Here is a 60948-nt window from a genome sequence, read left to right as displayed (position 1 = left end):
ATGGGTGGGTGGGGGCGAAGAGGAGGGGAGAGAGGGGAGAAACGGGCAAGTTTGAAACCAGGTGGGGCACAGGGGAAAAAGGGTTTAAAATAAGGGGGATGTCTGTAGGTTAACCTAAAATTGGATAATTCAATGTTCATACTGTTGGGTTGTAAGATACACAAGTGGAATATAAGGCGTGTGTGGCTTCACCCTGACAATGGAGGAGGACCAGGATAGAAAGGTCAGTGTGGGAATGAGAAAGGGAATGGTTAGCAACTGGGAGATCCAGCAGACATCATGTGTATCCACCTATCACTCTCCAGGCGTTGTCCTACCCTTCTTCTCGTCCAGCTTCCACCCTCCACCACCCCAACCCAATCAGTCTGAAGAAAGGTCCCGACCCGAAACGTCACCCATCCACGTACTCCAGAGTTGCTGCTTGACCCGCTGAGTTACTCCAGCACTCTGTGTGTTTTTATTTTGGACCATTGGGATCTCTTCTGGGGCAGGAGTGACCTGTGCAAGAGGGACGGGTTGCATCTGAATTGGAGGAGGACCAATATCCTAGCGGGGAGGTTTGCTATTGTTACCTGGGAGGATTTAAATTAGAGGGAGGGGGTGGCAAACATAGTTTCTTCCCAGCTGTTATCAGGCAACTGGACCACCCTATCACCAACCCAAGCTACCATCTACCTCATTAGAGACCCTCAGACTATCTTTATTTTGACTTTACTGGACTTTATCTTGCACTAAACGTTACTCTCTTTATCTTGTATCTGTATGCTTTGGTCGGCTCCATTGTAATCAGTCAAGTCTTTCCGCACAACAAAAAAGCATTGTATCTCGGTACGTGACAATAAACTAAACTAAAGAACAGTACAGCACAGGGATAAGCTCTTTGTTCTCGTGCGATGCTGCCTGGCCTACTTTTTTGTCTTCTTTTGTTTCTTGTCTGGTCCAAAAATCTGAATCCTGAAATTTTAATAATGCAACACCTCCACCTCATTTCCCCCCCTCAACTAAACATTGTCCACTCAGCTCTCAGGCAAGACTCACCTGGGGGTATGGCAGGTTCCCAGTACCTGCAGAATATATTTTGACCATCCAGTTTGATAAAGTGTGGGATGTCATCTTACTTCAAGCTGTGGGGACCCACATGGTTTCCCACAGGATGTTCCACACAACAACAGCAAGAACACCCGTACACACAGCATTAACGTCCAGGGAGTCGGATCAGGGGAGGGCAGAGGAGGGGAGAGGAGTGGGGGGACCGAAGGGCAGGAGAGAAGAGGGCAGGAGAGGGGAGGGAGGAGAGGGGATGGCAGGGGAAGGGAGAGAGGAGAGGGGATGGAGGGTAGGGCTGGAGAGAGGAGGACAGGAGGACAGGAGAGGGGAGGGCAGGGGATGGGAGGGCAGAAATGAGGATGGCAGGAGAGAGGGAGACAGGAGAGGGGAGGGCAGGAGAGGGGAGCGGAGCCCAATAGTTTGGGGGGGATTGTTATTGCCCCGGTGGAAAGGACTGAAATCTCCAGCTTTCATTCTGTGTGGTTGTACTCACTGTTGTGTCCACACATCCTCAATGCATCCATCCCACACAGGGATGCCGTTGACCGGCAGCGGACGCAGCCAATCAGTGCAGCGATGGTGCAGGAAGGGGCGTCGCTGGCCCAACGGTGACTGACAGGAGAGGTGACCAATCTGCACATGCACGGTTTCTAAGATTTTTAAACCTTAATACCTTTTAAAATATACCACCGATTGGAACAAAACTTGTTGCACTTGCAGCACAGGAGAATGGCGAGTAAGGTGACGAAAAATCATAGTGCTATCGTGTACCGTTTTTGCGCAAATGTGTAGAAAAAAAAGCAAACCAGAAGATAACAAAATTAGTTTTAGTTATGTACTAGACAATGTGCAGACCCGTTGGGTCTGCTCCCCAACTCAATATTCCTCCACTCACGCATAGCCTCCAACTGCGCAGGCGCAGCTCATTTCCCCTCATCCCCCAGCACTCCCTCCCCCTCCTCTTCACCCTCTCCTTTCCCCTACCTTCAGTCACTCTCTGCCTCCCTCCCTCCTTAACTCTTCTCCCTTCCCTACCCCCCTCCTATCCCTCTATCCCCACCTCCCTCACTCCTCACCTCACCCACTGCCTTCCTCTCCCTCTATTCTACACTCCCTACCTCCCCCACCTTCTCTCCCTCTATACTCCCCCTTCCCCCACCCTCCCTCCTCACCTCCCCCACTTTCCCCAATCTCCCTCCCGACCCCCTCCTCCTCCTCAATCTTCCCCTCTCCCTCCTCACCTCCCCAGGATCTTTCCCCTCTCCTCCTCCCCTTCCCCCTCCCTTACTTCTCCATCCCTCTCCTTTCCCCTACCCTCAGGCACTCCCTCCTTCCATAACTCCTCTCCCCTCCCCACCCCCCTCCGATCCCTCTAATCCCCACCTCCCCCACTGCTCACCTCCGCCTATCCACCCCCACTATCTCTCCTCGCCTCCCCCACTGCCCTCCTCTCCGTCTATTCCCCACTCCCTACCTCCCCCACTCCTCTCCCTCTATTCCCCCTCCTCCCCCACCAGACAGGAAACAAATTAAAAAAAGAGGAAGAGATAGATTTCTCCATGGATTTTGGATTGTAAGGGAATTCCACATTTTAGATGGTGCACACTGCCATTCGTCATGGGATACATTCTGAACCTGAACCGCCTCTTGGCACAAAGTTCATCCATCGAGGTTGTGTCCAGATACTTTCTGGGTCAGCAGGGTCACCTCCTGGACCAAGGACAAGAAGGGTCAACTTTAGACACAAGGTAAGGCACTTGCAGTGAGAAAAGTCAATGCTAAGCATTTCTTCCTTCCTGCCAATAGCAGGAAGGTGATGATACCCTCAGTGCCTCAATGCCACACACAAGTTTGAGTTATTTATTTATTTACTTTTGCAGATAGTACAGATGAAAACATTGACATCGTTTTTACTCAGTAAAGTTTCTTCAGCACGTAGAAATTGGTCTTGGTCCCATCCCACCCCACCCCTATCTCCCACCCAAACCCCCTCATAACAAGATATTTGACGTCAAGACAAATTGGAAGAATTGCATGAAACGAGTTTCATATTGACTCATTCTGCCATCGGCGGCAGTCTTTGTATGAGCCACTTCCTGATCAGCACCTGCAGTTCTCTGGTGATGCTTGGTGCCTCGTTGTGCAGCTGGGCAAAAGCATCCTTGAAGATCTAGCAAAAGAAAGGACAGTAAATCAACGGTGGCACAGCGGGGATGTGCACTAATCAACCACATCACCTCTCCTCAGACACAATCCCACGTGGTATGAAAGGCAAAGGAAGGCAAACGAGACACAAGAGACTGCAGATGGTGGAACATTGGGCAAAACACCAACTGCTGGAGGAACTGGTTTGAGGGGCACAGTGGTGCAGCGGTAGAGTTGCTGCCTTACAGTGCCAGAGACCCAAGTTCAATCCTGACTACGGGTGCTGCCTGTAAAGAGTTAGCACATTCCCCCTGTGACCTCTGGGTGTTCCGACTTTCCTCCCACACTCCCAGGTTTGTAGGTTATTGGCTTTGGTAAAATTGTAAATTGTCCGTAGTGTGTAGGATAGTGTGAGTGTGCGGGGGGGGATAGCTGGCCGGCACGGACTCAGTGGGTTGAAGGGCCTATTTCCGCGCAATATCTCTGAAGTCTAAAAGGCCAACCCAACGAATCAGGATGGTCCCACTTTAAGCTGGAAGCCACGGGAATGAAGCAATTACCTTCATAGTCTTGTCCTTGCTTGACACGGACGTATACAAGAGGATGGAGCCGTTAATGTCGCAGAGTTTGTCAAACTCGCCGTGAGCGATCAGCAAGGGTATTTCGATTAATGGCAGAAATGCTTTAACCTTGGCCACGGCTTCCAACACCTGGACGGTAAACCGCATCCTGTAAGGCCCAAGGCTGTGGAGAGGATCATCCACCATCTTCTGCACCTGAAGAAGCATAACCGTGGCATGTGAGGGACATGGAGAGAGGCGGGACCGACAGGCCGTTCCTGTAAATCACTAAAACACAATTCATTTTGTCTTATAGTCTTACAGCAAAGAGCATGGTCCATTGTGTCTATCCCAAATCGCACATATACTGTACTTGCAAACTCCGTGCAGACAGCAAGTGTAATCAGGATCAAATGTGGGTCTCTGGTGCTGTAAGGCAGCAACTCTACCGCTGCTCCACCATGCCGCGCTGAAGTGGCGGGTTAGGGTGCATTTAGTCCTAACTGATCACCTCAGGTTTACATAGAACATAGAACAGTACAGTGTAAGAACAGGACCTTCGTTCCACAATGTACAGAACATAATCCCAAATTAAACTGCTTATCTGACTGTACATGATCCATATCCCTCCATTCTTGGCATATCTATGTGCCCAGATAGCAGGATGGAACCTGGGTCTCTGGCGCTGTGAGGTAGCTGCGCCACTGTTCTGCGCTCATTTGGTGAATGCTTCTCTTGTTCACAGATAAATTGCAGATAATTTTGCTGATTGGAACGAGCAGCTGTAATCTGCAGATTCGGTCATGACCTTTCACCCAATGGCCTTTGAACCAGTGCCACCGTGATGGACATCTGTCAGGGACCGAGTCATGTCATGTACTGCAGCCTTTAATCTCTTCTTCCTGTTGTCTCCGTCTCAACATCTGTCCACAGTCCTGATACACAGCTCCACAGGGAAGCAGGCACATCACTAAAGGGTGTGTGAGAGTCCTGGCACGGCATTGATGAATATTCTTAATCCACAGCGTGCTTGGGAGTTTTGCAATGCGCAAAAATACCTGGAAAGCATATGTTCTCTCAGCTGTTTATAGCTCCACCCAAGACCGTAAGATATTGTAAAGGGCGGCATAGTGGAGCAACAGTACACAGCGGGTCGGGTAGAACTAGTGTACGGGAATTGCTGGTTGGAGCGGACCCAGTGGGCCGAAGAGCCTGCTGCCACACTGTATCTCTAAACTAAAATAAATTAAGATGTGGATGTTGCCCAGACCATAACTCAAACCACTCTCCCTTTCATTTTGCTTTGCCATCGAGAAGAAGGTACTAGGTGCCTGAAAACGGTAACATCCAGGTTCATGAGCAGCTTCTTCCCAATAACCATCAGGCTATTAAACACTATAACCTACAACTAAGCTCCAAACTATAGACTTATTTTAGTTTAGTTTAGAGATAGAACGTGGAAACAGGACCCTCGGCCCACTGAGTCCGTGCCGACCAGCGATCACCCATTCACCAGTTTTATCCTACACACTAGGGACAATTTCCAAAGCCAATTAACCTACAAACCCCCCACCTCCTTAGAATATGGGAGGAAACCAGAGCACCCGGAGAAAACCCATGCGGACACAGGGACAACGAACAAACTCCATACAGACAGCACCCGTGGTCAGGATCGAACCCAGGAATGAGGCGCTGTGAGGCAGCAACACCACTGTGCCATCCCCACTTGGGAGCATTGTTTATACCTTTGCACTATTATTATTTGCTTTTTTATACTGAACTTTTTAAATTGATTATAATGATGTCTGCAGAGTACTTTATTCACATATCTGTTGTGTTGCTGCAAGTAAGAATGTCATTGTCCCGCTTTCAGACATATGACAATAAAACACACTTGACCCTAGCCATGGTCCGTGTGGTCTCTAGCCATCCGTGTGGGATCAAGATGCAAAGTTAAGGGCCTGTCCCATTTACGCAACTTTTTCGGCACCCGTCATAGGTCGCTACAGGTCGCAGAAATTTTTCAACATGTTGAAAATCCAGCGGCGACCAAAACAAGGTACGACTCTTTGGGCGACTACTCATGACCATACAGGCTTCACCCCGCGACATGTCGCCAGGGTGTCGCCTGTATGGTTGTGAGTAGTCTCCTAGTCACCCAAAGAGTCGTAGCGTCTTTCTGGTCGCTGCTGAATTTTCAACATGTTGAAATGTTTCAGCGACCTGTGACGGGTGACGGCAGTCGCCAAAAATGTTGCGTAAGTGGGACAGGCCCTTTAGACAGTGCCCAGCTCATACATGCCTTCACTGAATACCCACTTCATACAAGTGAATAGAAAACTTACCTCCTCTGGTGAACTTGACAACCATTGGGGATCCAAATGTCCCAAGACAAAGTTCGGCATCAGGTGATACATCACTTTGGCACAAAACATCTGGAGCAAAGAAAGCAAGGACATCTGGGTAAGTTTATGATTCTGAAGAAGGCTCCTGAACCGAATGTGTACTGTGCGTTTCTCTCCACAGATGCTGCCTGACCTGTTGAGTTCCTCTAACACTTTTGGCTCAGGATTTCAGCATCAGCAGTCTCTCGTATAACACACCTGGTGGGCCGCTGCCTGCAGAGGGAAGTTCGGAAGCCCGGAAGACCGGAGGGTCGAGGAGCCTTTGGTGGCGACGGATACGAGGAGTGGGCTGTTAGGAGAGGGTCGAGGGTATTGCCTCCACCGCCTTCAAGGTCGGCTGCAGGAGACGCCCCCTGGGGCACAGAGGCAGTCGCCAGAGGAAAGGGACGTCGGTTTGCGAGCCTGCAGCAGCCTGGGGCTTACCTTGGCCTACCTGGATCAGGGGCGCTCCAGTACTTCCAAAAAGTGGACCGGACTTTGGACTGTTATTTTTCTTTGTAAACGGTGCCAAAATATGGCGACTGTGCATTTATGGTTGTGCAAAATAATTTCACTCTGCTGTGCATACAAGACAATAAAGAACTGAGTATAATAGTTGGGAAATCATGTTGCAATTATGTAAGATATTGGTGAGGCCGCGTATAGAGTACGTGTTCAGTTCTGGGCACCATGTTATAGAAAGATGCTGTCAAGTTGGAAAAGGAATGGAGAAGATTTACGAGGATGTTGGCAGGACTCAAAGGACTGAGCTATAGGGAGAGGTTGAGCAAGCTAGGATTCCTTGTAGCGCAGGAGGATGAGGGGTGATCTTTATGAGGTGTATAAAATCATGAGAGGCATGTGAGGGGTAAGTTTTTCCCACAAAGGGTGGTGGATGGATGGAATGATCTGCCAGATGAGGTAGTTGAAGCGGGGACTATTGCAATGTTTAAGAAACAATTAGACAGATACATGGATAGGATAGGTTTAGAGCGATATGGCCAAACGCAGGCAGGTAGGACTAGTGTAGAAGGGACATGTTGGTCGGTGTGGGCAAATTGGGTTGAAGGGCCTGTTTCCATGCTGAATGACTCTATGACATTGAACCATTCAAGTTGTTGGCATTCATGTTTCAAGATTGTAACAATTACCCAATTTAACTATGTATTAGCTGTAAGGAGAGATTGGACAAAATCTGGAGCATCGGAGGCTGAGAAAAGACCTGACAGAAGTATATAATATAATGAGGTGTAATGATAGGGTAGACAGTCAGAAGTTTTTTCCTCGGGTGGAAATGTCAAAGATTAGAGGGCCTAGCTTTAATGTAAGAGGGACAACATTTAAAGTAGATGTGCAGGGCAGAGGATCTGAGGATGGTGGGTGCCTGGAACGTGCTGCCAGAGGTGGTGGTGGAGGCAGATATGATAGTGGTGTTTAAGAGGCTTTTAGATAGGCACATAGGAATGCAGGGAATGGAGGGATATGGATTACATGCAGGCAGAGGAAATGAGTTAACTTGACTTTGACTTGACATTAGACAATAGGTGCAGGAGAAGGCCGTTTGGCCCTTCGAGCCAGCACCGCCATTCACTGTGTTCATGACTGATCATGGCAAGGACATTGTGGGCCGAAGGGCCCGTTCCTGTGTTGTTCGATGTTCTATGATATAAGTTTGAATAAGGTCATACATCATGCTTCTAAACTCCAAGGACCCGAACTGCCCAGCCTCTCTTGATAGGACAACTTTCTCTTCCCAGAGATTTGCCTGGTGAATTAACATGCAATGCTATGATATGCATCTTTTCGTAAGGTGACCAAAGCTTTGGGCAGTATTCCAGGTGTTTCCTCACCATCTACAGAACCCTTCCAATAACGGTTGGCTTTTGACAACAAATGAAATATAATTTGCTAGGATGCCCATGATTGGAGTGTAGCCAAAAAAACATCATAAAGGGCCTGTCCCACGATGCGAGTTCACCCAAGAGCTCTCCCGAGTTTAAAAAAAATCAATGTCGTGGTACCTCATCACGAGTATTTTTTTACTCTTGGAAATTTTTCACACTGTTGAAAAAAGGTCACGAGTTTCCGCGTTTCCCGAGTACCTGCCGTTAGCATTACGAGACATCCACGAGCTCCGATGTACCTGCTACATACATTCTACGTACTTACCACGAGTTTGATTTTTTTTTTTTAAACTCGGGAGAGCTCTTGGGGGAACTCGTATCGTGGGACAGGCCCTTAAGACATAGGAGCAGAATTAGGCCATTGAATCTGCTCCACTATTCAATCATAGCTGATCTATTTTTTCCCTCTCAACCTAATTCTTCAGCCTTCTTCCCATAATCGTCGACATCCTTACTAATCAAGAACCTGTCTATCTCCACTATAAAAATACTCATTGAACTGGCCTCCACAACCATCTGTGGCAATGAATCCCATAGATTCACCACCCTATGGCGAAAGAAATTCCTCCTCACCTTCATTCTAAAGGTTTGTTCTTTTATTCCGAGGCTGTGCCATCTGGTCCTAGACTGTCCCACTAGTGGAAACATCCTCTCCACAGCCATACTATCCAGGCCTTTCACTATTTGGTAAGTTTCAATGAGACCCCCCGCCCCCCCCCCCCCCATCCTTCTACACTCCAGCGAGTAACGGGCCCAGAGCCGTCAAACGCTCCTCATACGTTAACCCAATCATCCCTGGGATCATTCTCATAAAACCCCTCTTGACCCTCTCCAGCACCAAGACATCCTTCCTCAGATATGGGGCCCAAAACCGCTCACAATATTCTAAATATTTGAAACTCCTCCACACGCAGCAATCCTGCAAGACAAATTCTTCATTTTAATTTTAAGGCTGTTTGATTTTTGTTTGCTAAGGGAATTTGGAAGAAGGGAGTTAGACAGTCACAGAGCTGTATGGTATGGAAACAGGCCCTTCAGCCCTCTTGTCAATGCTGAATTGACTTATTTTGATGGAGTTAGGTAACAGCCCAGTTGTACAGGGTTAGAGTGCTGAATAGCTTCATTCTCTCCACACCTTTAATTTAGAGATACAGATACAGTCCAGAAACAGGCCCTTTGGCCCACAGTGTCTGTGTCACCCAGCAATCACCCCGTACAATACACACTGCATAATTTACAATTTTTACCGAAGCCAATTAACTTACAAACCCACACATGTTTGGAGTGTGGGAGGAAACCAGAGCACCTGGGGAAAAACCATGCGGTCACGGGGAGAACATACAAACTCCTTACAGACAGCATCCGTAGTCAGGATCGAACCTGGGTCTCTGGCGATGCAAGCCAACAACTCTACCGTTGCACCACTGTGCTGCCCAATATTGGTGCCCACTGTCAAGATAGAGCTGCAACACGAACAAGGGTCGGAAGTGGTCTTTAATCAAGTGTCGACAGTGTAGTGTTGGTGACATTTGGAGTATTGCGCTCTATAAAGGAAACCTTTAGATGGGAAGGAATTATTTTAGCAAACTCTTCAAGGAGATTGAAACATCCGTGGCATACTAACCTTAAATGGCGTAGCTGATTCGGGATTCATTTGCACTAGAGGAGCAATAAAAATCATCCCAGCAATGTTTTCAGGTTTCTGGATCAACACATTAATTGCAATCAGTGCTCCCTGAAATGCAACAAAAGATAGAGTGACAACAGCATCCAGAGATGAACGCAGCCTTTAATCTAGTGTCGACTTAGTACTGTGTTGGTGAGAAGACACTTGGAGTATTGTGTTCAGTTTTGGTCAACCTGCTGTAGGAAAGAGTGTAGAGAAGATTTACAAGGATGTTGCCAGGACACAAGAGCCTAAGTTATAGGAAGAGGTTGGGTAGGTTGGAACTTTATTCCTCGGAGTGCAGGAAGCTGAGAGGTAATATTATTTAGTGCAGTGTACAGATACAACATGGAAACAAGCCCTTCGGCCCACCGAGTCCACGCTGACCATCACCCGTTCACACTAGTTCTATGTTATCCCGCTTTCTCATTGCACACTAGTTCTATGTTATCCAAGTTTCTTATTGAGATGTCCATTAGTTGTTTAAAGTCTTTACTAAGTATTTTTCCCATGGTAGGGGAATCAAGAACTAAAGGGTATACCTTTAAGGTGAGAGAGCAAATCTTAATAAGAACCTGAGGGGCAACTTTTTCATTTAGTGGGTGGTGGGTTTATGGAACGAGTTGAGGCAGGTACTATAACAACATTTAAAAGACATTTGAACAGATACATGGGTAGGAGGCAGAAAATATTGTGGTATTTAATGAGCTTTTGGATGAGCATATGGAGGTTTAGGTCCGTAAATCCCTATATCCTTAGCCAGCAATTGGCCTATCAGGGAATCATCCTGCCTGAGATAATCTGTTGCCAGCTCTGATTTGTCCTGGTCTTTTATTGCATCCAGTTCCCCCTCCCTACAATCAGTCTGAAGAAAGGTCCCAACCTGAAACATCACCTATCCATGTTCACCAGAGATGCTGCCTGACCCACAGAGCAACTCCAGCACTTTATGTCTATCTTTGATACAAACCAGCATCTGCAGTTCCTTTTTATTACATTGGCATCTGAGTTTAGTCTGTTGTACATGCACTGAGGTACAGTGAAAAGCTTTTCCCCCCCATACTAACCAATCCGTGGAAGGCAATACATGATTACAACAAGCCATCCACAGTGTACAGTTACAAGATAAAGGGAATAACATGAATAACGTTTAGTGCAAGACAAAATCCAGTAAAGTCTGATCAAAGATAGTCTGAGGGTCTCCAATGAGGTCGATGGGAGGTCAGGACCGCTCCCTAATTGGTGAGAGGATGATTCAGTTGCCTGATAACAGCTGGGAAGAAACTGTCCCTGAATCTGGAGCTGTGCGTTTTCACACTTCTGTACCTCTTGCTTGATGGGAGAGGGGAGAAGAGGGAGTGAGTGGGGTGAAACTGGTCCTTGATTATGCTGGTGGCCTTGCCAAGGCAGCGTGAAGTGTAAACGGAGTCAATGGAAGGGAGCTTAGTTTGTGTGATGGTCTGGGCTGCGTCCACAATTTGCTGGTCTGACCCCCAGGTCCTAATGTATCCACCACCAGTGTCTGCTTACCATGGAGTTGCTCAAGATGTAAAGAGGCAGCGTAGGGTAACGTTCTCTCATCAAATCGATGTGCTGTATGCAGTCTCGGATGTAATTACCGAATTCAGGCACGCTTAGACGAGCCCCCTCACTGTGCCCGTGGCCAACTATAAGAGGGAGAAACAAAGTCTGAGACATAGAAGGAGATTTACTTCTAAACTTGGTGAGCGCCCTCTTCTTCACCGGCCTGTTGTGTGATCCCTGCACAAAGGAGCCGTGATAAAAATGGAATAAAACAGGCAATAGGGGGGAGAAAGGTAGAGGGAGAGAGGGAGGGGGGGGGGGGGTAAAGAGGGGGAGAGGGAGAGAGCAAGAAAGAGAGAAGACACAAGAGTTTACAATCTAGAGCAAAACACAAAGAGCTGGAGGAAGGGAGCCTTGTGGTGGTACAGATGGTAGTCACTGCCTCACAGCACCGGAGACCCGGGTTCGATCCTGACCTCCGGTACTGTGTGTGTGGAGTTTGCGCATTCTCCCTGTGACCGTGTGGGTTTCCTCCAGGTGCTCCGGTACAATAGATACCAAACATTGCTCTGGATACTAAAAAGTTAACACCATATACCAATATGTTTCCATGTATATTGGATATGAATGATTGAACAGATTTTAGGATCATGGTTCTGAACAAATATCACATTTCCAAATCCAGAGCTAACAAACAGCTCAGACCAGATTGTGATTGTTTATCAGCTGTTTCTTAGACCTCTGTTGTTAGCAGACTCAGTCAAAGTCTGCTGGCTACATATACATTCTGATCGGGGCTGGTGGAATCAAGGGATATGGGGAGAAGGCAGGCACGGGTTATTGATTGGGGACGATCAGCCATGATCACAATGAATGGCGGTGCTGGCTCGAAGGGCTGAATGGCCTCCTCCAGCACCTATTTTCTATGTTTCTATGTTTCTAATATGGAGGGTGAATTCCAACTCTGAAGAGGCTCTAAAAGCCTTTGAGAATTTGAAAAGGGCTCTACTGCAGGCAGCAGCCTTGGGAAGGCCACTTTATGACTGCCCTCTCCGGATGCTCCATTGCGGTTCTTACCCAGAAACATGGAGACAAACATCGACATGCAGCCTACTACTCCTCAAAACTTGTCCCTGTAGCACAGGGGCATCCCATTTGCACACAGATCCTGACTGCAATCTACAACAGTTTACAATCAACTGCTAATCTGACCTTTCAACAAGCGATTACAGTGTACAGTTCTCACTCAGTTGCTGCCTGACTAGGACAACTGCAGACCCAACACCTGGCCATGGCTTGACAAAACAAGTACGAAATATACCTGTTAAATAATCCTAAATTACAGTTTAAATATTGCACCACTATTAATCCGGCCTCATTCCTGAGGACCATGGGAGTGCATCAATCGGGCCTAGGAGAAAGGCTTTCTGGATATGTCGTTGTAGATCAGACTGGAAATAGCGTGGAGGCGGCTGCTACCTTCGAAACACCATTCTCTGCCCAGCAAGCGGAACTGTTTGCCCTGATAAGAGCTTGTATAAAAGGGAAGGATTTGAAAGTAAATATATATATACCGACTCAAGGTATGCATTTGGAGTAGTTCACGACTTTGGCCAATTATGGAGGATTCTTAACTTCAACAGGAACACCAATATCCCACTAATAATTAGTGTCAGATCTACTACAAGTTAAGATGTTGACGAAGCAAGTTTCAGTGATAAAGTACAGTGCCCACACCAAGGGCCAAACCCCGGTAGACATAGGGAATCTTTGTGCTGACTAGAGATGTCCCGGGAGCGCAGGGTGGTTGTGCCTACAATGATGTGGCAGATTAAAAGTAAATGTGAAGACAGGTCTCCCTTGCAAAAGCCAATGCCAACCATCCAGGAAAGTATTTGGTACAGGAGGAGGCTCCTGATAAAGATATAAGATTGTGGAAGCAGCTTTAGGTTGCACAATTGGTTGTATGTCAGGATTGTGGGTTACTCCAGCAGGACAGACATGTAGTATGGGTTACAGAATGCATGCAACTCACTGTGGTGCTAGAGCAATTGGCAATGCTCTTTCGGCTACTTGGTGGCATCCAAAATTACAGACTTTGGCTCAGAAAGTTAGTAGCTGTTTTCTTATTTGCCAACAAGATAATCCTGGGAAAGGAGTAAGTTGTGAGAATGGGAAAACACCTTTACCCATGGGTCCCTTTGAGACCCTCCAGATGGACCAATTTGAGTCGGAAAGGTGCTAAGGATATAGGTATGTACATGTGATTGTCGACATATTCAGTAAATGGATTGAGGCCTACCCAACACTTGACAACAAAGTGTCTACTGTTGTCAAGGTGCTTATGCGAGAAATCATCCCCAGCTTCGGCATTCCAATTCGGCTAAATTCTGATAATCTGATAAGGGGGCAGAGGTAGCTGAATAAGTGGATGCAACATGATTTTCAATAGACATTTGGACAGACATGTGGATAGGAAGCGTTTAGAGGGCTAGGTGCCAAATGCAGGTAATTGGGACTACCCGATAATGTTAACTTGGTCGGCATGGACAAGGTGGGCCGAAGGGCTTGAAACTGTGCTGTATAGTTCTATGATGCTGCTGTTTTTAAACACCTTACTAGTGGAATGGGGTGGAAGATTGCAACCTTCACGTGGTCCACCCTGTTTCGACGAATGCAATCAACCCGGCGTGCACATTCAAATAAGATCAAATAGAACAAGTTGTCCTACAATTTTAGGCTGTGCACGCCATACGTAAGAAGAAGAAGAAGACTAGTGGAATTACATGCTGGATTTAACCAGGGAAAAACCCATCAGTCTGAAGAAGGGTTCCAACCTGAAACGTGTCTTATCCACAGATGTTACCGGACCCGCTGAGTTACTCTATCATTTTGTGACATTTTGTGTAAACCAGCATCTGACTTTCTTTCTACGGAGACGGCACTTACTGTAATCATGTGAAAATACAAACATGGACAGATTCGTGAAGATTGGAGTGATGTTCTTGAAGCACCCACTGTGTTCCCCTCCACCATGTAATATCATCATCATCGCTCTGGGAGGGATAGATGAGAGAGGAATTGACAAGCAGGAAACCAGTTATCAACCCCAATTCAATCTCATTCAATCACACTGATCAGACTTCCATCAGTGACTCATGGAGCGACACGGTGGCATAGCGGTAGAGCTGCTGCCTCACAGCGCCAGACACTCGAGTTCGATCCTGACTACAGGTGCTGTCTGTACAAAGTTTGTACGTTCTCCCTGTGACAACGTGGGTTTTCTCCAGATCCTCCGGTCGTTCCTCCCACACTCCAAAGATGTGAATGTTTGGAGTGTTAATTGGCTTCTATAAAATTAAAGTGAATTGGCTCTAGTGTGTAGGATAGTGTTATTGTATGGTGGGCATCAACTCGGTGGGCCGAATGGCCCGTTTCCTCATTGTACCTCTAAAGTCTAAATACTCCATCTACACCACGCTGCCTCGGGAAAGCAGACAACATAATCAAAGGAAGGATGTCATAAGCTAGAAAGAATGCAGAGCAGATTTACGAGGATGTTGCCAGAACTCAAGGGCCTTGAGCTACAGGGATTGATTGGTTGGGCAGGCTAGGACTTTATTCCTTGAAGGGCCAGAGGCTGAGGGTTGATCTTATAGAGGTGTATAAAATCATGAGGGAAATACATAGGGTGAATGCACAGTCTTTTACCCAGAGTGGAGGAATAAAGAACCAAAGGACATAGATTTAAGGTGAAGGGAAAGATTTAAGAGGAACCTGAGGGGCAACTTTTTTCACTCAGAGGGTGGTGAGTATATGGAACGAGCTGCTTGAGGAGATAGTTGAAGCATGTACTATAACAGCATTTAAAAGACACCGACAGGTAAATGGATGGGAAATGGTTAGAGAGATATGGACCAAACATGCACAGATAGAACTAGCTTGGATGGGGCATCTTGGTCGGCATGGGCAAGTTGGGCTGAAGGGCCAGTATCCATGCTGTATGACTCTATGACGTCCCACCCCAGTCATTCCTTCTTCTCCCTGCTCCTATCGGGCAGAAGGTACAGAGGCTTGAAAGCGCGCACCACCAGACTCAGAACAGCTTCTTCCCCTCTATTATCAAGCTTCTGAAAGGTCCTTCTATGCTAGGGTACAGTTTCACCTCTCCTCTGTAGCCACTTGAACCTCTCACCATCTGCTGTTGTTCATGTGACCTATCTAAACTCAACCAATCCAAATCCACAAGTAGATCGCTGGTAGAGCTGCTGCCTCACAGCCTGTTACGGGCGCTGAGTTACTCCAGCACTTTGTTTCTTTTTGCTCCAGATACCAGCATTTGCAGTTTCATTTGTGTCCCTGTTATAAATATCACCTGATACCTAAGGAAACTGCTCTCTCCTCAAACCAATGTTAGTCGTTTAACGTTTATCATCAATTCCTTCCAAATGTGGTTGAAATTGAAGATGCAAGGATGTGCAGGTGCTCGGTTACTAAAAAAAAAAGACACAAAGTGCGAGAGTAATTCAGTGGGTCAGGCAACATCTCTGGAGAACATGGATAGTTGATAAGGTGCACTGACGAATGATGGTCTTGGCATTTCGTCAGGCAGACTTTGTGGTCTGAAGGGCCTGTTTTTGTGCTATACTGTTCTATGTTCCATGTGATGTTTCAGATCAGGTCTTAAGAGAGGTCTCACCCTGAAATTACACTTATCCATGTTCTCCAGTGATGCTGCCTGACCTGCTGAGTTACTCCAGCACTTTGTGTCTTTCTTTGGTTGAAACTGACGTTGATCTCATCTGCACAAAACTCCACACAGGATCACAGACTCCGTGGGTCAGGCAGCATCTCTGAAAAACATTGATAGGTGTGGTTTCAGGTCAAGACCTTTCTTCAGACTCAAAACGTCACCTATCCATGTTCTCCAGAGATGGAGCCTGACCTGCTGAGTTACTCCAGCACTTTGTGGGTTTTTTTATTTATAAACCAGCATCTGCTGTTCCTTGCATTTCCAATGGTCCAAAATAATGAATCTATGGGGGCGAATCAGTGGAATTCATTGCCACAGACAGCTGTGGAGGTCAAGTGGTTGGGTGCTTTGAAAACAGAGATTGACAGGTTCTTGAATAGTAAGGATGTCAAAAGTTACAGGAAGAAGGCAGGAGAATTGGGTTGAGAAGAAAAGGTAGATCAGCCAAGATTGAATGGTGGAGTAGACTCGATGGGCCAAATAGCCTCATTCTGCTTCTGAGTTCATAAGTTATAGGAGCAGAAGTAGGCCTTTTAGCCATCAGTCTACTCCGCCATTCAATCATGGCTGATCTATCTTACCCTCTCAACCCCATTCTCCTGCCTTCTCCCCATAACTCCTAACACCCTTACTAATCAACTATGACATAAACTTATGAAGCCTAAATCTTAATAATTCAACATCTCCACCTTGATTTCCCCTCAACTAAACATTGTTCAATTTAACTCCACAGCAAAACTCACCTGGGAGTGGTGATGGGTTCCCAGTATCTACAGAATAGATACGTCCCATCCTTGTTGACAAAGTGCGGGAAATTCTTGTAAATTAAACCATGGGGGCTCACACGGTTCTTCTTGGGACTCTTACAACACCAGCCGCCGCCCATATCATTAAAGGCCAGGGAGAGGGATCAAGGCAGGGGCTGGGATGGGGGGGGGGAGTAGGGGGGGGGAACGGTAACCGTTGAGTTGGAGAGCTTTTTATTGCCCCGAGTTAGAAAGGACAAAGAACTCTCCTGCCATCTCCGTCCGTGGAGTTCTACCCACCGTTGTAGGCACACATCGTCGGTGCATGTGCCCTACCCACACCCCACAAGGGGATTGGAGTTAGAATCAAAAGCTTTCTGCCACATAACCGTAACTCAGCGTGAAACAATCATAGAACATCCGGGGACTCTTAATTCTACATCAGAACACTTTTGCACCAAAGTTCTTTCATTGATTGAATTGTAAGATTAGTGCGGGTGTCAGGGGTTATGGGGAGAAGGCAGGAGAATGGGGTTGAGAGGGAAAGATAGATCAGCCATGATTGAATGGCGAAGAGAAACTTAATGGGCCAAATGGCCTAATTCTGCTCTTATGAGTTCATAAGATAGACCCTGGAGATAGGCCCTTCGGCCAGCCGAGTCCGCACGGACCAGTGATCACCCCATACACTAGCACTATCCTACACACTAGGGACAATTTACACTTTTACCAAAACCAATTGATCTACACGACCAGCGATCACCCGACACACACTAGGGATAATTTTACAACTTAGCAAAACCTAATTAACCCACAAACCTCTACGTCTTTGGAGTGTGGGAGAAACCCATGCGGTCGCAGGGAGAACGTACAAACTCCATACAGACACCACCTGTAGTCAGGATCAAACCCGGGTCTCCTCTGACGCTGTAAGGCAGCAACTCTACTGCTGCACCACTGTGCCACCCCACCCATTCATGTTCGTTTTCCCACTTTCTCATCAACTCCTTACACACTAGTGGCAATTTACAGAAAACAATTAAACTACAAGCCCACACGACTACACGCGGTCACAGGGAGAATGTGTAAACTTCACACACACACACACAGACAGCCCCCGAGGTCTGGATCGAACCTGGATCTCTGATGCTGTGAGGCAGCAGCTCTAACAGCTGCACCACTGTACTGCCCTCTCATTTTTTATCTTTCAGTTTCAGCACTGAATGCCCTATCTGAACTCCCCCTTGAAAGAGTCTAAGGATCTGAAGAAGGGTCTGACCCAAAAGTCCAGTCTGTTCATTTCCCTCCACAGATGCTGCCTGATGCTCTGTGTTCCCATTTTGCCTTAGTGATGGGAAAGCAATTTCAAAGGGAATTGCTGGGACATTTATGTTAATCACATGATACTTGGTGAGAGTGAGGAGTGATCTTATGGAGGTGTACAAGAGTACGAGTGGAATAGAGAGGGTAATTGCAGAGTTTTTTTACCCATTGAGGGGGAATCGAGAACCAGAGTAAGGAGGTTTAACCTGAGAGGGGAAACATTTAACAGGAACCTGAGGGGTAACGTTTTTACACATATAAAACATGTGGGTACATAGAACAAGCTGCCAAGTGGTAAGTGAGGCAGCTACGATAACAGCATTTAAAAGACATTTGGACGCAAAATGCTGGAGTAACTCGGCAGGTCAGGCACCATCTCTGGAGAGCATGGATAGGAGATGTTTTGGCTTGAGACCCTTCCTCAGACTGTACCAGTTGCGCTAAAGACATTCAGACAGGTACATAGTAGGAAATATTTAGAGGGATGTGGGCCAAATACGGGCAGGTGGGACGACTAGTGTGGAAGGGACATCTTGGTTGAAATGGGAAAATTGGGTCAAATGGCCTGTTTCCGTGCTGTAAGACTCTATCAAAACTTAAGAGAGACACAAAATGCTGGAGTAACTCGGTGGGACAGGCAGCATCTCTGGAGAGAAGGAATGGGGTGACGTTTCAAGTTGAGACTAACGAAGGGTCTCAACTCGAAATGTCACCCATTCCTTCTCTCCAGAGGTGCTGCCTGTTCTTATGAGTTGCTCCAGCATTTTGTGTCTATCTTCGGTTTAAACCAGAATCTGCAGTTCCTTCCTACACATCCAATCAAAACTTCATGGCAGCTGGTAAAACTACATCCCCCACAATGCCCCAGATTGGTCAGCGTGATTGACACCAGTATAAGGCAATAGCAAGATTGTTCCTGGGAGAGGGGAGGAAGTTGTGACGTAGATATGGACCAATCCGTCAACGCTACACAGGCAGGACATGAAATAGCCTGATCTTGTAACTTCAAGGAAAGATAAATCAGGATTTTCTATTACCTATGGGACTATGTAAAATATTGCAGTGATAAGGCAAAAGTATTGATGAGTTCTGAACAAGTTCTCTCTCTCTCTCTCTTCCTTCAGCCACTCCTGACTGCCCTTGCCACTGAAAGTTGTCAATTGGATTGGGCAAAGTTCCTGATATCCTCAGCAGGATTTTAACGAAATTGCTTTGTAGGTAAGCAAATAATAATTTCTTAAAAAGGCAGTGTTTTTGCTCTCTACAGTCATTTGAAATTTGTCTCTGTCAATAAACTCTGATTTTCCGTCCAGTGGATGTTGTCAGCAGTGGTGTTGATGTCCACAGTCTATTTTTAATCCTAGGTCATTAAGGCATGTGGATCATGTAGATGTCTAAATGCGTTTACAGTTTGTTCTCTTGTAAAATCTGCTTTTATGACCCAAAACAAAAATTAAGGCCCTTCATATTGGAATCAGCACAGGGTTAAAAATAAATGGAACATAGAACTGTGCAGCACAGGAACTGGTGTTTTGGCCCACAATGTCCTTGCTGAACATGATGCCAAGTTAAACTAATCTTCCCTGCCTGCACATGATCCACATCCCCCAATTCCCTGCATATCCATTGCCTGTCTAAAAGTCTCCTAAATGCCACTATCGTATCTGCCTCCATCACCACCCCCAGCAGTATGTTCCAGGCCCTCACCACTCTGTGTTTAAAAAAAACCCGCCCCGCACATCTCCATTAAACTTTCCGATAGAGCTGCACTATGACTTCCTGATTTTTATATTCAATGCCCCTAACAATGAAGGTAAGCATACAACATTCCCTCTTTACTACCTTATCTATGTGCTGCCACCTTCAATGAACTATGAACTTGGACTCCAAGATCCCACTGCACATCAACGATGTTAAGGGGCTTGCCATTAATTGGATACTCTTTCCTTACATTCAAGCTCCCAAAGTGCAACACCTCACAATTGCTCCAGTTAAACTCCATCTGCCTTTTCTCCGCATATTTATGCAGCTGATCAATCTTCTGCTGTATCTTCTGACGGCCTCCGTCACTGTCTGCAACTCCTCCAATTCTGGTGTCATCAGCAAACTTACTCACCAACCCATCTACATTGATATCTAGGTCATTTATATATATATATATATTACATACAGCAGAGGTTCCAGCACAGATCCATGAGAACTCCACTAGTTAGAGACCTCCATCCAGAATATTTACCTTCCACCACAATACTGTCTTCTATGAATAAGCCAGTTTTGAATCCCGATGACCAAGTCATCGTGAATCCTGTACATCTTAACTTCTGAATCAGCCTACCACGAGGGACCTTATCAAAATCCTTACCTAAAATCCATGTATACAACATCCACCACCATACCTTAATTGATTTCCTTCGTCACCTCCTCATAATGAGACGTGATCTGCCATGTACAAAGCCGTGCTGACTCTCCATAATTAACCATTCCCCTCCAAATGGCAGTAAATTCTATCTCCAAGAATCGTCTCCGATACGTTCCCTACAACTGACTTGAGGCTCACTGGCTTATAGTCTCCCTGGATTCTCTCTTAAACAAAGGAACAACATTGGCCACTCTCCAGTCATCTGGCTACAGATGAAACAAAGATCCTCATCAAGGGCCCCACATTCTCCTCTCGTTGTCTCATAGAAATATAGAAACATAGAAAATAGGTGCAGGAGGAGGCCATTCGGCCCTTCGAGCCAGCACCGCCATTCATTGTGATCATGTCTTCCTCAATAACCTGGGATAGATCCAATCAGGCCTTAGGGATTTATTCGCCTTAATGTTCTCCAAGGGCCTCAGCACCACCTCCTTCTCAATCTCAAACTGCCCGAGCAGATTTGTATTCTCCACACTGTTCACGCTGTCGTCCTCCAAGTCCTTCTTCTCAGTGATATCTAATATATTAGAACATATTCTTTCACTTCCTGACCACATTCAAAACTTCCTTGATCATCCACGGTTCCTTTCTGCTGCCGAACTAATCCCCCCTCCTTACTGGAACATGCTGATCCTGCACTTTGAGCAGCTGGCCTTTTAAATGCCTCCTACATGTCAGCTGTGGATTTACACAATAACAACTGATCCCAATCTCCCCTCCTTAGCTCCTGCCTAATGACGTTGTAATCGACCTTGCCCCAATTAAGTACCTTCACCCAACAACCAGACGTGTCCATATTCAAAACAATTGAGCTATTGCGATAGATTGGTCCAACCCGTCATTTCTTCTCTCCCCCCATCAGGCAGAGGGTACAGATGCTTGAAAGCGTGCACCCCCAGACTCAGGAAATGCTTCTTCTCCTCCATTATCAGGGTTCTGAATGGTCCATCCATAGACTAGGATACTGTCTGATTCACCTCTACCCAAATGTGGATGTTGGACTTTGGAACTGATGTGCTACAATGCTGAGAACTATATTCTTTATCTTCTCCGTTGCTCTACCTATTGTACTTGAGCTTGACTTGCTTGTATTTATGTAAGCTTTTCACTATGCCTTGGTACACGTGACAATAATAAACCTAAACATCTATAGTCGGACAGCGGACTATCTGAGTATTCTTGGATGTGGGTAACAGGAAGTTCTGAATAACACATCTTTTATCTGTCTATTTACAGGCAATGAAGGTTTGCGTTACAACCTTCGCTGGTGTTAGAAATTGAGTTGTCTTCAATACAACCCCATCCCATGCAGTAACAGTGAATGTCCATATCACCAAGCCTTATGAAAGCCTAATTAAAACCGAGAATGGCATCCGCTGTGGAGATGGTGAGCAACGTCAAGGTCAAACACAGCTTGGACTTGCTCCAACGCATCATTAGCATGAGAGAGTCCGATGAGTTGACCGATGTGGTGCTGGTGACCCAGGGGTCCAGATTCCCCTGCCACCGGGTTCTTCTGGCTGCGTTCAGCCCTTACTTCAAAGCCATGTTCACCTGCGGCCTGGCAGAATGTAGTCAGAGGGAGGTGGCTCTCCATGATGTGCAGCCGGAGAGCGTGGTCACCATCCTTGACTACATGTACAGTTCGGAACTGCACCTCACCAACGCCAACGTCCAAGGAGTGGCCACCATGGCCTACTTCCTCCAGATGGAAGGCATTTTCGCTGCCTGCCAGAAGTATATGTTGGATCACATGGATGCCTCCAACTGCCTCGGGGTTTACTACTTTGCAAAGCAACTCGGGGCTGAAGAGCTGTCCGAGCAAGCGAGGCGGTATCTCCACCGGCATTTTGCCGAGGTCTGCTTGCAGGAGGAAGTTCTGGAGGTGGAGGAACACCAGTTGCTGCCCTTGATCTGCTCCGACGATCTGAACATTTCCCGTGAGGAGACCATCTTGGATTTGGTCCTCCGCTGGGTCAACCACGACCGGAGACCGCGGGCGGCACACCTGGTGCAACTCTTGAACCAGGTCCGCTTGGTGCTCATCAGTCCCACCTTCCTGAGGGAGACCCTGAAAAGGAATACTGTCCTATTGAGCAACGTGGAATGCTATAACATGATTCAGGTCACTCTGGAGACCATCCACAAGGCAGAGCAGCATCCCTCCCTCAGTCTACGCTACGGGATGGAAAGCACTGATCTCCTCCTTTGCATTGGCGTCAATGGTCAAGGCATAAAATCAAGGCACCGCAGTTACACTGAAACCAACTACTGCTATGCGCCCAAGACAAAGAAGTCCTGCTATATTGTGTCACCGAGATATGGTGAAACTTTGAGCTACGTTTGCACAGGAGTTGTGACAGAGAATAATGACATTATTTTAACTGGGGAGGCCGGAGTGTCAAAGCTATCCAGGCAAAAGACGAAGGATGTCGAAATAGTGAGGTGCGTACCATGGGTGAATTTCTTCACCTCGAGGAAGAAGTTGGGTGATAGGCTTCCAAGTAGCCATTTCCCACGTATCCATGTGTGTAACCAAAAGCATCTTAAACACCACTATTGTATCTGCCTCCACCACATAGCCTGTAAACAAAAACTTGTCCTGTGCGTCTCATTTATTAGTTTAGTTTATTATTATCACATGTACAGGGAAAAACTTTTTGTGTTGCGTGCTATCCAGTCAACAGAAAGACTATATATGATTACAATCAACCGTCCACAGTGTACAGATACAGGATAAAAGGAATAACGTTTAGTGCAAGATAAAATCCAGTAAAGTCCTAGTAAAGATGTCCTGAGGGTCTTCAATGAGGTAGATGGTAGCTCAGGACCGCTTTCTAGTTGGTGAAAGGATGGTTCGGTTGCCTGATAACAGCTGGGAAGAATGTCCCTGAGGTATGCATTTTCATAAGTTCATAAGTTAAAGGGGCAGAATTAGGCCTTTTGGCCCATCGAACCTGCTCCACCATTCAATTATGGCTGATCATTTTTTCTCTGTAAACCCCATTCTCCTGCCTTCTCCCTGTAACCATTGGCATCCTTACTAATCAAGAATCTGTCAATCTCTGCTTTAAAAATACTCAATGACTTGGCCTCTACATCCGTCTGTGGCAATTAATTCCACAGATTCACCACCCTCAGGCACACAGGGGCATAGCGGTAGAGTTGATGCCTTGCAGCCAGAAACCCGGGTTCGATCCTGACTACGAGTGCTATCTGTACGGAGTTTGCATGTTCTCCCTGTGGCTGCGTGGGTTTTCTCTGGGTGCTCTGGTTTCCTCCCACACTCCAAAGACATACAGGTTTGTAGGTTAATTGGCTTTGGTAAAATTGTAAATTGTCCACGGTGTGTTGGATAGTGCAAGTGTACGGGGTAATTGGTGGTCAGCGCAGACTCAACGGGTGCTGTATCTCTAAAGTCTAAAAGTCTCCCCCTGACCTCAGGTACCACGTTCGAGGGAGTCAGCAGTGGGAGAGAGTGTACTCTGCTCCATTCCGAGAGCTCTATAGCTTGGGGACAGCCCAAGGCTGCCTATACCTGATCGGAGGGCAGATGAAGCTCAAGAATCGGTATGCCATCACAAACTGCGTGGACAAGTTGGTCCTGGAGACGGGCCAGTGGAGGAGCACCGCGCCCCTGCCTTTGCCACTGGCGTGTCACGGTACCGTCGCCGTGGGCAACCAGATCTACGTGATGGGAGGATGGACGCCACAGGTTAAGTTGCATGTCGAGTTACGCCGGCTGCTTTAGCACGTGATGCTCCCGAGAGTCATGTCAAGAGTGTTTAATTGGCATATGTACCAGCAACAGAACAATGATATCGGGCGGCACAGTGGTAGAGCCCCTGCATCACAACGCCAGAAACCTGGGTTTGATCCTGACTGTGGGTGCTGACTGTACGGAGAAAACCCACGCGGTCACAGGGAGCACGTACAAACTCCGTACAGACAGCACCCTTAGTCTGGATCTAACCCGGATCTCTGGTGCTGTAAGGCAGCAACTCTACCACTGTGCCACCCCGCTGTAAAACATGCACCTCCAACAAACACTTCACCCCCATACATGGGTCTTCTTCAACCAACCCCCGTGTCAGCTAAACAGATGTCCTGTTACCTTTTGACCTAATTTTATTCTTTGACACTTGTCCATGTGGGAAAGTTCTCCATGTTGCTCTGCCTCTCTGGTTGCCATCTTGGCGCTACCTGCCGTGCTCCCTAACCCACAGATGGACCTTCCCGATGATGAACCCGAGTGGCTCAGCAGCAGAATGTTTCGCTACGACCCCAGGAGGGACAGGTGGACCGAGTGTGGGCGCATGGAATTCTCCAAGTATCGTTTCAGCACAGCTGTCCTCAACGGAGAGATCTACGTCATGGGTAAGGAACCATTGTAGGTTTATTATTGTCATGTTTACCGAGGTACAGTGAAACCTTTGTTTTCAAAAGGGAACTGCAGATGCTGGAATATCGAAGGTACACAAAATTGCTGGAGGAACTCAGCGGGTGCAGCGGAAACCTTTGTTTTGCAGGTTATCCAGACAGACCAGATAATACCAGGGATCAGTAGGAAGGAACTGCAGATGTTGGTTTGAACCAAAGATAGACACAAAAAACCAGAGTAACTCAGCAGGTCAGAGAGCATCTCTGGAGAAAGGGAATAGGTGACGTTTCAGGTCGAGACCCTTCTCCCGGTTGTCAACCATTTCAACTCCCCTTCCCATTTCCATACTAACCTTTCTGTCCTGGGCCTCCACCATTGTCAGAGTGAGGTCACACACAAAATGGGAGACCACCCCTAGCAACCTGTTCCAGGCACCCACCTTCTTCTGTTAAACTTGCCCTGCACATCTCTTTTATACTTTCCCCTTTTCACCTGAAAGCTATACCCTCTTGTCTGATATTTCCAAGCTGGGAAAAGACACGGAAATATACCCTATCTATATCTTTCATAATTTTATATACTTTTATCAGGTCTCCTCTCAAACCGGCATGCAGGTGACAACAATACAGGAATGTCCAAACTCTTCCTTCTTGCTAATACTTTCTAATCCAAGTTCAAGTTCAAGTTCAAGTGAGTTTATTGTCATGTGTCCCTGTATAGGACAATGAAATTTTTGCTTTGCTTAAGCACACAGAAAATAGTAGGCATTTACTACAAAACAGATAAATGTGTCCATATACCATGATATAAATATATACACACATGTATAAATAAACTGGTAAAGTGCAAATAACAGAAAGTGGTTATTAATAATCAGAGTTTTGTCCGAGCCAGGTTTAATAGCCTGATGGCTGTGGGGAAGTAGCTATTCCTGAACCTGGTTGTTGCAGTCTTCAGGCTCCTGTACCTTCTACCTGAAGGTAGCAGGGAGATGAGTGTGTGGCCAGGATGGTGTGGGTCTTTGATGATACTGCCAGCCTTTTTGAGGCAGCGACTGCGATAGATCCCCTCGATGGAAGGAAGGTCAGAGCCGATGATGGACTGGGCAGTGTTTACTACTTTTTGTAGTCTTTTCCTCTCCAGGGCGCTCAAATTGCCGAACCAAGCCACGATGCAACCGGTCAGTATGCTCTCGACTGTGCACCTGTAGAAGTTAGAGAGAGTCTTCCTTGACAATCCGACTCTCCGTAATCTTCTCAGGAAGTAGAGGCGCTGATGAGCTTTTTTGATAATTGCGTTAGTGTTCTCGGACCAGGAAAGATCTTCAGAGATGTGCACGCCCAGGAATTTGAAGTTCTTGACCCTTTCAACCATCGACCCGTTGATATAAATGGGGCTGTGGGTCCCCCTCCTACTCCTTTCAAAGTCTACAATCAGTTCCTTGGTTTTGCTGGTGTTGAGGGCCAGGTTATTGCGCTGGCACCATATGGACAGTTGCTCGATCTCTCTTCTATATTCTGACTCATCCCCATCAGTGATACGCCCCACAATAGTGGTGTCGTCAGCGAACTTGATGATGGAGTTCGCACTGTGGTTGGCTACGCAGTCATGGGTATAGAGTGAGTACAGCAGGGGGCTGAGCACGCAGCCTTGAGGTGCTCCCGTGCTGATTGTTATCGAGGCTGACACATTTTCACCAATACGAACAGACTGTGGTCTGTGGATGAGGAAGTCGAGGATCCAGTTGCAGAGGGATGCGCAGAGACCCAGTTCTGTGAGTTTGGTAACCAGTTTGGAGGGGATGATTGTGTTAAATGCCGAGCTGTAATCAATGAATAGCAGCCTGACATATGAGTTTTTGTTGTCCAAGTGGTCCAGTGTGGAGTGGAGGGCCAGCGAGATCGCATCCACCATTGATCTGTTGTGGCGGTACGCGAACTGCATAGGGTCCAGGTTTTTGTCGAGGTAGGAGTTGATTTGCTCCATGATCAACCTCTCAAAGCACTTCATCACCACCGGCGTTAGTGCCACTGGTCGATAGTCATTGAGGCACGTCACCTTACTCTTCTTGGGCACCGGTATAATTGATGCCCTTTTAAAGCAGGTGGGGACCTCAGACCTCAGAAGTGAGAGGTTGAAAATGTCCATAAAAACTCCCGCCAGTTGGTCCGCACAGGTTTTTAGAACACGACCGAGTATACCATCAGGACCAGGTGCTTCTCGGGGGTTCACCCCTCTGAAGGATTTCCTGACATCGGCCTCTGTGACTGAGACTGAAATGCCATCACAGCGAATGGGGGATCGGGAAGGCACATCAGTATTCTCCCTGTCAAAGCGTGCGTAAAACGCATTGAGCTCGTCAGGGAGTGATGTTACACCGACATTCGAGCTGCCTCCTGGTTTCGCCTTGTAGGAGGTGATTGCATTCAGGCCCTGCCACAGCTGCCGAACATCTGTCTCGTCCTCCATTTGGAGCAGAAGTCCCTTTTGGCCTTTTTGATGGCCTTACCAAGGTCGTATCTGGTCTTCATGTAGGCCACTGTATCATTGGAGGTGAATGCCCTGTGTCTGGACTTCAGGAGAGTGCGGATCTCAAAGTTCATCCAAGGTTTCTGATTGGGAAACACTCGGAAGGTTTTTGTAGGGATGCAGTCTCCACACATTTCTTTATGAAGTCTGTAACGACTGTGGCATATTCGTTCAAGTCTGTTGCCGAGTCCTTGAACATTGCCCAGTCTACAGACTCCAAACAGTCCTGGAGTTGTTCTTCTGCCCCCCCCCCCCCCCCCCCCCCCGACCAGCTCTGTACTGTCCTCACTACTGGGGGTGCGCTCTTTAATTGCTGGCTGTAGCCAGGAAGAAGCAGCACCGCGGTATGGTCGGACTTACCGAAGTGAGGGCGAGGGATAGAATGATAGGCATTCTTAACGGTGGTGTAGCAGTGGTCGAGGGTGTTAGGTCCTCTGGTGCAGCAGGAGACATGTTGGTGGAAGTTGGGGAGTGATTTCTTGAGGTTTGCCTTATTGAAGTCCCCAGCAATGGTGGTAAATGCCTCGGGGTAAGACGTCTGGTGTTTGTTGACCACGGCGTGCAGCTCCTCCAGTGCCAGACGGACGTCTGCCTGGGGTGGGATGTAGACCGCGGTCAGGATAACGGAGGTGAATTCTCTCGGGAGGTAGAAGGGACGGCACTTCACCGCCAGATGTTCCAGGTGTGGAGAGCAGGAGTTGGACAGGACTGCCACGTCTGAACACCACGCAGAGTTGACCATGAGGCAGACGCCCCCTCATCTCCCTTTCCCAGATGCCAGGGTACGGTCCATACGGTGGATGGAGAACCCTTCAGGCTGGACTGCTGAGTCTGGGGAGCTGGGGGTGAGCCATGTCTCTGTGAAACAGAACACAGAGCATTCCCTCAGCTCCCTTTGATAAAGCAGTCTTGCCCTTAAGTCCTCCACTTTGTTTTCAAGGGACTGTACATTAGCCAGTAGGATAGTAGGGAGAGGGGGCCGAAGTCCCCTGCGCTTCATTCTGACCTGAAGTCCTGCCCGACGGCCACGTTTCCGGACACAATGGAGGCTTCCCCTTTGTTTCCAGGTACTGTACTTGCTGTACCTGCTGTTTCTGCGGACCTGCTCTGGAACGGGGATTCCCTCACAGACGGCAGCTCCAGCTCCTTAACGAACAGGGGTTCCCTCAAAGTCGGCAGCTCCAGCTCCGTTGTTCCTGGAAGATACAGTCCGTCGGCTCTGGGGGTCATCCCGGGGTTTCAAGGTACAGTACCTGTGATCCACAGTCGGGTCGGGTGTTCCACAGCCAGCGTGGGAAAGTTTAAAGTCCGGGGTTCCCGCAGCTGCCAGAATCCAGACACATTCTGCTCAAGGTTATAGAGGGACCTGAGACACAGTTGAAATAGTGTTATACAGCAAGAAAACAGGCCTTTCAGCCCAACACGTCCAGTTTTTTAGATTAGATTAAATTAGAGATATATCATAAAAACAGACCCTTTGGCCCACGGTCTAACAGACCCTTCGGCCCTCTGACCATCCGTTCCCACCAGTTCTATGTTATCCCACTTTTGCACCCACTTCCTACACACTAGGGGCAATTAACAGAGGCCAATTAACCTACAAACCTGCACGTCTTTGGGACGTGAGAAGAAACCTGAGCTCCCGGAGAACCCACTTGGTCACAGGGAGAACATGCAAGTTCCACACAGACAGACAGCACCCGAGGTCAGGATCGAACCTGGGTACCTGGCACTGTGAGACAGCAGATCTACCAGCAACGTCACCGTGCTGCCCTGCCCTTCATCCGCATTAGATTTCATCTGCCACATGCCTGCCCATCCCACCTGTACACCCATGCCCTCTTGCTATCCTTCTCACTGTCTCAACATCTCCTGCATCCAACTAATGCAGTGTCACAATGCAAAATTTCAGACAGCTTTTCGGAAGTAGACAGTTCTTGAAATGACAGGAATGTGGGAAGAACGTACATCTGGAAGAGATGAAGAGCCAGACCTGAAACAGGAAGGGAAAGCAAAGATCGCGGGTGCAGATCTGTTGGAAGTTGTTCATGAAGGAAAGATTGCCCCTTAAACAATTAAGCCTTTATCATGAAGTGAAAGCATTCAAACGTGGGTGGGACGTGCTTTAATGAGCACTCAATGAGAAGCTTTCTCTGTCTCTGTAAAGTTCAGCAACAATGTTAATCTGCGGCCCTTAATGTGTGTGTGGCTGTTCCCACCAGATTAAAGCACGTCGGCATGTCACAGGGACCTCTTGCTTGGAACCAATCCAAACGTATCTCAATTGCAGCAGCATTTAGTGAACAATCAAAGCTTTTTTCCCTTTTGATTTCTTTTACAAATATGGTTATGTCCTGGAGTTAACTTACAGTTGAGTTGTGTGCGATAGAACAGAACAGGAAAGTGACTGTAGGAATTATAGAGCAATGGAAGTTCATTACTTGGGGTCACATAATGAAATCTGGCTATGATAGTCAGAGACCAGATGAAAAAAATTATTTACCATCTATATCTTTAGAGTTTAGTTTAGGGTTTAGAGATACAGCATGGAAGCAGACCCTTTGGCCCACTGAGATCATTCCATACACTAGTTCTATCCTACATACTAGGGACAGTGTACAGAAGCCAATTAACCTACAAACCTGTACATCTTTGGAGTGTGGGTGGAAACCGGAGCACTCGAAGAAAACCCACACGGTCACAGGGACAAAGTACTAACTCTGAACAGACAGCACCCGAGGTCTGGATTGAATTGTGTCTATGGCTCTCCAGGGCAGCAGCTCTACTGCAGTGCCACAGTAGTGGCCCTGTACAATTCCCTCGCATATCCCAAAGATGTACTGGATTGTAGGTTAATCAGCCTCAGTAAAATTGCCCAAAGTGTGTAGGGAGTGGATGTGAAAGTGGGATAATGAAGAACTAGTGTGAATGGGTGATCGATGGTTGGCACGGACTCGGTGGGCCGAAGGGCCTGGCTCCATGAGGTATGTCTAATTTAAGGCAGGACGGTGGTGCAGCGGTAGATTGGATTGGATTGGATTGGATTCAATTTATTGTCATTGCACTATTCAGTGCAACGAAATGGTTTAGCCTGCAGTCATAACATAGATTAAATAACAAACACTCAACACAGTTTAAAGTCCCAAAGTCATTGTCTCTTCCCTCCTTGATTTCCCTCTGCGCTGAGGCAATCCAAGCCTCCGATGTTGTGGCCCCGCCGGGTGATGGTAAGTAAGTTCCGCGGCTGAATCCGTGCTCCGCAAACGGGCCGGTTCAAGCTCCGCGGCCCGGGGCGGTCGAAGCTGCCGCCCTCCAGTCCAGCGGACGCAGCTGTAGTTGCGGGAGCTCCGGAAAAAACAGGTCACCACCTGTGACCTGCGAGCTCCCGACGATGTCGTCCACTGGCCCGCGGCCGAGCCTCCAAAGTCGGGTCGGAAGTTGGGTCGCACCGCAACCACAGCCCCGAAGTCGGCCAGCCTCGCGTTGGTAAGTCCTGGCTCTGCCTCCGCAGCCTCGAGGTCGGTCGCAGTTGGAGGCTGCCAGCGCCGCGATAGGCCTCAGCGCAGACGGACACGGAGACGGGGGATATGGCAAGAAAGGTCGCATCCCCCCCCCCGAAAGAAGTGTCAAAAAACATGTTACACCCACCCCCCACACATACACAACTAAATAAACCGAAATAAACTGCAACAACGGGACAAAAGAAAACAAAAAACAGAAAAGACAAACGGACTGCAGGCGAGCCGCAGCTGCAAGGCAGCGCCGCCACTTCTGCAGAGTTGCTGCCTACAGCGCCAGAGACCTGGGTACGACCCTGACCATAGGTGCTCCCTGTATGGAGTTTGTACGTTTTCCCCGTGACCGTGTGGGTTTTCTCCGGGTGCTCTGGTTTCCACCCATACTCCAAATATGTACAGGTTTGAAGGTAATGTGGCTTCTGGAAAGACCGTGAATTGTCCTTCGTGGGCAGGATAGTGTTAGTGTATGGGGTGATCGCTGGTCAGCGCGGACTCGGTGGACAGAGGGGCCTGTTTCCACGCCATATCGCTAAAGTCTAAAGTCTAATCTCCGACTAATGAAGGCAAGCATACTATGTGGTTTCTTTACCAGTCCAGTTCTGTGAGTTAATAAATGCCATTGAAATGAAACTAATTGAGCTGTTCTTAGTAGAGTTTCAACAAATTGAAGGCAGGGAGGAAGAATGTGGCAATTTCGTGAGCCAGGACACAAACTGAGAGCTGGATCTTCACGCTGCTGGTTCACCACAGGGGTGACCTGTGTTAGTTAATGTGTCTGAATATCCCATAGTCTAGCCTGCCAAACTGGCTGGGTTCAGACAACTTGTGGTTGATGCGACAAGACAGTGTCATAACACTGACATCAGCTACAGAATGCAAATATTATTATAATTGTCTCAATCAGCTATGTACCAGACTGATTTGTGTTTACTTTGTACTTTAGAGATACAGTGCGGGAAGAGGCCCTTCTGACCACTGAGTCTATGCAGACCAGCGATCACCCCATACACTAACCTATACACACTGGTGGACAATTTTACAACTCACCAAAGCTAATTAACCTACAAACTTGTACGTCTTTGGAGTGAGGGAGGAAACTGGAGCACCCGGAGAAAATCCATGCAGTCACAGGGAGAACGTACAAACTCCGTACAGACAGCACCCGTAGTCAGGATTGCACAGTACTGTTGAGTCACTGCGCCACCCTACTGTATTTAAATGTGACAGGAATTACTCTTTGTCACTTACTCCAACCATCTACTAATCAAACACTCTCTCGCCTGTATGCAGCCTCTCCTGTGCCCAACCTGGACTTGCATCTCCCTTCTTTCTATCCTCCCCTCCCCTACTTTCCTTCCTCTGGCCTCACAATTTGCAACTCTTCAATCAGTCTGTCTCACACCTTCTGAATTAAAGCTGGCCTTTGTTCCAACCATCGGCCTATCAAGCCTCCCCATCTCCTGTGTCCACCTAATGCCTGACATGCTTTGTCCTGCCTCTCCCCTCTCTTAGCTTTCTTTCACCTCATTCTTACAATACGTCTGAAGAAGGGTTTTGACCCAAAACGTCATGTTCTTCAGAGATGCTGCCTGACCCGCTGGGTTACTTCAGCACTTTGTGTCCTTTTGTGTATTAACGAGCATCTGCAGTTCTTTGTTTAAACCTTAATGATAATACCTTATTCGATTATAGCGGACAATCAGCAATAACGGACACCATCCCCCCCCCCCCCTTCCTTATGGTCTGTTATAACGAGGGTTTACTGTAATTATTTTACTTCAGGTGGGATAGGCTGCCAGGGAGTGGACCGTGGGCAGGCCAGGAGGTGTTTGGATGCAGTGGAGATATACAACCCGGATGGAGATTTCTGGAGGAAGGGACCTCCGCTACCAACACCCATTCTGTCGCTCAGAACCAACTCTACAAACGCCGGGGTGGTGGACGAGAAGCTGTACGTCTGTGGGGCCTTCCGCGGCGCAGGTAAAACAATCGCCCGTAATTTGAGCAAACCCGACCAACAAATGTAGTGAGGAGAAAACAAACTCAATGCATTTGGAATATCGTGATAAATTTTGGGCACCAAATCTGAGGAAGGATGTGCTGACTCTGGAGGGGGTCCAGAGGAGGTTTACAAGAATGATCCCAGGAATGAGTGGGTTAGCCTGTGATGACCGTTAGATGGCACTGGGCCTATACTTGCTGGAGTTTAGAAGAACGAGGGGGGACCTCATTGAAACATACAGAATAGTGAAAGGCTTGGATAGAGTGGATGTGGCGAGGATGTTTTCACTCGTGGGAGAGTCTAGGACTAGAGGTCATAGCCTCAGAATTAAAGGACATTCTTTTAGGAAAGATGAGGAGAAATCTCTTTAGTCAGAGGTTGGTGTATCTGTGGAATTCTTTGTCACAGAAGGCTCGGGAGGCCATCAGTGGATAATATTAAGGCAGAGATATATAGATTCTTGATTAGTACAGGTGTCAGAGGTGATAGGGAGAAGGCAGGAGAATTGGGTTGGGAGGGAGAGATAGATCAGCCATGATTGAATGGCGGAGTAGACTTGATGGGCTGAATGGCCTAATTCTATTCCTATCACATGACCTTATGAAGAGATAAGAAGCCTGGATAGAGTGGATGTGGAGAAGACGTTTCCAGAATAAAAGGGCGCACCTTTAGAATGGAGATGAGGAAGAATTTCTTTAGCCAGTGGGTAGTGAATCCGTGGAATTCATTGCCGCAGACGGCTGCGGAGGCCAAGTCATTGGGTAGTTTTCAAGTGGAGATTGACAGATTCTTGATTAGTAAGGGTGGCAAAGGTTATGGGGAGAAGGCAGGAGAATGGGGTTGCGAGGGAAAGATAGATCAGCCATGATTGAATGTCGGAGTAGACTCAATGGCTAATGGCCTAATTCTGCTCCTATGACCAGAATTTCTAAAGACAATGGGGAATTAGCTGCTGGAGGAGGTAGTTGAGTTGAAAGGCCTGTTTCCACGCTGTATGACAAGACTCAAAACTTATTTACAGATTATTTGCGTTGTACGACTCTCCCACCCTGGTCCTCTTGCCAATTCCACCATTTGCATCCCTTCGTTATCACCTCGTCCCCAGCCAACAAGGACCATTGTGGGCTCCACCTTTACTGAGTCATTGATGGAGGCTCAGCTTTGTTCTGTACCTTCACATACCTTTAGTTTCTCCCTCACTGACGTCTCGACTCGAAACGTCACCTATTCTTTTTCTCCAGAGATGCTGCCTGACCCACTGAGTTACTCCAGAATTTTGTGATCTCTCTTCATTGCTCTTTCCTTAGATCGACATGAAGTCATCGTCAAAGAGATATTGGAATTGAATCCTTGGGAGAATCAGTGGAACGTGGTGGCCCATAATGTCCTCATGCACGACAGCTACGATGTCTGCCTTGTCGCCAGACTCAACCCCAGGGACCTCATTCCACCACCTTCTGACGTGGTCGACCAGTGAAAGACGGGCAGAGACTCCATTTGACCTTTATCTAGGGCGGCGTAGTGAGTAGAGCCACTGCCTGACAGCGCCAGATACCCGGGTTCTATCCTCACCTCAGATGTTGTTTGCTGCAGAGTTTGCACGTTCTCCCTGAGAACCGTGTGGGTTTCCTCCTGGTGCTTTGGTTTGCTCCCACATCCCAAAGACGTGTGGGTTTAGAGATTAATTGTCTCTTTGTAAGTTGCCCCTAGAGTGTAGGGAGTGAATGATAAAGTGGTATAATATGGATCTAGTGTGAATGGATGAGCGATGGACTGTTGGACTCAGTGAGCTGAAGGGCTTGTTTCCATGCTGTGTCTCTAATTGTTTGAATTTCCTTTTGATAACTGCGCTATAAGTACTAATTTCCGTTTACAATTTACAGAACTGTTATTCTTTTGCAAGTAGGAATTCTGCAAGTAAGAATGTACAGATAGCACCCGTGTCAGGATCAAACGCGGGTCTCTGTCGCAGTAAGGCAGCAAGTCTAACACCACGCCACTGTGCTGCCTCTTGTGATTATCAGATTCCAGAGGTTTGGTGTTGGGCAAGAAAAAAATATTGTCTGTCTGAGCAGTGTGGTTGTAATTCTGCTGACAACGTCTGCTGACAACGTTCTACCGCTGCACCACAGAGAGCATACTAACGTATGGCATCTCTGTGTGGTATCTCAGCTGCACGGAGGCGGAGAGGAGAGCTCTTCAGCGCGTCGTCAACAGAGCGCAGAGGATCATCGGGACAGAGCTACCAGCCTTGGAGGGCATCTACCACACGCGGTGCCTCAGGAAGGCCCTCAGCATCCATAAGGACTCATCACACCCCTGCCACGGTCTGTTTCAACTACTTCCCTCCGGCAGACGTTACAAGGCCTTCTACGCCCGAACCTCCAGACTCAGGAACAGTTTTATCCCAAGAGCTATAGCGGCTCTGAACCGGCCCTAATGAGTGCCCCCCCACCCACCCCCTTTGGACAGTCTCCCTCAGATGGTCACGTCAATCAATTCAGCTTGTTTATTTATGTATTGTATTTATTTACCTTTCTTGTACATCAGTGGAGCTGCACACTAAATCTCGTTGCACTGACGTGCAATGTCAATAAAATATATATTATTATTATTATTATTATTATTATTATTATTATTATTAGGGTTTCTATGATGGGAATTATGGCTTATAAATTAGACACAGGGTCTTGGAAGCCAGAAGACATTGTATGAATTATGGAGCGGATCTGCCCTCTTCTGATCGTAGCTTGCACCTGCAACATTGTGGAATTTGTTGCAACTGATCATAACGCTTGGAGAAACAAGGAACTGCAGAAAGAAAAGATTGATAATGGCTGTTCTGCATATTTGATTGATTTAAAGATCAGCAGGGAAACGGGCAGTTCGGTCCATCGAGTCCAAACCGACGATCGATGATCTATGTTATCCCTTTTTTTTCCATCCACTCCTTATACACTGGGGACAATTTACATAGCCCATTTAACCTACAAACCCACACTTTTTTGCAATGTGGAAGGAAACTGGAGCAATCGGAGGAAACCCATGCGGTTGCAGGGTGAACGTGCAAACTCCACACGGACAGCACGAAGATCGAACCGGAGTCTCTGGCCTGTCAGGCTGCAGCTCTACCAGCTGCGCTACTGTGCTGCCCTTGCTGCTGCCAGTCAGATTTCCATTGTACCTGCACCGTGCCGTACTTATGCATATGACAATAAACTTGACTTGAAATTCCCCTTGTTCTATGTATCCCTCTGCAAATGAAAACTAACTTGTTACCTCACTTTCTCAGTTCTGATTTTTTTTAAATGACCTGAAACGTTAACTTTCGTTTTACTTTTAGAAATACAGCATGATAAACAGGCCCTTCATCCCACCGAGTCCATGGAGACCATCGATCACCCGTTCACACTAGTTCCATGTTATCCCACTTTCTCATCCACTCCCTGCACTCTTCCAATTTACAGAGGTCAATTAACCTGCAAACTCGCACGTAGGAGAGAATCCAAAGAAACTTTGTTCCTCTTTCCACAGATTCTGCCCGACGATGAATATTTATTCAGTTCTTATTTCGGATTTTCAGCCTACAGTATTTTTTAGAATTTATAAAACATGGATTTATAAATCTATTCTTCTAGTTATATTTTCTTTTTATCTTTGACTTCTTTTTTCAATTGTTAAGGTAAGGAAGGATTGAAATATCAGAGGACTTAATTATGTTTAATTTGTGTTTATTGTACGTTTTGTTTTTATTGGTTCTGTGTATGACTGCAGGCAACATAATTTCGTTCAGACCGAAAGGTCTGAATGACAATAAAGGAATCTAATTCTACAATCTTCCAGATCACAGTAGCGCAGTTGGCAGAGCTGCTGCCTCACAGTGCCAGAGACCGGGGTTCAATCTGAACATCGGGTGCTGTCTGTATGGAGTTTGCATGTTTTCCCTGTGACTGAATGTGTTTTCTCCACGTGCTCCAGTTTCATCCCTCATACCAAAGACGTGCAGGTGTGTAGGTTAATTGGCCTCTAAAAATTGGCCCTAGTGTGTAAGGATTGGATGAGAATGTGGGAAAACACAGAACTAGTGTGACTGGGTAATCGATGGGCTCGGTAGACCTGTTTCCATGTTATATCCTTCAATCTGTAAAACATTACTGATAAGTGGCAAGAATGCCTTTTATCTAAATCAAATAGCAAAAACGAGAAACAAAAGCAACTGAAACACATAACCTTCAGAAAGTAAATCAAAGCAGACCACATCTTAAACAATATAGCTCTTAGCAAAGAGTGAACCAGCCATTATAAGTGTCCTGAAGGAAATCTTTAAACTTTGGGTTTAAAGTTAATCATTAGGTTTATTATTGTTACGTGTATTGAGGTAGAATGAAAAGCTTTGTGCTGTATGCTATCCAAACAGATCAAACAATACTGTACATAGATATAATCAAGTCAGTCAAGTACAAAAGACAGAGTGAAGATACAGAGTGCTGAATATAGTTCCCAGCGTAATAGCGCACCAATTTCAGAGATAAAGTCCAATGTCCGCAAAGGAATAGAGACAAAGCTGTATCCTAGCTTATGGAAGGACTGTTGAAATTCCCGATAACAGAGGGGAAGAAACTGTCCCTGAGTCTGGTTTTGCACGCTTTCAAGATTCTGTACCTCTGACGGACAGGAGTAGGAGAAGGAATGACTGGGGTGGAATGAGCCTTTGATTAGACTGGGTTTTTTCCTGATTTTGAAGGGCATAGATAGGGTAGACAGTCAGAGCTTTTTGAAAATTTAAATACTGGAGGGCATAACAGTAGATGAGAGGGCAAAGTTTAAAGGAGACTAGACTAAGAGGGACTCGTTGGGTCCCATGTTCACACGGGAGGGCTGGTCCCCCAACACAATATTCCACCTCTCCACCAATACCAATATTGGGGGGCTTTCTGGAGTGTTGTGTTGTGGGCCGAAGGGACTGGTTTCCAGAGAGATAGTATGGGCATTCTGGGCCGAATGGATTCGTGGGCTGGCAGCTCAGTCACTCAGGCCTGGTGGGCTGGCAGCTCAGTCACTCAGGCCTGGTGGGCTGGCAGCTCAGAAACTGCCAGAAATTCTGCCCAAAACAGGTGAGAGAGAAGGGGGAGAGGGTGGAGAATCAATTTTAGACCTTTTTCATCTTTTTCTGCAGATCACAGCAATGAAGGAAGAAAGTCTATCCTGGCCTGGAACTCACAGGGAGCCAATGAAGGGAATGAAGCCAATGAAGAGCCAAATACTGAGCTGAGGTTTAATATTTGCAGGGGGAATACTTACTTATGGGCCGAAAGGACTCCTCCTGGGCTAGTACAAGCTTGATAGGCCGAATGGGCTCTTTAAAAACAAATCTGAGTGAAATCTCAGTGAAAGGCACTTTTTCTGGACTTTTCCTGGCCTGGCACGAGCCTTTTGGGCCAAAATGCTCCTCCTGGCTAATACGGGCATTTTGGGCAAAAGGGACTGGTTTCTCGGCTAATAGGGGCCTTGTGGGCCGATATTAGTGGTTTCAGGCAGGCCAAATACCTCATTTCATTTCCATTTCAATTTCAAGCACAGGGCAAGCCTAACAGCTCATTGCATTTTCATTTCCATTTCCATTTCAATTTCAATTTCAATTTCAAGCACAGGGCAGGCCATACAGCTAATTGCATTTTCATTTCATTTCCATTTCCATTGCAGTTTCATGCTGAGGGCAGGCCAAACAGCTCATTGCATTTTCATTTCATTTCCATTGCCATTGCAGTTTCAGGCCCAGGGCAGGCCTAACAGGTCATTGCATTTTCATTTCATTTCCATTGCCATTGCAGTTTCAAGCCCAGGGCAGGCCAAACAGCTCATTGCATTTTCATTTCATTTCCATTGCCATTGCAGTATACAACACAGGGCAGACCAAACAGTTCATTGTGTTTTCATTTCATCGGTCAGGGCATCTATATCTATATATATTACTAAACTCTCATCTTGTTTGCTTGTTTGTATGCATGTGAGTGATTTCCCGAAACACAGCCAAAACGGTACAAGACAGCGCTACAATTTTTGGCCCACCTTACCATTGTTCTGCGGTGTGCATTAGCCAAGTTTCATTCAGATTGATGGTATATTTTACAAGTTATTGACATTTTAAACTTTATAAAAAACACTTTACAAAACCACTTTTCCACTTGTCCTGCCCATCAGCCGTGTTCGACATACAATGGGATCCCGAATCTCATTTATATAAAAAAATCACGATTAAAATGAAAACTGTTTTAATCAAATTATTCTGTTTTCATTAACAACTAACACTGTGTTAAGGTTATTTTAAAGAAAAAACGTGATTTTCATTGAGAATCTCATTTTTTTTTAAACTCGCAATTTTCATTGTGGGGGGTGGGATGGGGGAGGTGAGTAGTGGGGGAGCAGGGGGATAGAGGGAGAGGAGGGGGGTATGGAGGGGAAAGTGGAGGAGGTGAGGGATTGGGGGAGGGAGGGAGTGGGGGATAGAGGGAGAGGAGGGCAGTTGGGGAGGTGAGGAGAGTGGGGGAGTGGGATGGGGGAGGTAAGGAGTGGGGGAGCAAAGAAATAGAGGGAGAGGAGGGTGTAGGGAAGGGAGTGGGATTATTGAGGGAGGGAGTGACTGACAGTAGAGGAAAGACGAGGGTGAGGGAGGGGAGAAGGAGAGGGAGGGTGAAGAGGAGGGGTGGGAGTGCTGGGGAATGAGGGGAAATGGAGGAGGATAGTGGTAGGAAGAGGGATGGCGAGGCGCAGTAGGGGGAGGGATGCGTCACAATGGGGATCTCAGGCATCACCACGGGAACCGCGCCTGCGCAGTTGGGGGCGATGGGTCAGTGGTGGAATATTGCCTTGGGGGACGAGCCCAATGGGTGCGCCTGGTCTATTGAGTATAAAAGTCAGGAAGACTTTTTTGGCTGCCATTGGAATATTGCCTGTAGTTTTGGTCGCCCCAATACAGGAAGGATGTGAAGGCTTTGGTGTAGAAGAGGTTTACCTGAAAAAGGGTTTACCTGAAGAAATGTCAGAGGAAATGTCCCGACCCACAACATCACCTATCCACGTTCTCCAGAGATGTTGTTTGACTCACTGAGTTACTCCAGCATTTTGCGTTCTTTTGTGTAAACCAACATCTGCAGTTCTTTGTTTCTATATTTTACCTGGATTAGAAACATAGAAAATAGGTGCAGGAGTAGGCCATTCGGCCCTTCGAGCCATTCAATATGATAATGTCTCCAAAATCAGTATCCCGTTCCTGCCTTTCCCCCTTATCCCTTGATTCATTGAGCCCTAAGGTAGGTATGTTACAATACTTACCTTCAGCGACACAGCAATTCTGAAACTGGCTGTGTGACGCGTTTTTTTTCCTACCTTGTCCTGGATTATATTTGGTTGGAGTGCAAGCTTTTGCTGAAGAATCGTTCCGACGGGCGTTCTGTGTATTTTTTTTTTAAATCGCCCGACTCGTTCAGCGCTGGAGTCATTTTAAAATCAGCTTCCAAAGCCGTCAACGCCGACAACGGGAACAAAAGAAAGCTGTTTATTTTTATGTATAAAAGTGGTCCTTAAGATGCCTTTAGTTCACATTTTAAGTTGCGAAACGGTGATTTAGTCCCCATACCAACCTGCAGTGTTTTTCATGCCGATATGGGGGTCTAAATCACTGCTAACCGCAACATTCCAAATGGTCGCGTTCCAGAAAAACCCACTCGCAAGTTGATTTAAATGGCCATTAATTTACAGGTATTAAACATTAAATTCCTTCCATTTGGCCTATAAATCCATGACAATGAGATTTAAAAATTATGTTCTATTGTGAATTCTTGTGTGAATGTTATTTGGACACTTAGGCTATTTAAAAATGTTAATCTATTCTTAAGAAATTGATAGATGTTTAGATCTAGTAATTGAATTTTGTAATTAGCTACAATTAGGTAACCAACTAATTATATGCTTTAATTTCATCTAAGTAAGATTGTTTCATATTTGTTTCAGAATGCTTCAATCTATAATAACTGAAAATTTCTTTCAGTTCTCTTAATTTTTAAGAAAGTGATGACCATTTGACTGTCCTCGATCACAGCTTTTGTGTTAAGTCAATGGAAAAGCAATAGGGAACAAGATGCTAATTTCCGAGTATGAAAATGGCCATAACCATTTTAATACTGAAGATATGAAAGTGAATTAGGTGACAAATTAAACTTCTTTTTATGCTTTATCTGATGGGATAAATTACAGACTTGATTTTTTAAATCTCAAAATTTTGGAACATTGCTACTAAGAAAATGTCTCTCTTGAAAATTACAGGGTATTAATTTAACCAGGGTATTTAATTTTAAGGAGAGGTTGGACAAACTTGGATTATTTTGTGGGATTATTCCTTTTTCCCAGGAATGACAATGTGAAATACTAGAGGGCATAGCTTTAAGGCGAATGTTCAGGATGACAGTATCAGCAGTTCTTTATGTGTCTATTACTATTGAGTTGACCTTTGTCAACATTCGGCCACCCGGCGCGACGTCGAGTGTTTCCGTCAATGGGATCATCTGGTCCCCGGGGGCGTCGGGGTTTCCGCACGGCTGTGATTGGCTGGCGACCCTCGGGTCTTGCCGTCAATCGGATCACGTGTCCATACTAGACTCGGGTTTTTCCGCTGCAGCGGTTCAAATGGGTGACGACCGTTGCGACGCTCGTGTGCTTCCGTCTACCGGAACACGTGATCTCCCGCGGATTCGGGTATTTCCGCGGCAGGTGTGTCAGGTGGCAGGAAACGCAGGCTCTGATTGGTCGGCAGCCGGCGCGACGCTCGGGCATTTCCGTTGATCCAATCACGTGATCCATGGCAGCCTCGGGCTTTTCCGCGGCAGGGGTCAGATGGTGCGGAGCGCGGGCGGTGATTGGCTGCCGGCCGACGCCCCGCGCCCGCCCCCGCCGTTGCCTGGCGCTGACGTGTCTTTCGGACCCTGACGCGGCGGCGAGGCGACATCTTCCTGATTCCAGAGGCCGGCAGACAAGCCCAGCTCCCCGAGGCCGTGTCCCACTTTCTTCCCCACTTCGCACGAACTCCGGTTCGCCACCACAAACCGACCACCATGGGCAGTAAGTAGCCTGGAACCAGAGGCCTAGCAGGCCCCGGCCAAGCCTGGGACTCGCGTGAATAGTGACCCGAGCCTCCGGGCCCTGACTGAAGGGAACCTCCGCAGGCTGGGTTTGATAGGCTCTCCGTTTGCCTTCACGGGGGGTTAGATGGCGCGGACGTGGTTCAACTGGGAGCATAATGGGACTGAGGTGGTGGCGGAAATAGTAAACAATTCCGATAAAACTAATTCAAAGCCTGGAGCCGCGCCTTTGAGGTTGGGAAATGTCGCCCACCCCCAGCTTGTCCTGGACTTTCAGGTTCCCGGTGCCACAGATGCAGAGAGGTATAGGAGTTAGGCGCCACGTAGCTCCTTTGGCGATGACGGATCCTTAAAAAACAGTAACAATGTCTACTTGGACCCCTCCCCTAAATTCCCACATCCTCTGGCTGACATTCAGATCGTAGAACATTCCAGCTCGGGAACAGATTATTTGGCCCACAATGTATGTGCCAAACTTAATGGCAAGACAAAGTAATATCTGCCTGCACTTGATCCATATCCTTCCATTCCCTATACCTATCCATGTGCCTATCTAAAAACCTGTTAAGTGCCACTGTTCTATCTGCTTCCACCACCAGTGTGTTCCAGGCTTGCCCTGCTCATCTCCTTAAACTTTGCTGCTGTTCTTGCCTTAAAGTTATGTCCTCCAGTCTTTGACATTTTCACCCTGGGGAGAAAGGTTCTGACTGCCTACTGTATCTGTGCCTCTTATATTTATATACTTCTATCAGGTGTTCCCATGCTGTCTAGTGAAAATAATTAAAATCTGTCCTACAGGTCCCTGCAGCTAATACCCATTAATCCAGGTGGCATTCTGGTAAACCTCTTCTGCACCCTTCTCACACCCCTGACTCATTTGATGTCTCACTACAAGATATTAGTCCCAATTCAAAAGTCTGCACTAATGAGAATGCAGCATTGATTTTTTTAATTTAGAGGTTGTGTATGATTTTGAGTTCTCAACCTAATAAATGAGTATTGCCACTATTGATTATTTGCGGAGGCATGAGCTGTCACGCGGGAAAGTAGTATTAAAGGCTTTGATTTTCATGATGGGAGATCAAATGGATATTAAAAATAAAATGCGCACCAGTCAGTGCCTGAAGATAAAGCTGATGGTGAACCTGAAGCAATGTGGCATTTTCATTTTTCCAATGTTGTTTGCAATCGAGTGCCAGTCTGCGACTCCTTGCAGACAAAAATACCAGGGGGAATTGTTTTTTTTAATAAGATCAATTTTCTTTTAAATCCAGAAAAGTTAAGAAATATGCTGTTAAAGGTCTGCACCTACATATATTTTCAGGGAATTTAACAGGATAATTTAATTGTCTATTAATTCAATTAATTTCCTTGCTTATGATTTTCAGAAACCTTTCTCCCAAGAGGAGTGTTAAAATGCTGACAGTAGCTGAGATTTTTGTGAAAATTCTGAAGTAGTTTCATTTTCTATGTGATGATAAATACCAACAGTTTAACTGTCATTACAGCTGCAAAATCTGTTTTGTTTTTTTTAACACTTTCATCTCTGTATTTTGAATTACACAATTAGTTTTGATGCATGGTGACATTTGCTGGTCAAGTTTAAACAATTGGTTTGTATTTTAATAAAATAGTGAACATGTGTGCAAGTTTGTCCACTGTAAAATAGTATGATGCAGCACTAATCCTATGCTTCATGACACAGTTGAAGTCTAGATGCCTACTGCACTGGTAATCAGTTATTGTTTGCACTATATATGTACATACGTGGTTTGTGCAGTTGTGGCCTTTTGTGAATGTCGGCTTCAGACAGACATTGACGTTGAGTGTAAAATTGTGAAATATTACCTCTCCAGTTTTGGAATGTAGTATGACATCCCCAACGCTCCTTGAATGTAACCTGTGACGTAAAGCCCAGAGGCAGACAGAGCTGAATGCTATAAAGATTCTAAGGACCATACTTAATACTTTTCTCTGGCTGTCTCAGGGCTCATGTGTAATAATCCAAATGCATTTTGTAGCATAAGATCAATTTTGGTCAGGTTTGTCATTGGGCACAAAGTTATGGCCCCTCATATGTGCCTTAATCAAGACTTTAGTGGAAGCTTTGTCTCATCTTGAAGATAATTTTTATTTCTCGTGCTTGTTATCTTGGTTCATATGAACATGCTATTGGGACAACTTGAATGTTAATGACCCGATTTTGTGGGGGATATTTTGGATGTTAAAATAGCAAATATTTCATGCCACTTGTGTGGATTTGCAAACTATCCAGTCTCTTTTCTGTCTATTTATTTCTGGCCTTTGTCCAACTTTCTGCCTATCAAACAGCCCTGCTCACCTGTATCAGCCTATAATCTACCAGGCTTTGTCCTGGCCCTCGTCACTTCCTGCTTTCTTCTGCCCCCTTACATCAGTCTGAAGAAGGGTTTCAGCCCAAAATGTCACCTATTCATATTCACCAGAGATGCTACCTGTCCCGCCAAGTTACTCCTTCTCTGTATTTTGTACTTCAGCATCTGCAGTTCCTTGTTTTTATAAACTATGCTTGGAGAGTTATCACCGGAAGTATTGAAAACCTTTTGCATTAACATAATGCACCAGAGGTAAATTAAGATGGTGCTGCGTCCTGACATTTATTATTGGAATTTTATAACAGTATGACAATAAGCTATTTGTTATGAAGCCACTTGTACAGTTAAATTAGTACATGAACCAGTGATGACAAGAAGGTAACATCCTGGTACATCCAGCTTAGCTGTGTCTTTATAAAAAAAAATTGTGTAACTTCGATTTTCCAGCATCTGCAGTTCCTTCTTAAACTCTTTATAAAACCGTATGCTTCACTGTTTGCATGTGCTACAAAAATCCTTCTCCCACATCCTTGGGTCATTAGAGCCTGGAAAATCACTGACATTAATGTTGGCTCATTATTAATATGCATAGCAATTTGTGTTTTCTTTTAAATTGCTATGCAATCCAATCTATATTTAGATCATCTTTAGGAGTGGCTTCATGTAATCTTTAAGCCATTTATTGAGTTAATTTGTCATAAGTAAATACAAATTAATCCAAAAATAATTATAAACCCGTATCAAATTCTACCCGATTCTCTGCTTTTCTAAAGTGTATAGACTTTATTCAGCGGTTCTTGGGTAACCAATCCTTTTTTGGACACGAGGTAATTGGCTGTTTGCTGTGCTTTAAATACTTTATAGTCTTAAGGCCTCCAAGATGTTTGTTTCTCACATTTAAGTATTCATCAACACATGGGAGATATAAAAAATAATACAGTATACAATCTGAGCCTTTGTCCCGATTCATTGATAAAACAAGTTTTATATGTGGAGAAAATAGATGGTGACAGTTATGGTTTTATGTGGTTAAAAGCAGAAAAGGCTGGATGGATTCAGTTATGTAGAGTATAATGAGTATAAGAGTCCATTTGATGGGATGGAGCATTTTCTGTTCTGATTTTGGATTTCCAGCTGTGTAGTTTTTGCACTATGTTGTCCCGGGACTACAGTAGTCCCGGGACATGGACAAGGCTTGATTTATTAACACGGGTGTGCAAGAAGATCAATACAAAGTAGTTCCATTTGGCAAGAAGTTCAAGTACGAATTTCGTTGTTCTATCTGGGACATATGAGAATCTTGACTCTCTATCGTTGCAAATTCAACACTCCAAGGTTAATTTTGGAAGCATCATTCTTTTCATGAGGCAGTGGACTGAAACCATTAGTGGGACGGGAAGGGGAATTTTTTGAAGCATGGGTTTTGCGAGTTAAAAGTGAGTTATCTGTAATTTGGTGGTCTGCTTCTCAATGATCAGTGGGGCCACATCCTGTGGGTTGTTGCCAACTGTTTTTGTTTTCCACACTTGACAAACTAATGTCATTGATTTCTTTTCCAGTAAAATTCCTTGAAGTGATCAAACCGTTCTGTGCTGTATTACCAGAAATCCAGAAACCAGAAAGAAAGGTAAATTCATCAACTGTTGCCTCAGTCTGTTCATTTACTCAGAAAAGCTGCATGGCAGAAATGTCATTTGTATTTATATATTACCTAATGGGATCCCTGGGTCTTTATGTCCTATCAAGTGCTGGCTATAAATCTAGAACTAATTAATGAACTAAAAAGAAAAGTGGACCAGCCAATTTGATTTAGTTGAGAAAAATGGCAAGCGCTTCTGTTATATATAAAAGTGGGCTTGGTTTAACCCTTCAGCCAAGGCTACTATACCACTAAGACAGCACAGCTTTCTCAAAGCCATTTTATTAGGCTTGCTAAACTAAACTTAAATGTTCCTTAAAATTTTGAGTGATGGTTCGTGTAAGTAGTAGTAATACACGATTGGAAAATCTGTTAATTCTGTTCTTTGATACCTTTGCCTAGCTTTCGCTTGCAATAATTGCCTCTGAGGATGATGCAGGAAAATCTATTTGGTGTTTTGATTTTGCAGAGAAAAAATACTTAGCAAATTAAAAGTCTCCTAAAAAGAGTCTGAAGAAGTTTCCCGAACCAAAACGTCACCTATCCATGTTCTCCGGAGATGCTAACTGATCTGAGTTACCCAGCATTTTGCCTTTTTGTGAAAATAGTTGTATGACTTGTATAATGGTTACTTCAGCAGGTTTTCATCGACACATGCTCAAAACGACCATTTTAAAGCAGCAAATGATTTAGCAAGTAAATCCCCATATTCCTATAAATCTTTCCTATCCATGTACCTATCCAGGTGTCTTTTAATATTGTATCCATTTGACTAGCTCACCCTCACCCCCTTATGATCCCATTTTTTTGGACTAATCTACCATGCAGAACTTGTCAGAATCTTTGCTAAAATTTATGTTGACAATATCTATCCCTGCCCTTGTCAATCATCTTGTTCACTAACTTTAAAATAACTCAATTAACTTTGGGAGCCCTGATTCAAAATCCCCACCAGTAACTTTCCCATTTGTGTTGGGCTGATTGATCTACAGATCCCTGGCAAGACTTGCAGCCACTTGTCAATAATGGCACAACATTAGCCATTCTCTCGTCGTTTAGTACCACACCTGTGGCCGAGGAAGGTGGAAAAGTATCTGCCAGGCCCCCATTAATTTCCTCTATTGCTTCCTGATATGTAGTCAGGCCCAAGGGATTTAGTTACCTTTGTATTTCATGACTGCTGGCACCTCTTTTGTAAAATCAAACCAATACTTAGGCTAGGGACAATGCAAGCCTTGCTTCAAGCCTTGTTCCATTAGGGGTGATCACAATTTAATGTATCTCATGCTGCACTGAAACTGGCCCTTCGGCCCAACTTGCCCATGCCAGCGTTTGGCCCATAAAACAACCCTCGTTAGTGTAAAGATCAGCCTAGATTTTATTGCTGAACATACGTTCTTTTCTTTCTGGAGCAAGAAATTTGGAACGTGCATGTCTGCTTCTATAGGCCTCCTGCGTCCTATTTTTAAATATCTTGTTTCATGTATACTTTGGGATATGTATAATTGGTAAATCATAACACTTGGAGATTGCAATTTTATGTCGCAGGTGAAGTAATAGAATAGTTTCTTTATTGTCATTGTAACATGAACCATGTACAACAAAATTGTAAAATGTCAGCCAGTCAGTGCACCATTCAAACATTTCTAAAAGCTAACGATACATACAAAGTAAAATATTTAAAAAGATAAACAACTAAAATAAATATTATACACAGTTTGTTTTTACACAAGGTGATGCGTACTTTGAATGAGCTGTCTGGGATGGTGGAGGAGGCAGATATGAGAGTGGTGTTTAAGATGGATAGGCACATGGATATAGAGGGGTATGGATAGTGTGCAAGCAGAGGGGAATAGTCTATCTTGGCATCATGTTCAGCACAGGCGTTGTGGGTCAATGTGTCTGTTCCTGTGCTGTACCCTCTGCATAGTTTGAACAAATGGAAATAATATTTATATAGTCAAGGCAAGCCAGCCTAAAAGAAAAGTGTGCCAAGTTTGCTCTGCTATTCTAAGGTGGAAATAAATTGTTTCCAGCTGGATACCATGGCGCCTTGCATATGCTTGCTTTCATGTCGGAATAGTTACAGCATGCTTGGAGCAAAACCGTGGTATTATGACTTGGAGCTACCAGCATCCTGAGCAGCACTCCTGACAACAATCCAGATGGATGTTGCTGATATTTTTAACCAAATATACCGTCGGCCTCCGTTTGGCCCCTGGGTTTGATTTGTCGAGAAGTATAATCTCATTGTTGCAACCTGTGGATGCTGGTTTATCACAATGTGAAGTTGTCAACAAAAATATGTTCTGTTGTATGTTTCTCACTTTAAGAAAGGAAGTTAGTTTTGGTGTGATGGGGTTGGGAGCAGAGAGTCATGGTACTTAAGTAATAATAATAAGGTACTTAAGTCATGGTACTTAAGTAATAGTGTGATAATGGTTCTTTTAATATAACTAACCATTGCCTTTCTCTAATAACGGTAGATTATCCAATGCTTATTGGCATCGTAAATAGTTTCCCTTCTCTGATTCTGCCAGCAAATGTAGGTCACAATTGCCGTGAAATGGATTCCTGATTTGTCCTGCCAATAGCAATCAATGTTTAATGCGCCTCCAGTTTAATACACTTTAGCAGACATATTTTATCTGTCATGTAACTATGAATTAATGATTGAGGCTTCCTTGTGTATGAGATATTTAAGTGCGAGTTAACAGAAATCTGGGAGCATTATTGATGGTTAATGATGAGATGGGCGGAGAGGAGTCTTTTGTGGGGAGCAGATTCTAAGGCTAGGGTATCAGAACCTGGCCATTTGAGAGGGAAGAAAAGCAGGAAACTTCGAATGAAGAGTGCTAATGTTGAAAATTGTCCATGAACTGGTTGGCTGTGGCGTGGGCTCAGGGATTTGAGTGAGCTCTTGATGTTCTGATAAACAGCATGCTGTCATCAGACTTGTGTTGATGTTTCAATTTTCTAATTATTTTTTTACAGATTCAGTTCAGAGAAAAAGTATTATGGACAGCCATCACGCTTTTCATCTTCTTGGTCTGTTGCCAGGTCAGTACCTTAACAACTATATTGCACTTAATCCTTCATGCAGCCAAACATCTGGCTCGCAAAAAATAAAATGTTGTAACGCTACAGAGTTGCTGGCTTAATGTACAAATCTGGGGAGATGATGTGATTGAAATCCTGGAGTAATAACCTCGATCTTGGATTCACCATCCAAAGATATATTCAAATTCCTGCCAAGTATCTGTGAGATTTAACTTCAGTTCCTGTGGAATTTGGAAAAAGAAATGTGTCTTAATAAAGATGACCAGAACACAGTACTGGATTTGTGTGAAGATGTGAGGGTGGGGGGGGGGGGGGGGGGGGGGGGGGAAGACGAGGGGGACGAAATGGAAATGGGGGTTGTTGAGTGGAAAATTAGTTTAGCAAGGAGGAGCATGAAGCAGGGTGACAGTGGAGGAGCATTGGAGGCTCACCAGGATTTGGGTGGGGGGCACAGGAATGAGTGGGGGGGGTGATAGTTGTGAAGAGAATGTTGATGGACTCACTGAAGCAGCCTGGCCTTGACAGTGAGCTGCCACTTTATTTTGTTTCAAACTCGCCTGTTTTTGATTTGATTTGAGTATTATCAATGCAACAATTACAAGAATTTTGTTTTTAAACCTTTTGTAGATTCCTTTATTTGGCATCATGTCATCGGACTCTGCAGATCCTTTCTACTGGATGAGAGTCATCCTAGCTTCCAACAGAGGTAAGGAGGTATTTTAGATCAGGTTCTATATCACCAGTTAGGATTAGCACTTGGCAAAGTTTCTCAAGTGGCCCATGCTCCCCATCTTCCCTTCACATTGCGTGTTAGACCTGCTGTAGCATGTGAACCTTTGACTGAGGCCAATCTTTAGAAGAGAACTATTATCATTCTGCCTCTCCTAGACCAGTAGGTCTGAACTTGAGAGTTCTCCGCTAAGTCCAGAACGAACTTGAGTGAAGCCAACCAATTGTTGGAGATAGACAAAAAGGGCTGGAGTAACTCAGCGGGTCAGGCCGCATCTCTAGAGGAAAAGGGTAGGTGACGGTTTGGGTCAGGAGCCTTCTTCAGACTGGTCACTTATCCATGTTCTTCAGAGATGCTGCCTGTCCCACTGAGTTACTCCAACATTATCTATCTTTTGTAGAAACCAGCATCTGTAGTTCTTTGTCTCTACTATTATGGTTGGACTCAAGTCCAGTTTTTGAGTAGCAAGCTGCTGATCCTCTGATTCCTGTGGTCTCTATAAGAGCCTTTTTTTGTTAATTATATCATGTACTTGGAATTTGTTTTAAGTTCCAATTATTTGAATTTTTCAGGTACATGCATTTTTAATGCTGTAGTACCATCTTGCTTTTCCTTATGACCATGACAGGAGCAGAATCAGGCCATTTGGACCATTGCATCTGTTCCGCCATTCGATCATGGCTGATCTATTTTCCCCTCTCAACCCCATTCCCCTGCATTCTGTCCATAACCATTGATGCCTATCAATCTCCACTTTAAGAATACTAATCTAATGTTTTCTGCAGCCTATGTTACTTCAGCATGAGTCGTAAATTTTGTGTGCTCTTTCTGTGAAATGAGGCTCAGGCCCCACGGCTTTGTGGTTCAGAGAATAAAATCGTTAATAAAATAAAGCTGACGCAGGCTGTGTGAAGTGGCAAGTTCCTTGCCTGTTATAATAAAGAAGGCAGGAAGATTAGTGATACTAAAGATGTGTCTCTCTTGAATCCAGGTACATTGATGGAGTTGGGTATCTCGCCGATTGTCACCTCTGGTCTCATCATGCAGCTTCTGGCAGGTGCAAAGATCATCGAAGTTGGTGACACCCCCAAAGATCGCGCTCTCTTTAATGGAGCACAAAAACGTACGTCTAGGGTTGCAATTTGACTATGAATTTATAGTCGAAACAGGCCTTTTGGCCCAACTTGCCCCCATCGACCAATATGTCCCGTCTACACTCTTCCCACCTGCCTGTGTTATGATACTACCTGCCTCAACTACCTCCTCAGGCAGCTCATTCTGTAAACCCATCATCCTCTGTGTGGAGAAAGTTACCCCTCAGGTTGCTATTAAATCTTTTCCCCCTCACCATAAGCCTACGCCAATAAACCTCTGGTTGAATTTCTCATTCTGAGCATGAATTTCCATTTTGATATCTTGATATACTTAAACTGCGCATTTATCACAAAGTACAAACCAGTTTGGTGTCCTTTTTGGAGAATCCTTTCAGAATCTATCACTTCACATTTTGACCTATTTACCTAGTTGCGTTGGTTTTGTCGTTTGGGTTAACTTAGCTGGTACAGCCTATTTCTGTCTTACCATTGCTATGGGGGGGGGGGGGGTAAGGAGGAAAGTGTTGTCCCCAGAAAACCTTCCGTGACACAAGCCACATTGTGAATGTTTAGTTTAGAGATACAGCGTGGAAACGGGCCCATCGGCACACTGAATACATTCCGACCATTGATCACCTAGTCCTAGGTTATCCCACTTTCTCATCAACTCCCGACACACTAGGGGCAATTTGCAAAGGGCCAATTAACCCACAAACCCGTACAACTTTGCGATGTGGAGGGAACCCACACGGTCACATGGAGAATGCAAACTCCGCACACAGGCAGCTTCTATGTTGGGATCAAATTGGGGTTCTGACACCTATGACGCAGCAGCTCGTAGCCTGTTCTGTTAATTTTTTGCAATATTTGTGAATTAATGATAATTGTTACTAGTGTATTAAAGAAAATAGCTTGGACAAGCCAACAAATTACTTGCCTCAGGTTAGAGTCATTGTATGTAAATATCTGGAGGTTAGTGCAAACTTCGATTAATCCAGTGTAATTTTGAAGCCTGTTTATTTGCTGTTTTTTTGTATGGGTTGAGACCCATAAAAGGTGTAATACAGGTTTGTTAAAAGGTGTATACACATGTTGTTAAGGCCTTCGCTCAAGATATGCTTTGTTTCTCTTTTGCTCTGCAGTTTTTGGTATGATCATTACCATCGGACAAGCCATTGTATACGTCATGACTGGGATGTACGGAGATCCATCAGAAATGGGCGCAGGCATCTGCCTCCTGATCATTATTCAAGTAAAGACACTAGGTGTTGTGATGAGGTGGAAGTGGGTGTTTAAATATTTGGACCATACCTGAATCATCAAGGCATAAAGACTGGAGAGCTGGTGCTGGGATTAGTAAAAGGCCTCGATAAAGTGGAGGTGGCGAGGATGTTTCCACTAGTGGGAGAGTCTAGGAGCAGAGGGCACAGCCTCCGAATAAAAAGATGTACCTTTAGCAAGGAAATTAGGTCGAATTTCTTTAGTCAAAGGATGATGAATTTGTGGAATTCATTGCCACAGACGGCTGAAGCGGCCAAGTCATCGGGTTATTTTTAAAGTGGAGATTAACAGGTTCTTGGGGGGGGGGGGGGGAATAGATCAGCCATGATTGAGTGGACTTAATGGGATGAATGGCCTAATTCTGCTCGTATGACTGTTGAACCTTATTAGTATAAGTGGGTGCTTGGTGGTGGACATGGACATATGTGCCTCTGTGATTTTATTGTTGGTCTTTAAGATGGTTATTGTTGATAAAGTCTGGAAACCTCTAAATTTGGCATGTACAAGCGTGGTTCCAACCTCGTTTTTGCAATTTGCTTTGTATTTTGAATTTGTGCATGGGATATTAGCCTAGATAGTTAACTGGTGCAATTCATAATTTTTCCATTGTGCCACCAATTAGTTACCCCAAGGAGCCTTTGGCAGAACATTAATATACTGCAAAGATTTGTTTAGTGAATACTTAAACATATGGTAACAGAGTTATACAGAGCGGTAACAGGCTGCTCGGCCCAACTCTTCCATGCTTCCACATGCATCCGTCAAGCAGCTCCCACCTGCCTGCCTCTGGCCCATATCTCTCCAAACTTTTCATAGGTTCATTCCATGTGCTTACCACCATCTCTGTGAAAAAAAAATCCTCTTTGAATAGTGCTCTAAATTTGGGTTAAGCTACCCTCATGTTAGGTAGAAGAGCCATAATACTACATTTTTCATGCATGTAGTTTTTTTTGAGGGGTGGTGGGGATTTGCTTTATGCTGGAAAATGGAACCATCTTGGAGTTTGAGGTGTTCCTGACAAGCTGCACTCCTTCCGTGTAGAGTTTTACTAAACTGACGGAGTTTTCAAACTTTTTTTAAACAGCTATTTGTTGCTGGTCTGATTGTCCTGCTCTTGGATGAACTGCTACAGAAAGGGTATGGCCTTGGATCTGGTATTTCTCTCTTCATCGCCACAAACATCTGCGAGACCATTGTATGGAAGGCTTTCAGTCCTACTACAGTGAACACTGGTAGAGGTAGGTCACAAGTGATCCTTTATAAGACAACACAACCAATCTCAGCTGAGTGAAGGGTCATTACTCACAACTAATAGTGCCGTGCTCAAGGTCACGTGTTTAATTGTCAGAGCTGCCGACAACGGAACAATTAGATTCTTGCAGCAGCATTATGGTTGTAAACACAGTACTCATAGATAATATGCAATATACAAAAATTCAATAAAGTAATAACCCGAATATTATCAGATTACTGAGCGTCTTTCCATAAGCTAGGGTATTGTCCGATTTGTCTCTACGCCATTGTGGACATTGGACTCTGTCTATGGAAATGATGCGTTACAATGCTGAGAACTATATCTTGCACTCTACGTTATCCCCTTAATCCTGTGTCTATACACTGGACGGCTCGATTGTAATCTTGTATAGTTGTTTCTTTGACTGGATAGCAGGCAACAAACTGTACCCTGGTACACATGGCTCTATCTCCCCCTTTCCTCTAATGCACGAGTTTTGAAAATTAATTGGTCTGATGAAGGCTCCCGACCCAAAATGTGACCTATCCATGTTCTCCAGTGATGTTGCCTAATCCGCTGAGTTACTCCCAGCACTCGTGTTCTATCACTTGCCCCAGTCATTTTCCAGCTTCCCCCCACTCTTATCAGTCTGAAGAAGGGCCCCAATCTGAATTGTCATCTGTTATTTCTTCAAGCGATGCTGGCCTGACTTGCTGAGTTCCTCCAGCACTGTTTTTCCCCCCTTTTTCAGTCTGTTCTTAACTGTTTTCTGTTTCCAACAGGGACTGAGTTTGAGGGATCAATCATTGCCCTCTTCCATCTCCTGGCCACGCGACAGGACAAAGTCCGTGCTCTTCGTGAAGCCTTTTACCGTCAGAACCTGCCGAACCTCATGAACCTCATAGCTACCATCTTCGTCTTTGCTGTGGTGATATACTTTCAGGTATGTAAACCAGTGCTGTCAAGATTGACTGTTAATCATTGCCCACAAGAGTTGAGACTAAAACTAATTGAGGTTCAGTCATTTCATTTGGTGACGTATCTCTGACTTCATACATTTTCACAACTTACACTGTGAGGAAAATGGACTCTTTGTTCCTGCTGTAAATTTTTCCTGGAGATGGACTTTATTTGTAGGACAGCAACAAGTCAGTACACAGCTGTTCCGAATTAAGTACAAGTCTTAGAGATGCAAGGAATTACAGATGCTGGAATCTTGAGCAAAACACAGTGCTGGAGGAATTTAGCGGGTCGGTCTGAAGGGTTCCTGTCCATTCTCTCCACAGATGCTGCCTGACCCGCTGAGTGCCTCCAGCACCTTGGGTTTTGCTGAAGTAATATGGCAAGGTTCTGTTTCTGAGAACTATTCGTAACCCGAACAGATCGCCTTGGAACTGTGTTCACTAATCGAGGTCCAACATAGCAAAACGCAGAACATTGAAAAGCACAGGAACAGGCCATTCGGCCCACAATCTCTGGACCGAATATGATGCCAAGACCAACTCATCTACCGGCACATAACCCATGTCTCTCCATTGCCTGTATATCCATAGTGCTTATCTAAAAGCCATTTAAACGTTGCTATCGCACCTGTCTCCACCACCACCCCCAGCAGCACATTCCAGGCACTGACCAAACCGAAGCAAAAAAGCTTGCCCTGTCCATCTCCTTAAAACTTTACCCCCTCACATTAAAGCTTTGATATTTCTACCCTGGGGAGGGGGGGGGGGGGTGGGGGTGGGGGGAGGGGGGGGGGTGGGGGTGGGTGGGGGGAGGGGGGGAGGGGGGGGGGGGAGGTTCTGACTGTCTACCATTTCTATGCCACATAATTTTATACTTCTAGTGGGTCTCTCCTAAACCGCTAGGGTTCCAGAGAAAACAATCCAAGTGTCCAACTTCTCCTTGTAGTTAGACCTCCTAAAGCAGGAAGAAATTTGGTAACCCTCCTTTGCACCATTTCCAAAGCCTTCACATCTTTCCTGTGATTGGGCTACCAGAAGGTGCCTGCGGTCTCAGAGTAGCTGAGAAATCCATCCGGCCAGAATCCAATGCTCACCGGTATGAATGGGCTGTACATCAGTTCAAGCCGAGGATGATCTGTATCTCGTCTGTGACTGGGCATAGGCTTTTATCATTAATAGTCTCAACATCAAATGAAACTGAATTTGAGTGAATGATCTCTACATTAACATTTGCAGGGCTTCAGAGTGGATTTGCCAATCAAGTCTGCCCGCTACCGTGGACAGTACAATACCTACCCCATCAAGCTTTTCTACACATCAAATATTCCGATCATCCTCCAGTCTGCTCTGGTCTCCAATCTCTACGTCATCTCCCAGATGTTATCTACAAGATTCAGTGGCAATTTCATAGTCAATCTACTGGGCACCTGGTCTGTAAGTACAAGGTCTTCAGTATGGTGGGTGGAGGGTGGTCATTGTTATAAATAAAGGCATCGGGTAACAGAGAAAGTAAGTCACAGGTTGGTGTGAATGGGCTTGTACTTATGTTGCCTTGGTAAAACATTTCAAAGTACCTTGGATAGGGTGGGTGGGGGGGTTATGGTTTGATTTAATAACAAGGAGAACTGTATAAATAGTGTAGATAGTTGCCGTCTTTCAACCAAGGTTAGGGGAATCTACAACTAGAGTGCATGGATCATTAGTTTATAGTAATAGGGGAAAGATGGGTGGCTCAGTAGTGGAGCTGCTACCTCACAGTGCTACAGACCCGGGTTCGATCTTAACTATGGGTGCTGTCTGTACGGAGTTTATAAGTATTCCCTGTGATCCCGTAGGTTTTCTCCAGCTGCTCCAGTTTTCCTGCAACATTCCAAAGGCGTGCAGGTTTGTCGGATAATTGGTTTCTGTAAATTATCCCTAGTGCGTAGGATGTGAAACTGGGATAGCATAGAAGTAGTGTAACCTACAAACCCGCACGTCTTAAGATGTGAGCGGAAACTGGAGCACCCAGAGGAAACCCACGCAGTCACAGGGAGAACTTGCCAACTCCATACGATCGATCTTGGATCTTTGGCGCTGTGAGGCAGTGGCTATACCAGCTGCGCCACTGTGCCGCCTGTTGTGATGTGAAGTGTCTCTCATCCCCTCGTTCTTTGCTCTTACGGATATTCTTCCTCCATCACATTGAAGGACAACACAGGAGGAGGTCCAGCCCGTGCATACCCGGTCGGTGGTCTGTGCTACTTCCTGTCCCCGCCGGAGTCGTTCGGCTCTGTGTTAGACGATCCCGTGCATGCAGTCATTTATATCGTCTTCATGTTGGGCTCCTGCGCTTTCTTCTCCAAGACCTGGATCGAAGTGTCTGGTTCTTCTGCTAAGGATGTGAGTATCAGAACAACTGAAACATGCATTAATCGAGTGAATCATAACCTTGTTACCTGGTGTCACCACTTTTAATCGAGTGATTTAAAATTATCTGGAATCTGTGTTGGTGTAAAAAAAGGAAAATAAAAAATTAGCTTTGGGTTTATAATTGTCAAATGCACTGAGGTGCAGTGAAGAGCTTTTTTGCATTCTGACAAATCAGATAATATATTTAAATGCAATCAAACTAAACTAAAATAATAGGTAGGCGATAAAAGGTTGGGGTGATTTTACTGGGTAGAAGTCTGTATGTCTGCCAGTGTCTGCATGTGTGTGCGCGCGTGTGCGTGCACGTGTGTGTGTGATCGATCCTCTGGGATCAACGTGCAAAGATTTGCCTTTATAGTAAGTCGTTACAGCCTTGCATGGGTGGCAGGTTTGAAGCCTTCTTTCCACACTACCATCTGAAGGAGAGTATTTCTTCATTTGCAGGTTGCTAAACAGCTGAAAGAACAGCAGATGGTGATGAGGGGACACCGTGAGACCTCAATGGTTCATGAGCTTAACAGGTAAATTGTCAATCTTTTTTTTAGTTTGTACCAGGCTTTTCTTTAAGTATAATCTCTGACGGTTCCTATAAATTCCGAGTGCGGAGCAAAAACACGCTGCCTTCCTGTCTCCAACACTCCTGCTTCCCGCACCAGCTCCTCAGCCACATATTCAGATCCCTTAACTCCCTGTTCCTGCCCTCATCAGCACGGGGAACTGGAAGCAAACCGGAGATAACCACCCTGGAGGTTATCTCCGGTTTGATAAAGTCCAGTAAAATCCGATTAAAGATAGTTTAAGGGTCTCCAATGAGGTAGATGGTAGCTCATGACTGTTCTCTAGTTGGTAATAGGATGGTTCAGTTGCCTGATAACAGCAGGAAATAAACTGTCCCTGAATCTGTCTATATGTGGTTTTGCACCTGTGCCTCTTGCATGATGGGAGAAGAGGGAGTGAGTGGGTGAAACTGGTCCTTGATTATGCTGGTGGCCTTGCCAAGGCAGCTTGAAGTGTAGATGGAGTTCATGGAAGGGAGGTTGGTTTGCGTGATTGTCTGGGTTGTGTCTACAATTTTCTGCAATTTCTTGCGGTCTTTGATTTAGCTGGTCAGTGAAGGCGCTTTAAATTAAATTACCTGAGGCTTGTGCTTGAAGTTGAACCTTTCAGTCGGGAAATATTTTGTTGCGATGGGCAGAGTGTAGGTGCAATACAAAAACTGTCTCTTCGAGGGGTCATAGAATCGGAGTTGTACAGAACAGGGCCTTCAGCTCACCGCGTCCATGCCGATCTTTACCCCCATCTGCACTTATCACATATGCCTGCATGAGAACAGTACGATCCATACCTTCTGTGTAAGAAAGAACTGCAGATGCTGGTTTAAACCAAAGATAGACTCAGAAAGCTGGAGTCTCAGCAGGACCGGCATCATCTTTGGAGAGAATGAATGGGTGACGTTTCGGGTCGAGACCCTTCATACCTTCTGCCTGAAGAAGGATTCTGAGCCAAAACATCACCTATTCCTTTTCTCCAGGAATGCTGCCTGACCCGCTAAGTTACTCCAGCATTCTGTGTCTATCTTCGGTATAAATCAGCATCTGTAGTTCCTCCTTCTCCCTCCATACCGTGCCTATTTAAGTGTCTGTCTCACACCTCTAAACATAGTATTTGCATCTGATTCCATCATCTGCTCTGGCAACTTGTTCCAGATATCAACTACTGTGTGTGAGAGAAAATAAACCCTCAGATACCCTTTAAAATGTCTTCATCTTAAATCGATGCCCTCTGCTTATTGATGCCCCTACTGTGGCAGACTGTTGCTGGAAGAAACCTAATGACTCTCAGACTCCACCTAGGGGGCATTTTATCCAGTGCACTCATTTCAGTGTAGTTGGGTTCCATTTGTTACAAGGCTACAAGTGGTTGCTTTAAAGGGTTTGTCTGTATTGTGTAACTAGCACGCTTTCAGAAGTGTTAGAGGCAGGTTCTGAAATCTTGAGCAAAAATAACTAACTGCTGGAGGAACTCAGCCGGTCAGGTAGCATCTGTGGAGTGAAATGGACAGGCAATATTTTGGATGGGAGCACTTCTTCTGTCTTGAGTCTAGTGTTAGGTCTCTGGATCAGGTACAGCAAGGGTTGTCTACAGACTAACCATCCCAGTTAGAGGAAGTCCTGGGGCAGAAGGTAATGATCAAGGTGTGTAAACAGGAATTGCAGATTCTGTTTAACACTGAAGATAGACACAAAATGCTGGAGTAACTCAGCGGGTTGGGCAGCATCTCTAGCGAAAAGGAATAGGTGAGGATTTGGGTCGAGCAGAAACGTCACTTATTCCTTTTCTCAAGAGTTGCTGCTTGACCTGCTGAGTTACTCCTGTATTTTGTGTCTACGGTAGTGGTCAAGGGCTATTTGTGTGGTTGAAAGTCTGTGACCAGTGATGTTGTTTTTTTGTTTAGTTTTAGAGATATAGCATGGAAACAGGTGCTTTGGCCTATCCATGATGACCATTGATCACCCAATCACGCTGATATACCACTTTCTCATCCATTCGGAGCAATTTTAGAGACAATTTAACCTAAACACACACGTTACTCCAGTACTTTATTTTATTTTGTAAGCCAGCAGCTGCTGTTCCTTGTTCCTACATTTGAAACTCTGATATGTGTTTGATTTGTACACAGGTATATTCCCACTGCTGCTGCCTTTGGCGGTCTGTGCATCGGCGCGCTCTCCGTTCTCGCTGACTTCCTGGGTGCCATCGGTTCTGGGACTGGTATATTGCTGGCGGTCACCATCATTTACCAGTACTTTGAGATCTTCGTGAAGGAACAGAGTGAAGTGGGAAGCATGGGAGCCTTGCTGTTCTAAGGGCATGGATTATCTCCACTTCCCCAAGGCATTTGTCATCCAAGCCAGAGAAATTTCAGAATTATCACAGCAGAGATCATCTTAAACCTTTCTCACCCGTTATTACTTTTTATTTTTGTTTTCATCTCGAATTTCAAGGCCGTTGGGTGGCAAAGGGTTAAGAGGTTTTCATCATTTTTGGCACCGTGTGCTAAAAATCAAATTATGGAATGTGTTTAATTACAGTTAAAAGCACATGTGCCCACCATATGATGCGTGTTCTTTGTGTGAGTACTGCTTTGTTGTGTGGCTTATGTTAATTTCCACCTTTAATTGAAAGGGGCAACAAAAGATGTCTGGGATGATTTCCCCCCCCCCCCCCCTTTTATATATATATATATATACCTCTCCTGATAGTTATTGAATAAGACGTCCCAGGATTGATAGACACAAAGTGTTGGAGTAACTCAGCGGGTCAGGCAGCATCTCTGGAGAGCATGGATAGGTGATGTCCTGGGTTTGGGCTGTTCTTCATGGTCCTGACCTGACCTGCTGGGTTCCTCTGACACTTTGTGTCTATTTTGCAGTTCTTTACTTCAACAACCCTGGAGTGATCTTTGGTTTACTCTTGGTTCTGGCTCTGGATGTATTAGCCTCAGGAGCTGAACTACTATTTGACCTGGGTGGGAGCAGAGAATGTAGTGATGAACTTTGTGTTGAGCATAGATCTAGTTATGTGCTGCTGTGCTGTGACCAAATAATCTACTGACCATGTCTTAGTGTGGAGCGCAAAGTGCTGGAGTAACTCAGTGGGTCAGGCAGCGTCTCTGGAGAACATGGACACGTGATGTTTATGACCTGGGCACTTATTCGTGGTTCCAATCTGAAACATCACCTATCCATATCCCCCAGAGATGCTGCCTGACCTACTGAGTTACTCCAGCACTTTATGTCATAGAGTCGTACAGCACAGTAACAGGCTCTTTGTCCATGCCGACCAAGATGCCCAATCTACCTTGCGTGTTGTACGCAAGATTCCAGCATCTGCAGTTCCTTGGGTCTTCATAGCTTGGTGTGTGAGAATAGTGGGTACGGCAGACGTGGTGTTGTGTTTCAACGGAGTGTAGTCTTTTCCTAGAGAAAATACTGGATTGAACATGCAGCAGGTGTTCTCTGAGTGTGGAACGGCTTTGTGCTGGAGACCTGGGTAATGGTGTGACAAATATGTATTGGGTGCAATGTTGGAAGACTGCTCTCCTTGGTTGAACATTCCACTCTTACCTTGCAATGAGCTATGATGA

The 60948-nt window shown here is 45.6% G+C and overlaps 3 protein-coding genes across 3 annotated transcripts in view; 2 read left to right on the top strand and 1 right to left on the bottom strand.

The window, feature by feature from the left end:
- Positions 1-2900: 2900 nt before the first annotated feature.
- Positions 2901-16869, bottom strand: LOC116983577 (monoglyceride lipase-like). The gene is made up of 7 exons (XM_033037361.1): positions 16727-16869; positions 14180-14286; positions 11237-11373; positions 9665-9775; positions 6098-6187; positions 3753-3968; positions 2901-3217 (listed from the first exon to the last, which is right to left on the bottom strand). Exons 1-7 carry the CDS (start codon positions 16867-16869, stop codon positions 3104-3106), a joined length of 918 nt encoding a protein of 305 aa, XP_032893252.1. The 3' UTR covers positions 2901-3103.
- A 2145-nt stretch (positions 16870-19014) lies between these two features.
- On the top strand, positions 19015-34489 carry kbtbd12 (kelch repeat and BTB domain containing 12). The gene is made up of 6 exons (XM_033036979.1): positions 19015-19270; positions 21708-22916; positions 23916-24186; positions 24698-24848; positions 32682-32879; positions 34209-34489. Exons 2-6 carry the CDS (start codon positions 21838-21840, stop codon positions 34376-34378), a joined length of 1869 nt encoding a protein of 622 aa, XP_032892870.1. The 5' UTR covers positions 19015-19270; positions 21708-21837; the 3' UTR covers positions 34379-34489.
- Positions 34490-41834: 7345 nt separating this feature from the next.
- The window catches only part of sec61a1 (SEC61 translocon subunit alpha 1), a 19861-nt gene continuing 747 nt past the window's right edge, over positions 41835-60948 (top strand). The window contains exons 1-12 of the mRNA XM_033036978.1: positions 41835-42015; positions 45949-46016; positions 49023-49088; positions 49716-49794; positions 50810-50941; positions 52055-52164; positions 53278-53431; positions 54210-54370; positions 55626-55823; positions 56580-56771; positions 57246-57322; positions 59482-60948. The exon at positions 59482-60948 is cut by the window's right edge and continues 747 nt beyond it. Coding sequence (XP_032892869.1) covers positions 42009-42015; positions 45949-46016; positions 49023-49088; positions 49716-49794; positions 50810-50941; positions 52055-52164; positions 53278-53431; positions 54210-54370; positions 55626-55823; positions 56580-56771; positions 57246-57322; positions 59482-59668 — 1431 coding nt within the window. The 5' untranslated portion in view covers positions 41835-42008 and the 3' untranslated portion in view covers positions 59669-60948. The remainder of the gene's footprint in view (positions 42016-45948; positions 46017-49022; positions 49089-49715; positions 49795-50809; positions 50942-52054; positions 52165-53277; positions 53432-54209; positions 54371-55625; positions 55824-56579; positions 56772-57245; positions 57323-59481) is intronic.

The sequence above is a fragment of the Amblyraja radiata genome, chromosome 18, assembly GCF_010909765.2.
Source record: "Amblyraja radiata isolate CabotCenter1 chromosome 18, sAmbRad1.1.pri, whole genome shotgun sequence".
Lineage (NCBI taxonomy): Eukaryota > Metazoa > Chordata > Chondrichthyes > Rajiformes > Rajidae > Amblyraja > Amblyraja radiata.
Note: the sequence above shows the minus strand (reverse complement) of the source record. Positions and strands in the feature narration are given on the sequence as shown.

Bases quoted from the DNA above. Each gene is read 5' to 3' on its own strand.
- kbtbd12 (XM_033036979.1), top strand. From the start codon at position 21,838: ATGGCATCCGCTGTGGAGATGGTGAGCAACGTCAAGGTCAAACACAGC. The intron at 24,187-24,697 runs GTTAAGTTGCAT...CCTAACCCACAG, and splicing joins TGGGAGGATGGACGCCACAG to ATGGACCTTCCCGATGATGA. The intron at 24,849-32,681 runs GTAAGGAACCAT...ATTTTACTTCAG, and splicing joins CGGAGAGATCTACGTCATGG to GTGGGATAGGCTGCCAGGGA.
- LOC116983577 (XM_033037361.1), bottom strand. From the start codon at position 16,869: ATGGGCGGCGGCTGGTGTTGTAAGAGTCCCAAGAAGAACCGTGTGAGC. The intron at 11,374-14,179 runs GTAAGTGCCGTC...TCCCTCTTATAG, and splicing joins TGTATTTTCACATGATTACA to TTGGCCACGGGCACAGTGAG. The intron at 3,218-3,752 runs GTAATTGCTTCA...TTCTTTTGCTAG, and splicing joins GCAAGGACAAGACTATGAAG to ATCTTCAAGGATGCTTTTGC.